Source organism: Zea mays, chromosome 2 (assembly GCF_902167145.1).
Source record: "Zea mays cultivar B73 chromosome 2, Zm-B73-REFERENCE-NAM-5.0, whole genome shotgun sequence".
NCBI classification, from domain to species: domain Eukaryota; kingdom Viridiplantae; phylum Streptophyta; class Magnoliopsida; order Poales; family Poaceae; genus Zea; species Zea mays.
Window position 1 is genome coordinate 105,001,747 of NC_050097.1, and position 72,089 is coordinate 105,073,835.

The following is a 72,089-nucleotide window of genomic DNA, read 5'->3' on the forward strand; positions in this document are numbered from 1 at the left end:
TGACCCAGACGAGTTAAAATCGCAATCAGGTTTTGTGTTCACAATAAATGGTGGTGATGTTAGTTGGAAGAGTTCCAAACAGGAGACTGTGACTGATTCTACAACAGAAGCCGAGTACATTGCAGCTGAATCTGCGAAGGAAGGTGTTTGGATAAGGAAGTTCCTCATCGAGCTTGGTGTGTTTCCTAATGCATCTAGCCCATTGAACCTCTACTGTGACAACAATGGGGCTATTGCGCAAGCTAAGGAGCCAAGGAACCACCAGAAAAACAAACACGTACTGCGGAAGTTTCACCTCATACGGGAATTCATTAGGCGGGGTGAGATAAAGATATGCAAAATACATACGGATTTGAATGTTGCTGATCCTTTGACAAAACCTCTTCCACAACCTAAGCATGAGGCACACGTGAGATCTATGGGTATTAGATATCTTCTAGATTAACTCTAGTGCAAGTGGGAGACTGTTAGAAATATGCCCTAGAGATAATCATAGAGATGAGCATATTTCTTTGTATCCATGATATATATATTGCTTAATTGAATATCCATGGAAGGCACCTTGTATTGATTAGCAATTATGTGAATTGTTTGTGAGATTCTTTACTTATATGGTTATTCTAATTGATGTCCCTAGTCAGAGTCGATGACTAGCACATGTATTAGTTGATGACTACATTTCACAAGTCATGAACATGGAGATGTTAAACTAATAATGTGGGCGCATGTATGACATGAGGCTGGACCGACCCAACGTGAGATATTGTAATATAGTTCTCTTCTTGCAACATGAATATTGTATCCTTAGACCTGAGATTGTCGCATGTTCTCAAGATGTGAATTGACTTACTTAGGGACTATCAAATGCTATCCCGTAACTGGGTAGTTATAAAGGTAGTTTTGGGTCTGTCAGGAAGCATGCTATGAGGCATGGTCAGTCAAGATGGAATTTGTCCCTCTCTTTGTGAGAGAGATATCTCTGGGCCCCTCGAGTGATTGGATCAAGAAATGCATGGCCGTGCTAGGGTTAAGAGTTAACCATTGAAAGGATTCCAATTCACAGTATCGAGAAAGAGAGGTCAGCTTAGAGCCAGACCAAATATCGTGAGACAAAGGGAACAGCATGTACGTAATGTCGCAGTGGTTCGTCTGATATGATCTTTACGTACACATAGGAGTTGACATGTCTTGCTAGAGGCCACTGTCAATTATTGGGCCAAGTAAGAGTACTCGGGCTATGTCTATTTGTACGTGAACCTATAGGGTCACACACTTAAGGGGAAGGAAGCCTAATTCAGATTAGATCCGAAATTAGACTGGGCTTTAGGGTTAATGATGGGCCTCGGCGTCAGAAGCCCACCATAACGCCTATATAATGAGGGGCGGGGGGCGCGGTTAAGAGATAACCTAATTCGCCACCTGCAAACCAGCAGCCGCCACTCGCCTCTCGCCCTCGCCAAGCCGCCGTCGCGAACCTAGCAGTTCGGTACGCGGCGCTTCCTCCCTATACGTGTTGATACCTCGGAGGTGCTGCATCTGGAGCACTTGGACGAACCGTGCGAGGACGTGAAGGACGCCGACGACTGCACGACACTGCTCGACGCGTTCGTCTACATCGAGACGTCTTCCGCTGCTCTGCGCGTCTAGTGGTAATTCCATGACCTATAACCGCAATAGTTCTTGGTATTATGGGGTTGAAAATTTTGTTTTGCGCTAGTGTAGCCTCCCCGTAATCCTACAATGGTTTCTCGCCTTTCAATCTAACTGCACCGTCTTAGTCATGCTGGCTCGTCTTTGTTGTTCCATGCAACCTTCCGCCAGCTCTTTGCATGAAATATGAATTTATTTTCTTTGTCTTGTAATACCTGGTCCAGATCATCCTGGAACAAAGATCGATGTGATGATGAGACCCCTGATTGAAGAATTGAAAATTTTGTGGGAAGGAGTCGAGGTGTAACTTCAACCTGAGAGCTGCATTTTTGTGGTCAATTCACGATTTTATGGCTTATGGTATCTTTGATGGATGGAGTTATCATGGGATTCTGACATGTTTGATATGCGCGGAAGACACTTTATGCTTCCGACTGAAGTTTGGTGGAAAGTTTGGTCGATTCACGATTGATTCTAGGGAGCTTAGACGTAGTGGACGACAATCCACATCCTCGTCTTCACAGTTGTCTCGTTCTCGATCATCTGCCCAAGAGATAGAGATTGTAGTGTTGCGTCAGCAGGCAGATTATAATCAATCAATTTTAAGGCAACAGATGGAGTACCAGAGGTAGCAAGCTGAGTACCAGAAGAAGGATGAGTATTATTCAAACCTTCTAGCATAGAATCAAGCTCTACTCACGGTAAGTTGAAGTAACATTTTGTTCGTAACAACTAAAACCACATGTTGTGTACCTTATTTTCTCAATAATTGCTTGTATCTAATTTGTAACAATTGGCACAACAAGCGAGCTTCCTGATGCCTACCTATGAGATGCCGCCTCCTGACCTTGCACTGCCGCCGCCAATGTTGTCGCCTCCACCTCCACCACAATTCCCTGTGGTATGTACAATATGCGTGTGTGCTATGTTCATATATGTCTTATGTGTTAAAATGAAGAACTTAGTGGTTATTATTTCATGTTCGTGTGTTACAGGGCTTTAAGAAACCTCCTGCTTTAGTTGCCGCACCTGGAGATGTGTCTGGTCAAGACAACGCCTCGACTTCTTAGGTGAACAACATTTTCGACACCTAGAGTCCAGTTATAGGAAGTGGCTACAACTCCAACCAAACATGTGATGGATATGTGTGACAGTTGTTGAACTGTGTTTGATTTGGAACTATGTCAATGTTGATGTCAAATACTATGTGAATGTCAAACCATGATGATATTATGTGAATGTCGAACTATGAAGATACTATGTGTGAAAGATGTTAGAACTATATGTTAATGTCAAAAACTTTTTGCAATATATTTGTGAATATGAGTTGATGTTTGAGAATGTGAATGAGAATTGATGTTTGTGAATGTGAATGTGTGTATATATGAAATATGTGTTTTTTGTAAATGTCAGAAATGGACAAAAAATAGGGGTTTTTTTGCCCCTGCTGAATAGTCTTATGTTCGACGACTTTATTAAGCCCTCGGACATAAGCTAGTATTACATCCGACGACTTAACGAAGGGCTGTCGGACATAAGCTAGTATTACATCCAACGGCTTAACGAAGGGCCGTCGGACATAAGCTAGTATTATATCCGACGAGTTAACGTTTGTCGTCGGACATAATGCCTGTGGGACACACCGGCGATCGTTACGAGCGAGGGACAGGTGTTGTTGGGTATAAGCCTTTGGCCATCGGATATATGTTCGACAGTTTAGGGTTTATTTCCGATAGCTTTGGCCATTGGAAATTTTATCTTTTACTGTAGTGACAGATTGCTACAAAATAGTCAAAATAAACTAGAAAGGATCACGGAGGTTTGGACCCTCAACAGTGAAATGTCCACGATGACAACCATATATAGTCTTCGCCGCCAGTTCACAATCGGTTGTGATAGTTTGCTATCCTCAACGATCAGTTTTGAGATTAATCCAGCTGTGATAATCATCGACAATTGTAGTATGATCTAGTGTTACTATTGTCGTTGCTGGTTTACCAAATGTCCACATGCAGCTTGTACCGGCGACAATAGCCTCAGCAACGCAAGCACCAGAGGTTTTTTTGTGCAAGTCACAAACAAACCACATAGGCCTTGTTCAGTGTTGGGGGCCTATTCTTCCGAAGGTCCTTATAAAACCTTCACTTTGGCATAAACAAATGTGTTTTAGGTACACGGCTAATAGCGAACGAAGCTAACCTTCTGACGGGACACAGCCAAGAAAAGCCAAAGCGGCGTAAAGAGAAGCTTTGACCAAGTGTGCGAGCAGTGAGGGTGTGAGACGAAGCCACTAGCTTCGGCACAGGTGAGACTTCGGACGCAAAAATACCAAGTTCAAGGCTAGTGCAACATGAAAGAAGGAGAAAAGTCATCAATATCCCTGCGTCATTTGTAAAATACGTGTGCAAACTTTATGCACATGTTTGTAATTTTTCATGAAAATTGTTCATCTTTCCTATAAATAGATGAACAGTGTCCTGCACAAATTCAACTTTTAAGGACCCAAACTTCATTTCTTTTAGCCTTCGAAGTAACTTCGAGCTATCTTATGCCAAGAAGTCAAAGATATGTTTGTAAATTCATGTAATATGAAGGAAGATAAAATGAATTATGCTAAGGCGTATAGATGAGTTCCATGTTTCATTATTCATCATTGTTTTGTTTAATATTGTTTCATCGACATCTTTCTAAAGACCTTAGTCCTTGAGTCCAAGCTTAAGGACGAAGGTCTAGGCTTCTTCACTTGTGTTGCCTTGTTTTTGATGACATGTAGCAATTGAAAACAAGTATTCAACATTCGGTTTGAGGTGGTTTGAGGGGATTGGAAATCCCCTCCTATTCAAATTTGTATAGAAGGGGATTAAATCTCCTCCAACCGAGTAAGCCCTTAATGTTCTATTTATATTTATACCTAACACACATGCGCTTATAAGCGCTTTTCTTGCCTTGCTGTAGGTCACATCCATCACCTTCAGAGCTTGTTCGGTTATGCCAATCTAGAAGGGGATTGGAGGGGATTAAATCCCCTCCTAGTAAAAATGACTAGGAGAGGATTTAATCCCCTCCAATCCCCTTCTGGATTGGCATAACCGAACAAGCCCTCAGTCGTATAGTCTGATGGTGACTAGCTTTTGATCACCACATGTAAATATCCCCAATCCAATGGTGATGACACTATCGGAATTGACGTCTTTGCCGAGTGCCTGAAGCACTCGGCAAAGCCTTAAAAACACTCGGCAAAGGCATTTCCGATTGTCGCACTCGGCAAAGAAGGCTCGGCACATAGTGCATCGGCAAAGCCTTCTTTGCTGAGTACTTTTTCTTGGACACTCGGCAAAGAAAAGCAGCCGTTACGGCGTCGGGTGACGGAGACGGCGTCTTTGCCGAGTGTCCTAGGTGACACTCGGCAAAGGAGTTACCTTTGCTGAGTGTCTGCCTGACAGCACTCGGCAAACAATCCGCCAGAGGGATCCCCATGTCAGGTACTTTGCCGAGTGCTTAGTACGGAACTCGGCAAAGCGTGCTTCTTTGCCGAGTGCCAGAGCCATTACACTCGGCAAAGAACCTATACCGGTGCCCAAGTCTTGGTTCTTTGCCGAGTGCTATTCCCCTGACACTCGGCAAAGCACCTCTTTACCGAGTGTCACACTCGGCAAAGTGACCAGTATACACCTTTTTTATTTGTTTTTTATTTTCCATCCAAACAAACAAAAGATACCACATATACATCACATATATCACATATATACATCACAGATATCATCACAAACATAAATATCCATCACAAACATAAATATCCAAGTTCTCAACGCAAACATAAGTATCAAGAACATAAGTATCATAAGTCTCAAGCTCTGACATAAGTATCCAACACAAACATAAGTATTCAACACAAGTTCTGAAGTCTAAACACTGAAAACATAACTCTCATGGAGGTGGGCGGTTGAACTGGTGCTGCGTTGGGCTAAACCCTTCATGAGGGTTGTTGGATGCCGCCCCAGATTGGCCTTGCATAGAGAAGAGATTTCATGTGTTATACCAGATGCATTACCAACATGTAACTACAATTTTGATACTCATAGGAGTATGGAACAGAGTATGGTCAACTGCAGGGAACAATGGAGGTGGCGGAGCGAAACCCTGTGCGGCGCCAAGGCTCTGCATGTACTGGAACATCTCTGCCATCCTCTGATCAGCCGCCGCCCGCTCCGCCATTATCCTCGCCTCCATCTCTTGACGTTCCATCCTCTCTTCTTCTAGTTGGGTCTGTAATATTACAAGACAACATTATAGTAACTCAAAGACATATAGCATAATATTACACCCCCTTGTTCCATGTATGGCGTCACCTCTTCAAGGTTGGTCAATACATATAACATGATATGCCGCCACTCTTCATGTGTCAAGGTCTTGGTGGTCGAGCCACTTGCGCTTTCGAGTTGGCCTCGAAATATGCTAAGGTTCGATTCATTGTCGCCATCATTGTAATGAGGGGGTGGATTATGCACGCTCAGCAGTTTGTCACCATAATAAGTTGTTGTGAAGTTTGACAACTCCTCTAGAATGTATGCCTCTGCAATGGAAGCCTCGATTTTGCATTTATTTCTACATTTCTTTCGAATAGTCTTTAGACATCTCTCGATTGGATAGCACCAACATCCCTGCACGGCCCCCCCATTCGTGCCTCATAGGGGAGATGAAGAATCAAATGCTGCATTGGATTGAAGAAGCCGGGTGGAAATATCTTCTCAAGCTTACACAGTAACACGGGTGCCAATCTTTCCAAGTCTGCAACCACAGTCCGAGATAACTCTTTTGCACAAAGCTGACGAAAGAAATAGCTCAACTCTGAAAGCGCTAGCCGAACATGCTCAGGGACATAGCCTCGAACCATCGCAGGAAGAATCCGTTCAATCCATATGTGGAAGTCATGACTCTTCATCCCTAAGACTCGCATAGTAGATAAGTTCACCCCCCTACTCAGGTTAGCTGCATACCCATCAGGGAACATCAACATCTTGATCCACTGAAGTACTTCCTTCCTCTGGGCCCTGTTTAGGACAAAATCGGCCTTAGGCCTTCTCCACGTCTTTCCGCCACTTGGCGGCTTCATCTCTAGGTTTGGTCTATCACATAACGCTGCCAGATCCACTCTTGCCTTTACGTTATCCTTTGACTTATCAGGAATGTCCATAATTGTTGCCCACAGTGCCTCGACAACATTCTTTTCAGTGTGCATCACGTCAATGTTGTGTGGAAGGAGCAGGTCGTCATAATAGGGGAGCCGAGTCAAGCCAGACTTATGTGTCCACTTATGCTGCTCACCATATCCCACAAAACCACCTTCTGTATTGGCCACGAGCCCATCTATCTGTTGACGAATTTCGGCACCAGTCATCGTTGCAGGTGGGCGGTCTGTCACTACGACACCTTTCATAAAGTTCTTGATGTCTAGGCGGAATGGATGGTCAGTAGCGAGAAATTGTCGATGTTTATCGAAGGACGAATATTTGCCACCCTTTTTCAACCAAATGAACCTGAGAGCTTCCTTGCAAACTGGGCATGGGAACTTACCGTGAACACACCATGCGCAGAATAGCCCATACGCCGGTAAGTCATGCATGGAGTACTGGTACCAAACATGCATTCTAAAGTTTGTCTTCGTAGCTTGGTCATACGTCCATACCTCTTCCTCCCAGGCACGTACCAATTCATTGATCAAAGGCTCCATGTACACGCCCATTTTATTCCCCGGGTGTCCGGGAATTATCAACGACACGAATATATTCTGCATTTGAAAGCACACACCAGGGGGAAGATTGATTGGGATAACAAACACAGGCCAACATGTGTATGGGCCAGCACTCACTCCATAGGGATTGAACCCATCTGTGGCCAGCGTAACACGTACATTACGAACCTCTTCGGCTTTCTCACGGTGAATGACATCAAAGTGTTTCCATGCTTCACCATCGGATACGTGCACCATCTTGTCAGGATTGTATCGTTTTCCATTTTTGTGCCATGTCATCTGTTTCGCGGATTCCTCTGTCATGTACAGATGCTGGATCCTCGGTATGAACGGAAGGTGCCGTAGGATTGTCAAGGGGATGTCGAGCTGCCTCTTCTATCCATCACCAGAGTCTACCTCCATGAACCTAGACAATTTACACTTGGGACAGTACTTTGCCTCCACGTATTCTTTCCTAAATAGCATGCAGCCCTTCGAACAAGCATGAATCTGCTCATACATCATCTTGAGTGCACGAAGGAGTTTGTGTGCCTCGTACATGCTCTTTGGCAGAACGTGATCATCCGAAAGCAGGCTCCCAATAACCGTCAACAAGCCATCGAATGCGTCTCTACTCATGATGTACTGCGACTTGAACGCCATTACACGCCCAATGGCATCCAGTTGAGAAACCTTTGTTTGGCCGTGAAGGGGCTTCTGTGCCGCGTCGAACATGTCATAGAACGCCTTTGCAGTCGGCTCTGGCTCGTCATCCATACAACCTCCCGTGTACTGTGCCTCCTGATAGTCGTTCAACATATCCGCTACCCCCGCATCCGCGTCATAATCCTCGACACGTTGTCTCAGCACCTCCTCTCTCATACGATGCGCTTCACCATGAAATATCCACCGAGTATAGCTCGGCGTAAATCCATTCTTCCAAATATGTTCTACCAATGTCTTCTTTGGTTTTCTTTTCCGGTTGGTACATTTGCTGCACGGGCATGGGACTAGACTCGCTCCTTTAGCAGCTTCGCCATATGCTCGTTCCACAAAATCATCGGTCTTTCTAATCCATTCAGGGGTGATATCGTTCCTTCCTCTACGGCCCGTGTACATCCACTCACAGTCCTCCATCCTCTAACAGAAGCCTAGCAATAGAAAATTTTGGCAGCACCTCCCCTGCACGGGGAGGTTTCGAAATCCTGCAAATAAAACTATCAGCACGATGGCTGACATACACGCATAATTCAACGACATGATGGCCGACAATCACACACATATATATATTCAATCCATGCATGTTTTAGAGTTTGGCATTGTTTTTTTAAACTACTAGAAAAAAGGTTATCCACACAATGCAAATTCTAAGTACCTAGTGGCTAGAGATAATATAGCTCTAACTATCCATCACATTATTAATCACATGCTCAACAAAAATAAAGAATGATTTACTAAACGGCGGCGTGGTGCCGGGCGCGACGGCAGTTGAGGGCGAGGCATGGGGATGGCGGTTGAGGCCGAGGCGCGGCGACGGCGGTGTCGGGGCGCGACAGTGGCGGTGACGGGGTGCAGCGACGGTGTCGGGGCGGTGGGCGGGCGAGGGAGAGGGGCGCGGCGGGCGGGCACTGTCGGGGCGAGCGGCGGGCACGGCCGCGGCAAGGGGCGGGCGCGGCGGCGGGCGGACGACGAGGGGCGGGCGAGGCGAGGGGCGCATGGCGCAGGAGGACGGCGAGGCGGACGCACGGTGAGGGGCGGGCGCACGGCGAGGGGCGCACGGCGAGGGGCGGGCGCGGCGAAGTGACAGAGAGTGAGAGGAGAGAAAGAAGGAGAAAGGAGAAGGTGGGCCGTTTATTTCTCTTCTTTGCCGAGTGCCCACGATCTGGCACTTGGCAAAGATTTTTTTTAATTTTAAAATATGCTTTGCCGAGTGCCAGATCGCGGACACTCAACAAAGACGGCTTTGCCGAGTGTCAGCTGACAGGTACTCGGCAAAGATCTGTTCTAGGTTCTTTGTCGAGTACCAAGAAGATGGCACTCGGTAAAGAAGATTCTTTGCCGAGTGTCAACCGGCTGACACTCGGCAAAGCTATCTTTACCGAGTGTCATCTCTAAACACCCGGCAAAGTATATTTTTATTTTTTTAATTTTGCCAACTAAACTTTTTGTGGTATGTTCGTAGACTATGTAGAACTACATGTACCATTTTGGGACAATTAGAAAAGTGTTTTCTATAGCTAGTAGATTTAGTTCGTTTATTTGAATTTCTTCAAAAAATTCACATTTGAACTACAAGTCACTCGAAACTTGGAAAACTATTGGGGACTTGTTCTCAAATACTATGAATTAAGAACAAGGCAACACGAGATTTTAAGTGTTAATACCCTTCGTCCTTCGAAGCATTATTCCCCTTAGGATATAATGATCTTCAGACGAAGGGCATGAAGGACATACCTTCATCATTGCAATATGTATTAATAAAAGAAGAAGCATATGAAGCACATGAAGTGTAAAAGAAAACATAAATAATCATATAACATTGTTAATTCATTCTTATTATATTATCATGGAAAGACAGAAATAATATCGAATTACAAAAGTACCTTCGGCTTGACAGAAGGCAAAAAACACCAACGTGGCACAAAAGCAAATACCAGTCAGCGTGAACAGTATGGGGGTACTGTTCACCTATTTATAGGCATGGGACATAGCCCGTGTAAAATTACATCTAGGCCCTTTACATTTGCTAATAACTTTAAGGTAATTCACCGGGGGTCTAAATAGCCTTTTCCCTTTTAAGTCGGTTCCCTTTTCTATCGTTACGCCGAAGCTTCCTTGCACGTAGCTTCGACGCTGCGTCAACCTTCGTATCATTCGTGCTTTTCACACTACGTGATTCTGCTCCGAGACCGAAGGCACCTGTTCACATATTACACTTGGAAAACATTGTTAAATTATGTTTTTGAGGACCTTCAGAAGACGAAGGCCCCCAACAGTAGCCCCTCGTAATATTAATTTGTTAGAATAACGAATTCATATTGCGACATGGACGAAGGCCCTAAGTCGAAGGTCCAGAAAAACACCTTCCCTTTGCTTTAATAGCCACAGTCAATGACAAACGGGACCCTCCAACTTGGAGCGCGTCGATCGTATAAATAGGAACTCACCCTGAGCACATTTGGTATGCTACTTGCCGCTTGTTTTGTTTACTCAATTTTTAGCTCTTGCTTGCCAACGCCTGTTTAGTTTCTCAGACTTCCTAAGCTTCGGTTTTAAGGACGCATTTTCATTATTTCCGAAGAAAAGATGTCTCAAGACAAAAAAGTTGCTGCTAAGACGAAGCTAAACGAAGAGGAGAAGCTCCTTGAGGAGAAGACTGCTGGATTTGTTGAGTCAATAGAAAAAACAAATACAGAGAAGATTACTAAAGAGATACTAGAAGGCTTGTCTGAAGATACCGATGATAGCGACAATTATGATGTGGAGAGTAGAGGCGAAGACTCTGAAGATCGGCCCTGGCGACCAAGTCATGCAGTCTTCGGGAAATCAACTATCAAACAGAGTCATATTGATAATATGAGAGGAAGGTATTTTCGAGATATGTCTATTGTGAGGGCTGACGTAGACAGAGTCGTTCCTGCTCCCGAAGAAAACGAAGTTGTGATCTTCCGAAGCTTCTTCAAAGCTGGACTTCGATTCCCGTTGAGCAGATTTGTGGTTGAAGTTTTAAAGACATACCAGATTTTCCTTCACTAGATCACTCCTGAAGCAGTTATTAGAATGGGGATCTTCGTCTGGGCTGTGAGAAGTCAAGGTCTAGAGCCAAGCGCAAGATGTTTTTGCAGTATGCACGAGCTTTCGTATGAGACGAAGCCCTGGGGTAAGGAACAATATCATAACAATTTCGGTTGTTATAGCTTCGTTGCTCGCTCTGGCGCAAGCTACCCAGTGCCAACGTTTCGAAAGAGATGGCCCGGGGCCTAGATGGAAGAGTGGTTTTACGTGAAAAATGATTTGAAGGCGAGAGAAGACATTAAAGAAATCATCATGCGCCCCATCTGGTCCTGCTTCGGCCTTCGTAAACCGAAGGTAGAAATTGATGAGGCAGCCGAAGCATGCCGAAGGGCCTTCAGCACAGTTTGCTCTTTTATTGGGACAAGAGACTTAGTTCAAGAACATGTAGCCTACAGGATATGGCCACTGATAGACAGCTGGGAAATGCCGAAAGAAACCATCACTAACCCTAGCGAAGGTTGCCTGGTTCGATTGAAATATACCTTCAGGTTTGGAGACCAGTTTGTCGAACCAGATGATGACTGGCTGAAGTGTGTTGAAAATACTAGCGATGAGTTACTTGGAGCATATTCCAAGTCCGAAGATAATGCACTATCGGCGGCCTTCGGGAGCCGAAAAAAGAAAAGATTAAATAGGGTTTTTGATGCTATTGGATTTGTGTACCCTGACTCTCGCTACCCGCCACGGGGGCAGAAAAGAAAGGGTGTAACCTCTGTAAAGGTTGCTGCTTCGGCCGCTCCAAGCGTGCCTGCGCCGAAGAGTAAAAAGTTGAAGGTCCTTAGCCACCGACCACGTTATATTGAACCGGTCGTAGTGCCTGAGTTTGGTGGGGAGACCTCTTCAGCTACTGAAGCGAAAGGACATGCTCCTCCCACGCAGAAGATTGAAGAGCCGGCTGCAATGCCGAAGGCACCCTCAGCCAAGTTAGCTGAGCCGAAGACTAATAAAACTGAGGAGCCATGAATCAAAGGAACAAAAACATTAGAAGTTTTAAGCCCTTCGGCAGAAGTGACAATGCCGAAGGCACAAAAAAGGTCTTGCGGCGACCCCCAAGAGAAAAAAGATGGCAAGTGTACTATATGTGCTGGAGACGGTAAAGGCTTCAAGCTCTACTCCAGGGAGAATTGCCAAGGCTTCGAAAGTGCAAATTGAAGCCAAAACAAAACTGACCGAAGCCGAAGCTGCAATGAGCCAGGCTAGCGCCGAAGCTAGGGCTTCAGAGCCTGCTAAGGAAAAATCCTCGGAAATTGGAGAGAAGGCAACAGAGGAAGAGGCTATAGAACAGACTTTGCCTAAAAAAGTTGTCACTCCTACTCCCGAAGCATCTTCCGAAGACCTTGATTATGTTATTCGACATGCTTCGGGAAAAAGATTATCCGAGGAAGAAATTTTTGAAGCCAAACACTATGCCCGAGAACTGAAGTACCCGAAAGGGGCCTTAGTGTTTAATGGTAAAGATGAAGATGATTTCTGGTATTGCCTCCCAGACAACAAAGAATTATCCTTCTGCCGGGAGATGGCCAGAAGTATGGGGTTTCCGAAGCTCGAAGCTGGCCTCTGTGCCATGACGAAGGACGATCTTGCGGATAGCCTTGCATATAATAGTCTGAAGGTACAAAAGTTGTGAATTTTGAAGTTTGTGAATTCTATATTAGAGTCTTTTGTTCTCATGTTAATCCATTCATTCTTTCTTGTAGGGCTTAATACTTAGCAACGCCTTAAGGGCGCAAAAGAATGCTGAAGACGAGAGCTGCACTATCGCTCTCAACAACCTTCGAACAGAGGTTATCAAGCTGAGAAACGAAGCCACGGAAAAAGACAAAATTCTACTTACATTGGTGGACAAAGTAAAGGGGGATGAAGCTAACTTCAAGGCTCAATCTGAAATTCAAAAGAATGAGATTGAAGACCTTCGAAAACAACTGGCTGAGGCCAAATTAAAATGCGCTGTTGCCGAAGCTGACCGAGATGCCAGTGAGTACTAGAAAAATTATTTTGAAAAAACAGTTGCCGAGCTTCGCGCATCAAAAGAAAGATGTTTTGAAAAATCTGTGGAATGCGTAAAAAAGATAAAGACTAGCTTCGCCAACGTGGGCGCGTACTCGAGCGAAGACAACTTCATAAGAGGCGATCCTGAGGGCGTAATCGAGTGGATCAGCGGTGAAGCTGAAGCTTTTGAAGAGATTTTGAGTGACCGCGGGGACGTCTGTGCATTCTATGGTGCGAGGGTAGTTACAGCTATTTTGGAGAAGGCAGTGTGCGAACATGTTAAAACTTTGGCCCAGGTCGAAGCTGCCTTTTCTATCAACGATACGAAGGACCCCTCGGCCGAAGCAAGCTCAATAGGCGGAAAATTTTTCACTGATATCTGGGAAAATGGTGGCCGAGGGATGGCCCATGAAATAATGAAGAAGAGCGAAAATAATATTCATGACGCTCGAAAAGCAACGAAAGCAGCTGAAAAAGCTGCGGAACTCGAAAGACGAATAGGTATTACTTAATGGCTTTTAACTTTGTTTTTTATTTTTGTGACTTCGAACTAATTCATGTCTTCTACCGCAGTTGAACTATCTCCTCCCCCAGAGCCATTCGACCCACTGGCCGACCCAGAAACAAAGAAAGCAATAGAAATTATTAATATGGCCGAAGCTATTGTAGATGAAGTTGTTACCAAGCTGCTAACCGAAGCTACAGAAAAAAATTCTGAAGGAAGAAGAGTAGCTATTGTAAAAACATTTTCTAGAATATTAATGTAACATTTGCTGAACTATGTTTGTAATATTCAGTGCTTATAGATTTGAATGTAATATATGAGTGGTTTGTAATTTAGTTCTTTGCGATGCATGAAACTTTTTGTACATACCGTTTTTGAGCCTGCGGCGAAAAAACACCTTCCCTTCTTTTCATGCTTTGTAAAGAAGAGCTTTTATGCTTCGTAAAAATCATCCATACTTTATAAAACATCAATGCTTCATAAACAATAGATCCCTTCTTCCGCATCAGAACTGATGAAGCTGTGATTCTCAGCTTACTTTATGCCTTGGCATCTTTTTATTTTTTGTAAAGCATTGCTCGAAGATCGGCCTCGTTTTCAATTGATGTCATTGATGTGATATGATGTTTGATGTGATGCTATGATATGTGATGCGATGATATGATGCAAAGAATGATGCTAATGTATCGTGCAAATGAATGCCCAAACACACAAATTCGAAGCTTCATCCACAACCTTCATTCCCTAAGGAATGATTGAAATCTCTTTATCGTTTACTTTTCGGCTGCACCGTTTATTTTTCGGTGTAAGTTCTGCATTCCCTAAGGAACGTCTTTTGAACTTCTTCGCCTTCTATTTCGGTGGTATTCTCGTTGACTTTTCGCGCTTCGCCTTATATTTCGGCGGTATCTGGCTCTGCATTCCCTAAGGAACGACTTTTGAGCAGAAAACTTAGGCTGCGCTCCCTTAGAAACGGCTTTTTGAAGCATCGGCAAACTTACGCTGTGCTCTTTAAGAATGACTTTTGTAGCTTCGGTGAAACTTTTACTACGATTTTTAGCTCTGCATTCCTGAAGGAATATCTCTTTGTAGCTTCGGCATTCTCGTGAGTCTGTGACGAAGGTATATTTCATTTTGATATAAACGAAGCTAGTACAGGAATTTAAAAAATAACAAGAAAATTAGGTTTACATTGATTGTTCCTTATTAAAAAGAAAACGACAGTGAATGTAAAACTATGCCAAAGGTAGGATATGTCTCAATATATATGTTTTGATTCTGGCACAGTACTATTAACTGTGCGAGCTTCGGACCCCTCCCTGAAATCTCACTGCTGATGGGTCTGTTGACTCCCTTCTGGCTGCTGGCCTCGAGAGTAGGCAGGCTATAGTGGTGGCGGAGGTGGAAGCTGTGGCCAAGAAACTTGCGGCTGACTAGCCGAAGCAACAGAAGCTGCGGGATGATTACCCGCATATTCTGGTATGTAGGGTGAATGACACGAAGCGGTGTGCAAGACCTGCTTCGGCTGACTTTGCCGGGTTTCGGCTTCTGCAATCTCTTTTTGCTTTTGGATGGTGATTTGACACGTTCTTGTATTGTGGCCCTTGTCTTCACCACAAAATAGGCAGTAGATCTTCCTGGGTTGGTCCCCATATCTTCCTCCGAAGCCCCTGGCGTCTCTGCCTCTTGGAGCTGGCGACCGGAAACAGCTTTGTTGCTGCCCCGAAGCTTGCGAAGAATACTGCGGCCTCTGCTGTTGACTTCCTCTGTCATCACTCTGGGTGGAGTTGTGAATTGACCTGACGTGCCTCGGGTGGATTCTTCCTCCGAAGCCCCTGGTCATTTCAGAGAACCTGTATGCTTCCTCCCTTCTTTGGCGGAAGTCATTGTCAGCCCGGATGTACTCATCCATCTTCAGAAGCAGCTTCTCTAGAGTCTGTGGGGGCTTTCTAGCGAAATACTGAGCAGTAGGTCCTGGACGAAGCCCCTTAATCATGGCTTCAATGACAATTTCATTGGGCACTGTAGGCGCTTGTGCTCTGAGACACAAGAACCTTCGGACATATGCCTGGAGGTACTCCTCATGATCTTGCGTGCACTGAAACAAGGCCTGAGCTGTGACTGGCTTCGTCTGGAAGCCTTGGAAACTTGTCACCAGCATATCCTTGAGCTTCTGCCACGAAGTAATGGTCCCTGGCCGAAGAGAAGAATACCATGTTTGGGCCACATTCCGAACTGCCATGACGAAGGACTTGGCCATGACAGCTGCACTGCCTCCATATGAAGATATAGTTGCTTCATAACTCATCAAAAACTGCTTCAGGTCTGAATGCCCATCATACATGGGAAGCTGAGGTGGCTTGTATGATGGGGGCCATGGGATAGCCTGCAGTTCTGCTGCCAAGGGAAAAGCATCATCAAAAGTAAAGGTATCATGATTAAAATCATCATACCATCCATCGTTGTTGAACAAGCCTTCTTGATGAAGCTCCCTGTGTTGGGGCCTTCGATCTTGTTCGTCTTGAACAAGATGGCATACTTCTTCAGTGGCTTCGTCGATCTGCCTTTGAAGATCAGCCAGTCGAGCCATCTTCTCCTTCTTCCTTTGCACTTGCTGATGGATTATCTCCATGTTTATGATTTCTTGGTCCAACTCTTCCTCCTGGAGTGTTGGACTAGTGGCCTTCCTCTTCTAACTTCGGGCCTCTCGAAGAGAAAGGGTTTCCTGGTTCGGGTCTAGTGGCTGTAGTGCGGCAGCCCCTGGCGCTGAAGCTTTCTTCGGTGGCATGACGAAGGTCAGTGCTTGCCAAAGGTGGTCGAAAAAGGGTTCACCGGAGGTGGCGCCAATGTTGGGGACTTGTTTTCAAATACTATGAATTAAGAACAAGGCAACACGAGATTTAAGTGTTAATACCCTTCGTCCTTCGAAGCATTATTCCCCTTAGGATATAATGATCTTCAAACGAAGGGCATGAAGGACATACTTTCATCATTGCAATATGTATTAATAAAAGAAGAAGCATATGAAGTGTAAAAGACAACATAAATAATCATATAACATTGTTAATTCATTCTTATTATATTATCATGGAAAGACAGAAATAATATCGAATTACAAAAGTACCTTCGGCTTGACAGAAGGCAAAAAACACCAACGTGGCACAAAAGCAAATACCAGTCAGCGTGAACAGTTCGGGGGTACTGTTCACCTATTTATAGGCATGAGACACAGCCCGTGTAAAATTACATCCAGGCCCTTTACATTTGCTAATAACTTTAAGGTAATTCACCGGGGTCTAAATAGCCTTTTCCCTTTTAAGTCGGTTCCCTTTTCTGTCGTTACGCTGAAGCTTCATTGCACATAGCTTCGACACTGCGTCAACCTTCGTATCATTCGTGCTTTTCACACTGCATGATTCTGCTCCAAGACCGAAGGCACCCGTCACATATTACACTCGGAAAACATTGTTAAATTATATTTTTGAGGACCTTCGGAAGACGAAGGCCCCCAACAAAAACCGTGCGTGCAAACATAATATCCATGCTATTTAGCACAAGTTACGACCGACTTCAGGAGCGGGCCGGAAACTTCGAGTACCATGCTCACTCAACATGGCCGTGAACTTGCCATCCAGTTGTTTAAAAATTGTATCAAATACAAATAAAGCCAAAAAATCATGAAACTTGTCAACGTGTCATGATATCATATGTAGAGGCCGTGGTAAAAATTTGAGAATGTTTCGAGAAAGTTGTAACGTACTATGTGTAGAAACCTAGGAGAACTACACATGAAATCATAGTTTCAATGTAGTTCTCCTAGGTTTCTACACATAGTACGTCACAACTTTCTCGAAACATTCTCAAATTTTTACCGTAGCCTCTACATATGATATCATGACACGTGGACATGTTTCATGACTTTTTGGCTTTGTTTGTGTTTTATACAATTTTTAAACAACTGGATGGCAAGTTCACGGGCATGTTGAGTGAGCATGGTGCTCGAAGTTTCCGGTCCGCTCCTGAAGTCGGTCGTAACTTGTGCTAAATAGCATGGATATTATGTTTTCACACACGGTTTTCCAAGTTTCGAGTGACTTGCAGTTCAAATGTGAATTGTTCGAAGAAATTCAAATAAACGAACTAAATCTACTAGCTATAGAAAACACTTATCTAATTGTCCCAAAATGGTACATGTAGGTCTACATAGTGTAGGAACATACCACAAAAAGTTTGGTTGCCAAAATTAAAAAATAAAAATGTACTTTGCCGAGTGCCAAAAAAAGGCACTCGTTAAAGAGGTCTTTGCCAAGTGTCATCTAACTGACACTCGGCAAAGAATCCTCTTTGCCGAGTGTCTGCCTTCGACCCTCGGCAAAGGTTAATGGCTGTCATCTTTGGACGGCCGCTGATGGCTCTTTGCCGAGCGCCGTCTTTGCCGAGGGTTCGGCACTCGGTAAAGTTGTCTTTGCCGAGTGTTATTATGTACCGAGTGTCCTGCACTCGGTAAACGAGATCGTTACCAAGTGCGGGAATTTGCCGAGTGTGGCTCTCGGCATAGGAATCTTTGTCGGGTGCCCGACAAAAAACACTCGGCAAAGGTCCTGGCACTCGGCAAAGGCACGGATTCCGGTAATGTGAGCAAGATCAACAACGGTTAAATGCATACTCGTTGGCGATCACTAGTAGATCACCACCACTAGTAGTTAGATCCAGCATCGATAATCTTCACAAAAAAATGATATTGTATCTAGATTTCCGCAATATATTTATTATTCGAGATGTACCTTATTAATACCCCACCACCATACAAATATAATAATGAAATCCATATATCATGCTGACAAGAGTCCAACATACACTACCGTCCAATTAAGGACATCGATCTAGTTAACCCATGACTGATTGCTCATGAGCTACGATCACCATGTATGACTACGGTGGGTTCTTTTTAGTGGCGGTTTCAGTTATTGAGCGTTAGTGATAATAAACCAGTGGGCCCGATAAGGCAACCGCCAGTGGAAGCCTATTTTCATTGGCGGTTGATGTAAGTAAACCACCAATGATAATCTAATTTCCACTGGAATGTCCCTTACACCAACCGTCAGTGGAAATAGGTGATTTCCACCGGCGGTTCTGTTAAGAAAACCGTCCATGGAAATAGATTTCCACTAACGATTGCCTTATCCAACCGTCTGTGACCTTTATTTTATAAATACCCCTTCGTCCTCCCCGACAAGAACTGTAGCTCGCAACCAACTTCCATTTGAGACGACTTTGGAGGTCTAGATTTCACAAAATATAGGGGGAGATTTTGATCTTCATTTTTTGTAGGAAGGTTGCTAAGAAAGGTTGGTTTATGGTTCTCTTGCCAATTTTTTGTTCATTCTTGCTCAATTTTAGCCACATTTTGGATCTAGGGTTTCACCATGTGAGTGAGAAGAGTATAGCTAGGTTATTTTCTCTATTTCTTCAAATAAGGTTGCTTAAAATGGTTAGATTTTATCTACCCTCTCTCGTTTTTCTTGTTTAGTTCTCAAATCAGTTTATCCATGACATATTTAGTTGTTTAATGAATGGTGCATGTGTTTGTATGGAGATAGAGGAAGATAGGTTTGGTAACTATTTTTTATTAGTTACTCTTAAAGGTTGGTTTAATTATGTTTTAGTTGCCAATTATTGTTCATTTTTGCTCAATTTTAGCCTAATTTTGAAACTAGGCTTTCACCATGTGTTAATGAGAAGAGTATATCTAGTTTTTTTACCTACTTATTTAAATGAGTTTGCTTAAGATGGTTAGATATTGTCTGTAGTCCTCTCTCTCCTTTTCATGTTTAGTTCTCAATTCTGTTTATCCAGTATATCGTTAGTTGTTTAATGAATGGTTCATGTGTTTGTATGAATAGAGTGAAAGATAGGTTTGGTAATTAAGATTTTTTGTTTATTATTTGCTAGGAAAGTTTGGTTTATATTTCTCTTTCCAATTTTCGTTCGTATTTCCTCAATTGTAGCCAAATTTTGAATCTAGGGTTTCACCATGTGTTAGAGAGAAAGTAACTAGGTTTTTGTCTCTATCTTGTCAAATGATGTTCCTTAAGATGATTAGATATTGTCTCTCCTCTCTCCTTTTCATGTTTAGTTCTCAAATCAGTATATCCATGATATATTTAGTGTTTATGTTAATTTTTTACAGGTGATGATGAAGAGGTCATTCTGGATGTATAACTTATCAATGCTAGATCCATCATACATATCCGAGATCCATAGGTTTATTGATGTCGCTACAAACCATGCATGGAGAACAAAGACAAAGCACATATATTGTCCATACAAGGACTGCGAAAATATTATTGTATTTGATGACACAAAACAAATCATTTCTCATCTGTCAAGGATTTATGAAAGATTACATAATTTGGACAAAGCTTGGAGAGGGTAGCTCTTTGCGTTATACAACTAGAAACCCTGCGAACATCAACGATAGATTTTAGTTCATTCACAAGACACAACCTCTTCCACAGAGTGAACATGTAGTGCCAAATGTTACTGATCATGATTATGCTGGAGGAAATGAACATGATAGAACTCATGTTCTGCCAAATGATATGGATGAGGAAGATGTAGAGTTGTTAGAGGCAATACTGCGTCGTCATATAGATCCATCGATGTTCTTCATGAGAGGTATGGAGTCCCTAATGAAGGCAATAGAAGAGCCTTTGTACGAAGAGTAAGGGTTGTATCAAAGAGTTCACGACGCTACGGTGTGTGCTAAAGCTATTGATGTTAAAAGCTAGATATGGTTTGTTTGATGCGGGCTTCGATGTGTTCATGAGTATTACCACTAACATGCTTCCAAAGGAGAACAAAGTTTTTGCTAACACGTACTATGCAAAGAAGCTAATTAGACTGCTCACTATGGGTGTGGAGAAGATCCATGTGTGAAGAAATCACTAAATCCTTGACTTGGAGAGCTGCCCAAAGTGCGGTGCAAGTAGGTACAAGACTAATAAATACTATTGACATAACCCAACCAAATTATTGGGCCCATGTACACCAATCCTTGGCCTCACGCCTCAGATAGACATCTAAAGAACTAGATTACTTACTTGGGGTGCCAAGTTTCGATGAACTCGTTCATTCCCAAGGATCATTCACCCATGATTGTGAATATTACAATAATCATACATCATGAAAACATGAACATAAACTTTAAACATAGGAGTTTGAGCGGAAGATTTTACAATAAGATAATAAACATTAGCAAACTTTCAAGTTTACAAAACCAAATCGTGTTTATTATTACATGCCCGAGGTAGAATTAAAGTGCTAACTTATTACATCACCTGGGAAGATGTCATCTTCCGATAAGCACACATATGAATTAAACGTAAGCAAGAGGTCTCCAAAGTGAGCCTAACAGAATTCAAACGTGTCAAGAACCTCTCCTGCAACAACATAGGGAATAAAACCCTGAGTATGCAATTACTCAGCAATACTGACCCGACTGAAGAAAACACACTAAAGGGTATGCTAGCTGATTTGGGAATCAGGGTAAAGGTCATCAATGTTCAATGACTCAAGTTTTGCATAAGAGCTTACTCTTACTTGAACCTTAGGCCAGCTTTAACTTTCCAAGTTAAGTTATTACCTTTCTCTAGATTGGCCTGATCTAACTCATTCACTTGGCCTAATCTAGCTTTATTTTACATAACACAAATCTGGTTCTTACTTGATCCTTAGGCCAGCTTTTACTTTCCAAGTTAAGGTATTACCTTTCTCTAGATTGGCCTGATCTAGCTCATTCACTTGGCCTAATCTAGCTTTATTTTACATAACATAAATCTGGTTATACTTGTTATCTATGATGTAGGACACTGATCCAGTCTTCATATCTGAGAAGTAACGGTGATCCGAATCAATTAGTACCTAGCTGGGGATCTCCAGCGACACGACATATGTAGCACTTAACCCTTGCATATGTTAACTCACACCTGGTTTTCTCAAGACTAGAACGGGTTCACGCGACCCGAGAGCATAGTACCCCACCATCCAGCCACTTGCTAGGTGGGCACACGTTACTCTCGCCATCTCTCCACTCCAGTGCGTGCGAGCTGTTCTGGTATTGGTCCAGTCGAGGCTAAGCTTACCTATGATGAGGCATGTAACAAGTTAAAATGTCCTAGATCAGCAAGCCTACTTTCATTATGGTCCTTAATGACACAGACAGGAGACCTTTCCTGCTCAATGTCTAATCTCATTTTAAACTATTTTTCAAACCTTGTACTTGTTAGAGATACTCTGCTTGAATGATGAAGTCATCGCGACCTTTGATACCTTCATCACCCCAAACCACTTTTTGTAAAAACATGATTCATACATCAAAATATTTTGTTCCTAATCTACTAATCTATAAGCATATCAAGCGTTTCTAGCTTTGTAAATCAGGTATCAAGGATGATAATAAATATTTCAACGAAAATCTCGGGTACCATAATTAGGGGTACCCCTGTTGGAGCGAAGGCAGAAACGCCACCCTTCGCTCGAAGTCTCCGCTGCTTAGCCGCTGCACTGACAGAGACAAAGCAGGCAGGGACACCCTTCGCTTGATCGGCACCAGACGAAGACCGGCGACGAAGGCATTCCACAGTGCGGCCTCGTCCAGCTCAGAGGCCCACGTGCGATCCAGCCCATTGTAACGGGCCCTGCGTGGCCGCCGCGTGTTACGGGCTTAATTTGTAAAGGCATCCCTGTAATTACAGTCTGTAACCCTGCTTTATGGGAATATTCTGGGGATAGTCTAGGTAGCTGAGGGCACATGCGTCCTTAACACAAGGCGCTGGGCATTCAGGTACCTATAAATACCCCCGCACAGTGCCCGTGAGAGGCCTGGTTAATAGAGCTATTTGCCATCTCACGCGTAACCCTACTGTCCTCATTGTTCACCCCTGTTGGCTTTCTTGCGACTGATAGCAAGTTCCAACATTTGGCACCCACCGTTCGTGCTACGACAAAACCACCCGCGATGGCACCCAAGAGAACTAACCCGAAGGCTGACGAGGCTGCGAAGGCAGCACTGCTTGCCGCAAGAAAGGGCAAGGCCCTCGTCCTCACCCAATCCACCCACCAAGAGCCCACTGAATACAATGTTCCCCGCACCTGCGAAGACGACACCTTCCGCACCTGCGGGCCCGAAGGACAATCGCAGCCGCCCCCAGGCCTCGCCCCACTGGAAGGCGCAGATCTCACCGAGGACGGCGAGGTCCTCGGCGTCTCAACAGAAGAACAGCTACAGCTGCGCGCCCTGCGCCTCAAGAACCGCAATCTCTAGAGGCAGAAAGAGATACTGGAGGCCAAGCGCCAGCGTGTGTCCGCACTAGCCAAGGTGCGGCAAATGATACGCGACGAGGAGCAGAAGGCCCAAGACCTCGAGCGCGAGATCACGCTGATGCAGCGCGAAGGCCACCTCGATCTACAGCAAGAGCCACCCCTCCAGCAGCGCGCACAACCGGAAAACACGCGCGAAGGCCACCTCGGCCTGCAGCATGGCCCATCCCTGCAACACCGAGCGCAGCCGGAGAACCCGCGTTTCCCCCAGCATGACTACACCTTCCAGCACGGCGCGCCATTCCAAGGGGTCAACTACCTCGACGAGCGAAGTCCCCTGGCGCCACACCTGCAAGTGACGCCTTGGCCAGCTAACTTCCGAGCAGGGACCTATCCCAAGTAAACGGCAGCACCGACCCGGCGCAATACATAATGAGTTATCAGGTCGCCGTTGCATCCGCCGGAGGGGACGACGCCACAATGGCGAAGTCTTTCATCATCGCCCTAGAGGGCCCAGCACTCACCTGGTTCACCAGATTGCCTCCGCTGTCCATTGATTCATGGAGAAGTCTCAGGAACAAGTTCCTGCTCAACTTCCAAGGGTACCGCCCAGACACCGACGCCTTGGCCGAGCTCTCGCTTTGCAAGCAGCTGGAAAAGGAGACTCTGTGGGAGTATTACCGCAAATTCTTAACACTCAAGTCACAGCTGCCCTCCGTCGATGATCAGATCGCTATCCACTACGCCATCAGTGGCCTTCGTGCCGGCATCCTCTACAGTCATTGTATCAGAGATCCACCCAAAAACCTCCAGGAGCTATATCAGCTCTTTGAAAAATATGCCAAATCCGAAGAGCTCCACCAGCGCAAGGTTGAGTCACAGCGGAAGCCCAAAGATGCCCCGCAGTCCAGCCGCACATGGACGAGGACTCCGCAGCCAGACTCCGGTCGAGACGGCCGCAGTCAGCAGCAACTGCACAACATCGCCAACCAGCATCCCGCTGCTGACCCCCCTCGCCGCCAGGAATATCCCCCCCAAGGCCGCGGAAATGGAACTCGTGGCAGGGGCCGAGGGCGCGCACAGCCGCCGCGCCGATTCTACTGCCTTTTTCATGGCGAAGACTGCGCCCACCAAACTAAAGACTGCCCCGGAACGAAGGCCACCAGAGACAGAATGGCACGGGCGCAGCCAGCCGACAACCCCAGAATTGTCGTGCACAACTACCAGCAACCCCCTCCACCATATATCCACGCCCCCGCTCCGCATCCACCGCACCACGCTTACCAACACCATCAGGAAGTACAAATCGTACCTCCTCCGCCCCCACCTCCACACCAGCAACATCAAAACATCCCCCATGCCCCAAAGCAGGAAGACTTCGCCGATCAACCATATCGCGGAGTCATTCACATGATAACAGGGGGGTCAAGCACTGACTTCGACACCAAGCGGCAGAAGCGGGACCACTACCGCAGCATCAACCATGTCGCCGTCACTGGCCCAGACGTGCAGACAAAGTGGTCCCACATACCGCTAACCTTCGACGCACGAGACGTCGACCTGCGCATCACCCCCCACATCGACGCCATGGTCATCAATTGCAGCGTGGCAGGCTGGGACTTACACAAAGTCCTAGTCGACAACGGCAGTCAGGCGGACATCATCTTCCTCCACGCCTTCGACCGCATGGGTATAAGCCACAACCTGCTCAAGCCTTCAGACAACCCGTTGTATGGCTTCGGCGGCAAGGGCACCTTTCCCGTTGGCAAAATAGAGTTGCCCCTCTCCTTCGGTGTAGCACCCAATGCCCGAAGCGAGCAAGTAACCTTCGACATTGTCGACATGGTATATCCATACAACGCCATCATGGGCCGGGGCTCCATCAATAAGTTCGAAGCTGCCATCCACGGACTGTACCTATGCATGAAGATACCAGGCCCGCTAGGCGCTATAACGATCCACGACAACCAGCAGACGGCGCGCAACATAGAGCGGGACTTCGTGCCTGGTCAGAGGAACGTGCATTGTCTCATGACCCAGCGCGAGGTCCCTGCGCCCGCCAGCCCAACCAATAAGCAGCATGACAAAGCACAGTTGCAGAGCCAAGACGGGACCAAGACTGTCCCCCTCGATCAGGCCATACCCAAGCAGACAGTCACTGTCAGCGAAGACCTTACCTCACATGAAGAGGAGAAGCTTCTCCGCTGCCTGGCCAAGAATAAAGATGTCTTCGCCTGGTCCGCCCTCGACCTGGTCGGAGTCAGCCGATCCATAATTGAGCACAACTTGGGAATTGACCCTTCGGTGCGACCAAAAAAGCAAAGGCTTCGCAAAATGTCCGACGAAAAAACAAAGGCCGCGAAGGCGGAGGTGCACCGCCTCCTAGAAGCTAAATTCATCGAGCCAGTGGCTTACCCCACGTGGCTCTCCAATGTCGTAATGGTGCAGAAAAAAGCGGGAAATGGCGAATGTGCATAGACTTCACCAGTCTCAATAAGGCCTGCCCAAAGGACAATTTCCCGCTGCCGCGGATCGACAAAATAGTCGATAGCGCGGCCGGATGCGAGGTCATGTCACTCCTCGACTGCTTCTCCGGCTATCACCAGATATACATGAAGGAGGAAGACAAGGCTAGCACCAGCTTTATAACACCCTTCGGCACTTATTGCTTCATCAGAATGCCGGAGGGACTCAAGAATGCCGGGTCCACCTTCTCCAGACTCACCAAAACAGTACTTGAAGGGCAGGTTGGCAGAAATATATTTACATATGTGGACGACATCGTCGTCGCCAGCAAGAATAAGGAGGACCATCTCGCCGACCTCGCCGAGACATTCGCGAACATGCGAGATGCACGACTCCGCCTAAACCCGGAAAAGTGCGTCTTCGGTGTTCGCCAGGGTAAGATATTGGGCTACCTGGTGTCACACCGCGGCATCGAGGCCAACCCAACCAAAATCCAGGCCATCGTCGACATGTCACCTCCGCAGTCCGCCAGGGACGTCCAGCGTCTGACAGGCAGATTGGCCGCTCTCAACAGATTCATCTCCAGGTCTGCCGAGCGAAGTCTCCCCTTCCTCAAAACACTCCGTGGTGCAAAAGACTTCGCCTGGGGACCGGAGCAAGCAGCGGCCTTCGCCTCACTAAAACAGTACCTGTCGGAGCTGGCCATCCTCACAAGCCCCGACTCCTCGCTCCCCCTATTGCTCTATGTCGCGGCTTCGCCGCACGCGGTCAGCGCGGCACTAGTGCAGGAGCAGACAGTTGAGGGCGCGGTCAGACAGTGCCCTGTTTACTATGTCTCCAAGGTCCTGACACTGTCTAAATGCAACATGACAGAGCTGGAGAAGATCGCCTACGCAGTTGTTATGTCTTCGCGCAAACTGCGCCATTACTTTGAAGCATTCAAGGTCCGAGTCACCTCAGACAGGGGGCTCGGTGAACTATTCAGAAACCCGGAGGCATCGGTGAGGATTGCCAAGTGGGCAGCCAAACTCTCCGGCTACCACATCAGCTTCGAGCCCAGGACAGCCATCAAGTCACAAGTCCTGGCAGACTTCGTCGTCGACTGGACTGGGCCAATAACACAGCCGGACCCGTCCATAGAGAAGGTTTGGACCATCCATTGCGACGGCGCATGGTGCCATGCGGGGGCATGCGTCGCCGCAGTCATCACCTCACCAGCCGGAGTCAAACACAGATATGCAGCACGCCTCAGCTTCGCTCTGGAATCCGACAGATGCACAAACAATATAGCAGAGTATGAAGCGGTTATTCTCGGCCTCCGCAAGCTAAGGGCCCTCGGAGTCACCACATGTATCATCAAAACAGACTCCAAGATAGTTGCCGGCCAGGTCGAGAAAGACTATGCAGCAAAAGACCCCGCGCTCATGCAATACCTCGCGGCCATCCGAAGTCTCGAGAGACAGTTCAAGGGATTCACCTTGCAGCATGTGGATAGGGCCAAGAACGAGGAGGCCGATGCATTGGCCAAGGCTGCCGCCAGGGGCGAGCCCTTGCCCTCCGACGTGTTCTTTCACACCATCGGCACGCCATCCGTCCGGAGCCCCGAAGGGCTCCAAATAACTAATGATAGCGAGGGCCACCGCATAGTCAACCTAATCATGACCGAAGACTGGCGGGCACCAATAACCCTGTTCCTACAGGGGTACTATCATCCAACCGACGCCAGTGAGGCCAAGCGCCTCAGACATCGAAGCCGGGACTTCGCACTGATTGAGGGCCAACTCTACAAGAAAGGGGTCAGTCAGCCAATGCTTAAGTGCGTCACCGAAACCGAAGGCATGCAGATCCTACGTGAAGTCCACAGTGGCACGTGCGGCTCGCACGCAGGGCCAAGGGCCCTAGCTGCCAAGGTGATCCGCCAAGGGTTTTACTGGCCCGCAATGATCTGCGCCGCTAATCGGGTCGCAAGGTCCTGCGAAGCCTGCCAGAAGTTTTCTCCTCGGTCAGGCAGCCCCTCGCAGTATACAAAGCTGATTGCCCATACATGGTCTCTCCAGCGCTGGGGCCTGGACATTGTCGGGCCCCTGCCCACCGCTCAGGGGAACCTCAAGTTCGCCTTCGTAGCCGTCGAATACTTCACCAAATGGATCGAAGCGAGGGTTGTTTCTACAATAACATCAAAGACTGCCCAAAAATTCTTCTGGCAAAACATCGTTTGCCGCTTCGGAGTACCGTCCGAGCTAACAGTTGACAACGGCAAGCAGTTTGACAGCCAAGATTTCAAGGACTTTTGTTTTTCCATCGGCACCAAGCTTGCCTTCGCTTCAGTCTATCACCCGCAGTCCAACGGGGTCGTGGAGCGCGCCAATGGGAAAATCTTCACAGCTGTCAAGAAAATGCTCCTCGATGAAAAAAAAAGGCAGATGGACCGATTTGTTACCGGAGGCAGTCTGGGCGCTAAACACAATCGAGTGCAGGGCGACTGGGTTCACTCCTTTCCGCCTTCTATACGGATCGGAGGCCATGACCCCGCAAGAAATAAAGCATGGGTCCCCGCGTACAGTTCCGTCAGCCGTCCCCGACGTGGACGAGCCAACTTCAAAAGATCTCATTGACGGAGACCGGGTCTTTGCCCTACAGGCCTAAACAAATACCAAGCCCAGACCAAAGCATGGCGCGACCACGCAGTCATCCCGAGGGAGTTCAGCGAAGGGGACCTCGTACTCGTCCGAACAGCTCGGACGGAGTCCAGGGGCAAGCTGGAGCCCAAGTGGGAGGGCCCCTTTATAGTCAAGACAAAAGCTTCCCCCAGCGCCTACAGGCTCACAACGCCGAACGGCGAGGACCTGGAGCACTCCTGGAACATCGACAACCTTCGCATATTTTTTGTTTGACTCATCGGGGCTGATCCTGCCCTTGTAATTCGCCAAAAACAATCTTGTACCGGCCCGCACTCTTTTCCTCCCGGGGGGTGAGGTTTTTAACGAGGCGGAGCCATGTAATATATGTGTGAAAAATCCCCAGCAAAAAAATGCGTCGAAAAAAGACCGCGACGACGGTCTTCGACATTCGACCAATTCGAGGTCACCGCGAGGCTAAGCGCTAGCCACCCTCGCGTGCGACAAATCCGCGCAGAAGTCGCCCAAGGGTGCAGCCGGACTAGCACAACAAGTGCGAAAAAACACGAAGTCTATCGCGAAGACTATCCGCGCAGAAGTCGCCTAAGGGTGCAGCCGGACTAGCACAACAAGTGCGAAAAAACACGAAGTCTATCGCGAAGACTATCCGCGCAGAAGTCGCCTAAGGGTGCAGCCGGACTAGCACAACAAGTGCGAAAAAACACGAAGTCTATCGCGAAGACTATCCGCGCAGAAGTCGCCTAAGGGTGCAGCCGGACTAGCACAACAAGTGCGAAAAAACACGAAGTCTATCGCGAAGACTATCCGCGCAGAAGTCACCTAAGGGTGCAGCCGGACTAGCACAACAAGTGCGAAAAACACGAAGTCTATCGCGAAGACTATCCGCGCAGAAGTCGCCTAAGGGCGCAGCAGGACCTAGCACAACAAGTGCGAAAAAACCCGAAGTCTACCGCGAAGACTATCCACGCAGAAGTCGCCTAAAGGCGCAGCCGAACCAGTACAACAAAAGCAGAAACGACAGCATCAAACCGTCCGCGCTAAGACCGACTATAATCACACCAGCACAGCATAACAAAACATACCAGACAAAGTACACAACGCCTCCGCAGGCACAGGCAAGCGAGGGCACACAACTTCATCGTACAAGCCTTTACACATATACACGCGAGGGCGCCACACTCTACATCGGCTCAACCTTAGGAATAATTCCCATCTCCCTATAATTAAATAACATTATCCTAAGCTCCTCACCCGCAAAAAGACTTCGCAGCTCCCCTTCCCCTGTACTCGCGGCGGCCGGCAAAGACAACAGTTCCTGCCGACCAGCCCTACTCACACGAAGCCGAGACCTTTCCTCCGTGCTAACTCTACGCTTTGCAACCGCCCTTCGCCGTCGGCGCCCGGTGCTAGGACCTGGCACATCCTGCGTGTCCGCAGCGTGCTGCGAGGTCTCCGCCGCAGCCACATCCAAAGCCGCGAAATAGTTCAAATCCTCCTCCGACGACTCCTCAGTCCACTCAACCGAGCTCCCAGAATCAGCAACATCAAAAAACTCAGAAAATTCAGATCTAGATCCACCACATTCATTACCACCTTCCGCGGTCGAAGCCGCCAAAAATTTAGCAGTAGCGGTTGCGTGCGCAGGCCCAAAATCTTGAACCTGCGCAGCAACCAAAATTCAGTAACATATCCAAAATTCCCCAACCCTATTACACCCACTACGCCACCTGCGAAGGCCCTGGCGCTGCGGAAACCTCCGCCATTGGCTCCGCCGCTGCTTCCGATGTTGATTCCGCCGCCTCCGCCGCGGGATCTTCAGCACTCGGCGTAGCAGCCGCGGGGGCATCCGGTTCGCCTTCGGCCACCTTTGGGGGCAGGTCTTCGCCGGCCGCAGCGGATGTGGGGGCAGCCGTCGTGATCGCCGCGGTCTCCGGGGTTGGCTCCAGGGCGACCCCGGACACGGCCTCCGCAGGGGTCGGCTCCGGGTCAGGCAGCACGCTGTTCAACGCCCCGAGGTCGTCCACCCGCTCGCCATGCAACGCCTAAGACAAAACACGCACGAGTCAGCAAACACACCCACACCCCACATCCAACAAACGCCAAACAAACGAAAATGTTACCTGAGCCATCGCCGTCTCCGCCCGCTCCCTGACCACCTCGCGACCGTGCGGACCCCACATCCGGTCGTAAAGGGCCCCGGCAGAATCCTTCACCACAAGGTCTTCAACCTTATAGACATCTCGATCAAAATCTTCATCCGCCTGGTCGAAGACCTCGAAGTGCCGGCACCCTTCGCGGGAGAGCGCGTTCATCGCCCCCTCGCAGGTAACCAGGGAGGCATACGACATAAACCCCCCCCCCCCCCACGACAGCGGGGAGTTCCAGCAGCTCCTCCTGCACCCATTGCAGGCAACGAAGCCCGGGCTCTCGGTCCGGCACCTCGAAGTCGCCGGTCCGCGCACCCAGCTCACGATATGTATCCATAAGCTGCGTGCGCGTCCGTTCGGCCTCCGCACGCATCGCGGCCTCGGCCCCCTTCGCGCGGCTCTCCAGGGCGGCGAGCCGCTCTTGCAGATGTTCGGCGAGCTCCTTGGCGAGATTGCCCTCCGCCCGCGCCAGCTTGGCCTCCGCCTGCGCAGCCTGCTCCTTGGCGATGGCCTCGTTGGCCTCCCTCCTCTTCGCCGCCAGTTGGCGTCGGAGGTCAGCCTTCTCCCTCTCCAATGCGGCCACCTTGTCCGTCAGTTTACAGCACTTGCTGTCGGAGGCTGACTTCTCACGGACAGCGTCGGCATGTTGCGTCAGAAGTCTCTCGACTTCGGCAGACACAGCTGCCGTGAGGGCCCCCGACGCAGCACGGCTGGCGAAGTCAGCCACCTGCAGAGCACACATAAGGCCGTTGCCCCAAAAGAAAGGGGGGGGGAGAGAGTATAGCTCAGCGGACCTGACTCAGCGCCTCTGTCACCTCCTTCAGCCGGCGGGTCGCTGCGTCCGCCTCGTCCCTGACAACCGCGAGGGCCGACACCTCGCCTCCGGAGCCAAGGGCCTCGCCCCTCGCCTTCAGCACTATGGCAGCCGTCGCGATCGCCGCGGCAGGCGCAACTGTAGCAAGCTGGCCCTCGTCTGACCCTGCAACGCACCAACGAATTAAAAAAAAAGAAGAAGCCAGCGACTTACCACCAAGATAATCCTCCACACAAATGTCGGTGGCGAAGTCGGCGACACGCTTGCCTGCAGACGGCAACGCTCGGGCCGCCTTCGCGGCCTCCGCCACCCTGCTGAGCGGCGGCACAGCCTTCGCCGGTTTGGAGCCTCCGGCGCCTTGCTAGATGCAGGGACGCCGGACTTCGCCGCCAGTGGCGGCTTGCCTCCGCCGGGGGCCGCAGCCGTCACCGACCCCTGCTTTTGCCTCTTTGGCCTGGCTTCAACAATCCTGATAGCCGCCTGCCGCTTTGTGCAGCCCCCTGGCGATCCTTGTCCATCACTGCCGACACAACAGCAGCAATATTCCGCCCGTAAGGAAAAACTCTCCATTTGCGAACCATGCGAGATGTAAAAACGTCCCCGCTGGCCGCGCGGGGGATAGGAACATTCCTAGGCCAGCAACCCCCGGTAACCTTCAGCATCCGAGCCGAAGACTCCCGGAGCTCGGGCGAAGACATCCTTTCCCCCGGGGCCGCGCACGTCCTCATCAACTCTCTAGCAAAGCCATCAGAAACCCCAAGTCCTCCCATGGCAGTACCTAGTTTCCTCTTCTTAGAGGATGGGGTGGCCGCCGGCGCAGGGTCGTCTTTAGTCTCCACCACAGGTTTCTTCCCTCGGCGGTCCGCATCGTCTTGTCCAGGATAGCCATCATATGGCAGTTGGTTCAATTCGAAGACCCTGTTCAGACGGTCATTCGACCCGCGGATCTCCCAGCTGCACGGGCCCTCTGTCCTCGGCACATAACGTCCAACAAGCCGCACCGCCCCATCCTCCGCCTCACGCACAAAGGCGGCCGGGTTGCGGTTCCGCAGATTCAGTGCGAAGGCAGGACTCCGCACTACCCTTCCACCGCGAAAAGGAATCTGGCGAGGGCACACTTCGCCCAACGCCCAGCCATGCGCCAAGGGCCACACCCCGTACGCCACGAACTCTTCAACTAAATCGCGCCCACTGCTCTGGCCGGCGGCACACCGAAGGGCCCCTTCGTCCACATCCTCCTCTGCCACTTCAAAGGGCGGGTACGCTGAGTAGAAATGAGAGCACATCTCGGACACGGGGAGTCCCTCATGGCCTTCGACGGTACCCTCGGCAACGTAAAACCAAAATTCATTCCAGTTGCCCCACTTATTGCGGGCGCATGGAACCAACTCCACTACTTGCATTGTGGTCTTGCCGGTCTTCGGCGTGAAAGTGCATGACCCAAACTGAGCAACTTCGTCCCCAATCATCCTCTTCTGCCAGTGTAAACAATAATGCTTCGCAAAAACTTCGACCGATGGCTGTCCGCCGTACGAAGTCGTCGCCCAGACATACTTCGACAGGGCCACCACGGCATTCGGCGTCAGCTGATGTATTTGAACGTTGAACCTGCGCAGGACTTCGCCGACGAACCGGTGTGCAGGCAAGCGGAGACCTGCGGCGAAGAACGCCTCGAAAACAACCAACTCGCCCTCCGGCTCGGGGACTTCCTCCGTCCCCGGGGCACGACCAACTCCGCCGCCGAAGTAGCCCAACCGCTGCATATCCTCCACGCGGGCCGACGACATCCGTGACACGCCGAAATCGACAGAATCGCCGGCGCGCAAATCCGCCATCAAACTACTCAGCGTCTCCTCCGACGAGGCGGCGGCCGGCGGCGAGGAATCGACCGGCGGTGTAGTGGCAGCGGAAGAAGAGGAGGACGGCATCGCTACGTACCGTCGGCGGCGGCGGGCAGTCTGCTTCACTCACGCTAGATCTCCGGCGAACAAGAGGCGGCAGGCAGACGAGCAGCAAGACGGCGGGCGGCTAGGGTTTTCACGGAGCGCGGAAAGTAAAGTTCAAAAGCGCTGGCCCCCGCCCCCTTTTATAGGCAGGGCGCGGCTCTTCGGGAAACCCGTAATCCAACAGAGCGCGGCGCTTCGGGAAACCCGCAATCCAACAGTACGCGGTCAATCAACGGTCACATCAAAAACCCCCGCGGAACCACTTCGAGCGAGGGCAGCGTCTCCGCCATCTAGCGACGTCTTCGGCACCAGGTGACTTTGTCGAACTGGTCCCTCGGAGGGCAAATGTTGGAGCGAAGGCAGAAACGCCACCCTTCGCTCGAAGTCTCCGCTGCTTAGCCGCTGCACTGACAGAGACAAAGCAGGCAGGGACACCCTTCGCTTGATCGGCACCAGACGAAGACCGGCGATGAAGGCATTCCACAGTGCGGCCTCGTCCAGCTCAGAGGCCCACGTGCGATCTGGCCCATTGTAACGGGCCCTGCGTGGCCGCCGCGTGTTACGGGCTTAATTTGTAAAGGCATCCCTGTAATTACAGTCTGTAACCCTGCTTTATGGGAATATTCTGGGGATAGTCTAGGTAGCTGAGGGCACAAGCGTCCTTAACACAAGGCGCTGGGCGTTCAGGTACCTATAAATACCCCCGCACAGTGCCCGTGAGAGGCCTGGTTAATAGAGCTATTTGCCATCTCACGCGTAACCCTATTGTCCTCACTGTTCACCCCTGTTGGCTTTCTTGCGACTAATAGCAAGTTCCAACAACCCCCAACGCTCCTAAACACGGCTGGTAACCACCATCAGCACAAGCTGCAGAGACTGATGGGCGCAATTCAGGTCAAGACTTTGTCTGCTCAAGGGACGCGATCTCACCTCACCCGAGCCCAGCCTCGGGCGGGAACAGTAGTTCAGGCGAATTCACGCCTCGCCCGAGGGCCTCCTCAAGCAACGGGCGTACCCTTGACTCGCCCGAAGCCCAACTCGGGCAGGCTTTGTTGTGAAGCAACCTTGGCCAAATCGCCTCACCAACCGACCGTATCGCAGGCGCATTCAATGCGAGGATCGCCTGACACCTTATCTTGACACACGCACCTCAGTCGGCAAGGTCGAAGTGACCGTAGTCACTTCGCCCTTCCACTGACCGACCTGACAGGAAAACATCGCCGCTCGCCCCTCTCTGACTGCTGTGCCACCCGCCAGGTGAGGCTGACAGCAGTCGAGTCTAGCCACAGGCGCAACAGGAAGCTCCGCCTCGCCCGACCCCAGGGCTTAGCCCCCGCCTCGGCCTCGGAAGGTGGTCTCCGCCTCGCCCGACCCCAGGGCTCGGCCTCAACCTCGACCCCGGAAGATGGTCTCCGCCTCACCCGACCTTAGGGCTCGGCCTCAACCTCGACCTCGGGAGGAATCGTGTCCTCGCTCGACCTCGGCCTCAGGAGGAGTCTCTGCCTCGCCCGACCTTGGGCTCGGACCGACCACGCCACGGAGGATACATCATTACCCTACCCCTAGCTAGCTAAGGCTACGGGGGAACAAGATCGGCGTCCCATCCAGGCTCGCCCCGGTAACAAGTAATGATGGCCCCCCGCGTGCGTCCATGACGATGGCGGTTCTCAGCCCCCTACGGAAGCAAGGAGACGTCAGCAAGGTCCCAGCAGCCCCGACAGCTGTGCTTCTACAGGGCTCAAACGCTCCTCCGACGGCCACGACACCGCGTACACAGGGCTCTAGCACCTCTCCGACAGCCACGTTGGCATGTACATAGGGCTCTGGCTCCTCTCTGCCGGACACGTTAGCATATTGCTACACCCCCATTGTACACCTGGACCCTCTCCTTGCATCTATAAAAGGAAGGGCCAGGGCCCTCATACGAGGGGGTGGTCGCGCGGGAGGACGGGCTAACGAACGGGCTCTCTCTCTCTCTCCCTCGCGAACGCTTGTAACCCCTACTGCAAGCGCACCCACTCTGGCGCAGGATAACACGAGCCACGGTTTCCCCCCCTTGTGTTCCATCTCGCGCCAACCCATCTGGGCTGGGGCGCGCAGCGACAATTTTACTCGTCGGTCTAGGGACCCCCCGGGGTCGAAACGCCGATAGTTGGCGCGCCAGGTAGGGGCCTGCTGCGTGTTGACGAACAACTTCCCGTTGAGTTTTAGATGGGTAGTCTCCAGCAACCTCTTCAGCCCGGGACGCTGCTCCGTTTCGGGAGTCTCGAGTTCATGTCCCTCAACGGCAGCTACGACATGGTACTCCTTCCCTTGCGGCGCGGCAGCGACAACGACGGCCATCAGCTCGCCCGGTAGCGGCGAACTCGACGACGTCTTCCCCCCGTCGCGGAAGAGCAGCATCTGGGTTTGTCCCGCCACCTTCCTCGCCGCAGGAGGAGGAGGCGGGGCAACCATGGCCAGGCGGGAAGCGACATCTCGTCGACTGTCGAGCGAGTCGACGACGCTGGCACCCCAGCGGGGGACATGTCGGGCGTTGCCCTCGCGCCTGATACGACAACGAGCATCGTTTCCCCGCAACATGCCAACCCCAAGCGGACAGATGACGCCAGCACGCTCGCGAAGGGCTTGCTGGGTGTTAGCCTCACGCCTGAGATAACGGCGCAGACCGTCCCCGACGCGACTTCATCACCGTCCATCGATCGAGAGGTACCGTCCGTTTTCCACCCTGTGCCTTTTAGATTCAGCTTCGATCCACCAAGCGATCCCGCTTCGGTGAGCGCTTTCATAAAGGCATATCCTAACCTTCCGGGGTACCATATGTGGTCAACCTGGGACCGACTGACGGCCGTCTCGACCTACGGGCCCCCGGGTTCCGAGGAAGACGACGAGCCCGACTCTGGTTGGGATTTCTCCGGGCTCGGTAATCCTAGTGCCATGCGAGACTTCATGACCGCATGCGACTACTGCCTCTCCCATTGCTCCGATGATGGCCACAGCCTTGACGACGAAGGTTGTGGCCCAAGTCGCGAATGTTTCCACGTCGATCTAGGGGGTCACGACGAAGGCAACCACCTTGGTATGCTGGAGGACGATGATCCCCCTGGGCATGCGCCTCGCGTTGACATCCTGCGGGAGCTAGCTGTGGTCCCAGTCCCTGCGGGGGGTCAGGACACACAACTCGAGCAAATCCGCGAGATGCAGGCCAAGCTCGACGAGGAAGCATGACAACTTGTGCAGCTCCGGCAAAACATTGAGCAGGAGTGGGCAGGCCGAGCACTAGCCCGAGAAGCGCGCCATCGGGCCCAGGACGTCCAGCACCGTATCAGCTGGGTGAAACGGACGATGACAACCTCATCATCCACAACCTCCCCTGTTCCTCTCTGACGCCGCCCGAGCCTGGCTGGAGCATCTGCCTCCTGCGTAGATCTCCAACTGGGACGATCTGGTCATAGCCTTCGCTGGAAACTTCCAGGGCACGTACGTGCGCCCTAGGAACTCTTGGGATCTCCGAAGCTGCCGCCAGCAGCCAGGGGAATCCCTGCGGGAGTACATCCAGCGATTTTCGAAGCAGCGCACCGAGCTGCCCAACATCACCGACTCGGACGTCATAGGGGCATTCCTCGCCGGCACCACTTGCCGCGACCTGGTGAGCAAACTGGGTCGCAAGACTGCCACCAAGGAGAGCAAGTTGATGGACATTGCCACCAAGTTTGCCTCTGGTCAAGAGGCGGTCGAGGCCATCTTCCGGAAGGACAAGCAGCCTCAGGGACGCTAGCAGGAAGACGTCCCCGAGGCGTCCGCCCAATGCGGCACAAAGAAGAAGGCCAAGAATAAGTTGCAAGCAAAGCGCGACGCCGCCGACACAGATCTTGTCGCTGCCGCCGAGCACAGGAACCCTCGGAAGCCTCCCGGAGGGGCCAACCTGTTCGACAAGATGCTCAAGGAGTCGTGCCCCTATTATTAGGGTCCCGTCAAGCACACCCTTGAGGAATGCGTCATGCTTCGGCGCTACTTCCATAAGGCCGGGCCCCCGGCGGAAGGTGACAAGGGCCATGACAACAACAAGAAGGAGGGCGACAAGGCAGAGGAGTTCCCCGAGGTCCACGACTGTTTCATGATCTACGGTGGGCGAGTGGCGAACGCCTCGGCTCGACACCACAAGCAGAAGCGCCGGGAGATCTGCTCGGTAAAGGTGGCGGCACTAGTCTACCTAGACTGGTCCGACAAGCCCATCAACTTCGACCGAGGCGACCACCCCGACTGCGTGCCAAGCCCAAGAAAGTACCCGCTCGTCGTCGACCCCGTCATCGGCAACACCAGGCTCACCAAGGTCCTCATGGACGGAGGCAGCAGCCTCAACATCATCTACGCTGAGACCCTCGGGCTCTTGGAAATCGATCTGTCCACGATCCGGGCCGGTGCAGCGCCCTTTCACGGGATCATCCCCGGGAAGCGCGTCCAGCCCCTTGGACAACTCGATCTGCCCGTCTGCTTCGGGACTCCCTCCAACTTCCAAAAGGAAACCCTCACATTCGAGGTGGTCGGGTTCCGAGGAACCTACCACGCGGTGCTGGGGAGACCGTGCTACGCCAAGTTCATGGCCGTCCCCAACTACACCTACCTCAAGCTCAAGATGTCCGGCCCCAACGGGGTCATCACCGTTGGGTCCACGTACCGACACGCGTACGAATGCAACATGGAGTGTGTGGAGTACGCTGAGGCCCTCGCCGAGTCCGAGGCCCTCATCGCCGACCTGGAATGCCTCTCCAAGGAGGTGCCAGATGCGAAGCGCCACACCGGCAACTTCGAGCCAGCCGAGGCGGTTAAGTCCGTCCCTCCCGACCCCAGCAACGACGCCTGCAAGCAAGTCCGGATTGGCTCCGAGCTCGACCCCAAATAGGAAGCAGTGCTCATCGACTTTCTCTGCGCAAACGCTGAGGTTTTTGCGTGGAGTCCCTTGGACATGCCTGGCATACCGAGGGATGTCGCCGAGCACTCGCTGGATATCCGAGCTGGAGCTCGACCTGTGAAGCAGCCTCTGCGCCGTTTCGACGAAGAAAAGCGTAGAGCCATAGGCGAGGAGATGCACAAGCTGACAGCTGCAGGGTTCATCAAAGAGGTATTCCATCCCGAATGGTTAGCCAACCCTGTGCTTGTGAAAAAGAAAGGTGGGAAATGGAGGATGTGTGTAGACTACACTGGTCTAAACAAAGCATGTCCGAAGGTTCCCTACCCTCTACCTCGCATCGATCAAATCGTGGATTCCACTGCTGGGTGCGAAACCCTGTCGTTCCTCGATGCCTACTCAGGGTATCACCAAATCAAGATGAAAGAGTCCGACCAGCTCGCGACTTCTTTCATCACACCTTTTGGCATGTACTGCTATATTACTATGCCATTTGGTTTGAGGAATGCAGGTGCGACATACCAAAGGTGCATGAACCACGTGTTCGGAGAGCACATCGGCCGAACGGTCGAGGCTTACGTCGATGACATCGTAGTCAAGACGAGGAAAGCCTTCGACCTCCTCTGTGACCTTGAAACGACATTCAAGTGTCTGAGGGCGAAGGGCGTAAAACTCAACCCCGAGAAGTGTGTCTTCGGAGTCCCCCGAGGCATGCTCCTAGGGTTCATCGTCTCCGAGCGGGGCATCGAGGCCAACCCGGAGAAAATCGCAGCCATCACCAACATGGGGCCTATCAAAGACTTGAAAGGAGTACAAAGGGTCATGGGGTGCCTTGCGGCTCTGAGCCGCTTCATCTCGCACCTCGACGAAAAAGGCCTACCCTTGTACCGCCTCTTAAGGAAGACTGAACGCTTCACTTGGACCCCCGAGGCCGAGGAAGCCCTCGGAAACTTAAAGGCGCTCCTTTCAAATGCGCCCATCTTGGTGCCCTTCGCTGTGGGAGAAGCCCTCTTGATCTACATAGCCGCAACCACTCAGGTGGTCAGCGCCGCGATCGTAATCGAGAGACGAGAAGAAGGGCATGCACTGCTCGTCCAGAGGCCGGTCTACTTCATTAGTGAAGTGCTATCCGAGACCAAGATCCGCTACCCGCAAATTCAGAAGCTACTGTACGCAGTAATTCTGACGCGGCGAAAGTTGCGACACTACTTCGAGTCTCATCCGGTGACTGTGGTGTCATCCTTCCCCCTGGGGGAGATCATCCAGTGCCGAGAGGCCTCGGGTAGGATAGCGAAGTGGGTGGTGGAGATCATGGGCGAGACAATCTCGTTCGCTCCTCGGAAGGCCATCAAGTCTCAAGTCTTGGTGGACTTCGTGGCTGAATGGGTCGACACCCAGCTACCAACAGCTCCGATCCAACCGGAACTCTGGACCATGTACTTCGATGGGTCGCTGATGAAAACAGGAGCAGGTGCGGGCCTGCTCTTCATCTCACCCCTCGGGAAGCACCTCCGCTACGTGTTGCGCCTCCATTTCCCGGCGTCAAACAACGTGGCCGAGTACGAGGCTCTGGTTAACGGGTTGTGCATCGCCATCGAGCTAGGGGTTCGGCGCCTCGATGCTCGTGGCGACTCGCAGCTTATCATTGACCAAGTCATGAAGGACTCTCACTGCCGCGACCGGAAGATGGAGGCCTACTGCGACGAGGTTCGGCGCCTGGAAGACAAGTTCTACGGGCTCGAGCTCAACCACGTCGCCCGACGGTACAACGAGACTGCGGATGAGCTGGCTAAAATAGCCTCGGGGCGGACAACGGTTCCCCCGGATGTCTTCTGTAGAGACATACATCAACCCTCCGTCAAGACCGACGACACGCCCGAGCTCGGGGAAGCCTCGGTCCACCCCGAGGAGGCCTCGGCCCAGCCCGAGGTATCCTCGGCCTCCGAGGGTGAGGCACTGCGGGTTGAGGGAGAGCGGAATGGGGTCACACCTAATCGAAACTGGCAGACCCCGTACCTGCAATATCTCCACCGAGGAGAGCTACCCCTCGACAAAGCCGAAGCTCGGCGACTGGCGCGGCGCGCCAAGTCGTTCGTCTTACTGGGTGATGAAAAGGAGCTCTACCACCACAGCCCCTCAGGCATTCTCCAACGATGCATATCCAACGCCGAAGGGCAGGAGCTATTGCAAGAGATACAATCGGGGGCTTGCGGTCACCATGCAGCACCTCGAGCTCTCGTCGGGAACGCCTTCCAACAAGGCTTCTATTAGCCGACCGCGGTGGCCGACGCCACTAGGATTGTACACTCCTACCAGGGGTGCCAATTCTACGTGAGACAAACGCACCTGTCCGCTCAAGCCCTACAGACAATACCCATCACCTGGTCGTTTGCTGTATGGGGTCTGGACCTCGTCGGTCCCTTGCAGAAGGCACCCGGGGGATTCTCGCACATGCTGGTCGCCATCGACAAATTCTCCAAGTGAATTGAGGTCCGACCCCTAACCAGCATCAGGTCCGAGCAGGCGGTGGCATTCTTCACCAACATCATCCATCGCTTCGGGGTCCCAAACTCCATCATCACCGACAATGGCACCCAGTTCACTGGCAAGAAGTTCCTGGACTTCTGCGAGGACCACCACATCCGTGTGGACTGGGCTGCCGTGGCTCACCCCTTGACGAATGGGCAGGTGGAGCGTGCCAACGGCATGATTCTGCAGGGACTTAAATCGAGGATCTACAATGACCTCAACAAGTTCAACAAGCGATGGATGAAGGAACTACCCTCGGTGGTCTGGAGTCTGAGGACGATGCCAAGCCGAGCCACGGGTTTCTCGCTGTTCTTTCTAGTCTATGGGGCCGAGGCTATCTTGCCCACAGACTTAGAATACGGTTCCCCAAGGACAAAGGCGTACGACGACCGAAGCAACCAGACCAGCCGAGAAGGCTTGCTGGACCAGCTGGAAGAGGCTCGGGACATGGCCTTACTACACTCGGCGCGGTATCAGCAGTCTCTGCGACGCTACCACGCCCGAGGGGTTCGGCCCCGAGACTTCCATGTGGGAGACTTGGTACTTCGGCTGTGGCAGGACGCCCAAGGTCGCCACAAGCTTACTCCTCCCTAGGAAGGGCCGTTCATCATCGCCGAGATTTTGAAGGCCGGAACATACAAGCTGGCCAACAATCAAGGCGAGGTCTACAACAACGCTTGGAACATTCGATAGCTACGTTGCTTTTACCCTTAAGATGTTTTCAAGTCGTTCATATACCTCGTTTTCTATACATACGCAAATAAAGTCTAACCATCAAGGAACGGTCAGCCTTGCCTCGGCAAAGCCCGACCCTCCCTCGGTGGCTAGAAGGGGGGAACCCCCTCTGCGTCAAAATTTTCCTCGGAAAAAGTCTTTCTGCTAGAACATCTTTCACGCTTTTCGACTGCTTCGATAGCAGGGTCCTGAAAACGACGGAGTACACGTAAGCGGCAAGGCCGACCGAGCCGAGGGACTCCTACGCCTCCGGGATACGGATACCTCACTCATCACCTTCCGCGATAAGTAACTCACGCTCGGATAAGCGATTCTGCTGCCGAACAAGTCTTAACGCTCGAAAACTTTTCTGCCAGAACGATTTTCGTGCCTTTTCGACTATATCGATAACAGAATCCTACGAATGAGTAAGAGTGCATGTAAGCGGCGAGGCCGACCGAGCCGAGGGACTCCTACACCTCCGGGATACGGATACCTCAATCATCACCTTCCGTGAAAAGTAACTCTCGCTCGGATAAACGATTCTGCTACCGACGAACAAGTCCTGATACTCGAAATAAGAGGAAAGGAAACACGGCTTTACAACACGACAATAATATGTTTGGGCCTCGGCGGCTGCAAAAAACATACGCATACTACAGACAAACTGTTCCTGCAGGTTCAGACATCGACAGAGGGAGCAGCAGCACCCTCGGCGTCGTCTCCACCTTCGGCGGAATCTGGCCCGACCTCGGACGGCGACACGGGCGGAAGGATCTCCACCTCAAAGGAGGACGCTAGCACCACGCTCGGGCCATCGTAGCCAGGGTCTCCGCAAGGGTCCCGACCCAAGCAGACATCTCGATCGACCGACCGCTCCGTAGCCTCAGCCAGCTGTCCCCCGAGGACATCAGCCCGGCTCATGGCCTCGGCAGCGTGACTCCGAAGTTGGTCCCGCTCACGGATGACCTGGCCAGGCTCCAGCCGCTGCTGCTGCGCCTCCTCGGCCAAGGAAGCCACGTGCCCCCCGGGCCGACGAAGCCTCTTCTCAAGCCGACTCCGCCTCTTTCCACGCTGACACCGCTGACTTCGGCTCCGGCTCATCACAGAGTAGCCGAGGGTTCTGTAACTGAGCAAGAGAAGCCTTGAGTGGTAAGGTCGACCGAGCCGAGGGACTCCTACGCCTCCGGGATACGGATACCTCACTCGTCACCTTCCGCATGGGGCAACTCACACTCGGTTAAGCGAACAGGCGAGTCCTAGTGCTCGAAATGAGGAAGAAACACGGTATTACACTTAAATACCCAGATGTTCAGGCCCCGACAGCCACAATGAACATACACCGGCACTCAAGGTGCCATTACAAACGGAACTCCGGTTCCACTCCCGCGGGTATGAACAACCTCCACATCAGAGGGCCTGCGGGACGACAAACTCCGGGTGGCTCGCCGGCCACCACTGCAGCAGCAGCGACAACGACCTCCGCCTCGGGCGGCTAAACAGCAGCAGCAATGACCTCAGGGCAAATGCTGTTGTAGGAAGGCCCTCGCCCACATCCCCACACGAGGGGCAAGGACAAGCCGTCAAAGTCAAAGAGCCAGAGGCCTGGAGCGCAGGTGGCGCCGACAGGCTCGTCGGCGGAGAAACCTTCTCCGGTTGCCACCACCTCAGCACCGACGACAGCGGCCACCTGCGCGCCAACACTACGCCAACGAATGGCGGCCACCCCAGCCCGCACCGGCAGATCCCCACTCAAGTCCTCGCGGACGGGCAGGCACCAACCTCCGCATGGGGGGCGTCGTGTCGGAGTGAGGACAAGACAGTCCAAGAACACGAACGCCGCCCTAGCGGCGTGCGATGTCTTGGACGGTCCCCCGGTGCGCGCGGCGCAACAGCCGCCCGTACGGTGGGCAGACAGCCACACTCTGCCCCAGCGGTGGGAGGTGGCACCGGAAGCAGCGCCAGAGCCAGCTGATCCAACGAGCCAGGCATGCTGGAGCTGACGACGCTTGCGGCCGACCGGCCCCGCGTTGTCGAAGTCCGCCCCTCCGCTAGGCCGGTGAGCGCCCTCTCCCCTGAATGCTGAAGGAAGAGGTGGCCCGCCGGCCCATGAGGGAGGTAGAGCTCCGGCTCAGCTCGCCCCCCGCCACAGCAAGGATGATGAAGATCCTTGAAGCTAAGGGTGGGGCAGAGGCCGCAGCCCAGCTTGCTTCTCCCCAACATCGAACTGGTGGTCACCATCCTGGGTGACCATTGGTGAGGGGATGCAGCCGGGCTGCCTGATGAAAATCCTTGAAGCCGAGCGATGGCTGAAGGGTGCCAACCTTTGTGAGGTCGCGCTCCTCCAACAATAAGACGAAGGCAAAGTGGGCGCTCCCCATCCGGGGGCTCGGAAGGTGGAAGGGCGCGATGCATGAGGGGAGTGCAAAGGCATGGCTACCACCCGGGGGGTCGATCCCTTTTTAAAGGCGGCTCTCCCCACTCGCGTCCTCAGGCGTTGCAGACTAAGTCTTCACCGACGTGCTCCAGGGTCCTCCCCCTACGACACGGGGGCTGGGTCCCACATGTCATGCAAGCTGGCCCGGAACAGAAGAAGCCAAACCGCCGCGCGTGGAGCGCGTAACCGCCCCGCGGTTACAAGCACTCCTCCATCCTCGCCGAAACCAGCGGTTGAAAGGGCGAACCACCATGCAGGTGGCATGCAACCGCACCACGGGGACGCACCCCTTCGACTTTGATGCATCCAGCATGGAGGCCCAGGCCTACACGTCATGTAACCGGCGCGCCGTTTACTACGTGCGAGAAACTGCACCGCCACTTGCGCCAATGCAGCGCCTTCTCGACTGCGGAACCAGTGACGCGACCCGAGGCTACCCTGCGCATGGCCCAAAAGTGCCAATCGAGCACATCGATCACGGGTCAGTCAGCCGCGGGAGGAGGCGCGACGGTCAATATGGCCAAAAGTGGGCCGACAGTAATGGTGGCAGCAGGCGAGCGGAAGCAGCAGTCAAACCGTCTGCAGGCTCACGTCCCCTCCTGGAGCAGCAGGGGAGCCCTCTCCCACGGCGTGAAGACGACGCGCCCGTGTTCCGTCCCTCGAACGGCTCGCGCAATGACTGCCCCGCGAACCGCCCGTCCCGTCGCATTAACTCCTCGGCAGGGCAAGCGACACCTTTGGCAGGCGAAGCAGGCGACGTTTCACCTCCGCCATGATGACCGCGTTAAAAAAGATGTGCCACGCCGTTTAAATTCATATCCTTTTCCTATTCCCCTTTCTCTCTCTTGCTACAGGGACCGGGAAAGGGGATATTCCGAAAGGGATCCTTCTCCATGAAGGAAGCGGGCCCCAAGCCCTCCTACTGATCAGGGGTTCGAAGGCTGGCCCCTCGGAAGGGTTCGACAGCCGCCCCAGAGCACTCGGGCTTCAGGCTCATTACTGATCAGAGGTTTGAAAGCTGGCCCATCGGAAGGGTTTGACAGCCGCCTCAGAGCACTCGGGCTCCGCGCCCACTACTGATCAGGGGTTCGAAGGCTGGCCCCTCGGAAGGGTTCGACAGTCGCCCCAGAGAACGCAGAGCAAGGGATGACTCTGGGTATGTCTGATACACGGCCGAGGCTCGGGCTACGCTCCCGAGGTACCCTAGGACATTTTCGAGACCAGCAGGAGCGATTTTGTAACGGAATCCCATCAGAGGGAGGCATCGAGCCCTCAGACCCTATCGAACGGGACCGGGTCCGGCAAATCACCTGCAGGTACTTTTGGAGCGCGCCTCTGGGCCACTAGCCTACCCTTATCGAACGGGGCACAGGCGTCCACTCGGATCACCCGTTAGCAACTCACTGGAGACACCATGTTCGGCGCCCTCCGAGGGCAACATGGCGCTTTCCCCCCCTTCCTCCTTGCGAAAGGCGACGAAGGGGCGTATGATAAAAGTCGAGTCAGTCCTTGATCGTCCTCTCGCTCCGTGCAGAGGCTCGGGGCCTGCTCTCGTAAACCCGGCTACGGCCAAACCGTTGACAGCGTCAACAAACCAGCCTAAAAACTCGGAACCTGACCGTGCACCTGGGCTACGATCAGATCGCACGAGGGAACAACCAGACTGGCCGAGGCATCACGAAAGGCATTAAGACCTCAGAGGAGTCAAACCACTCCTCCGAGGCCTCGGGGGCTACACCCGGCGGGTGCGCTCGTGCGCACCCACCGGAACAAAGTGTAACCGAGAATTGCCGGTCCCCTTGCAAAAAAGTGCGACAAAGCCTCCAAGCGAGTACCAACACTCCCTTTGAGGCTCGGGGGCTACTATTGGGTACCATAATTAGAGGTACCCCCAACGCTCCTAAACACGGCTGGTAACCACCATCAGCACAAGCTACAGAGACTGATGGGCGCAATTCAGGTCAAGGCTTCGTCTGCTCAAGGGACGCGATCTTACCTCGCCCGAGCCCAGCCTCGGGCGGGAACAGTAGTCCAGGCGAATTCACGCCTTGCCCGAGGGCCTCCTCAAGCAACGGGCGCACCCTCAACTCGCCCGAAGCCCAACTCGGGTAGGCTTCATTGTGAAGCAACCTTGGCCAAATCGCCTCACCAACCGACCGTATTCCAGGCACATTTAATGCGAGGATCGCTTGACACCTTATCCTGACACACGCGCCTAAGTCGGCAAGGTCGAAGTGACCGCAGTCACTTCGCCCTTCCACTGACCGACCTGACAGGAAAACAGCGCCGCTCGCCCCTCTCTGACTGCTGTGCCACCCGCCAGGGTGAGGCTGACAGCAGTCGAGTCCAACCACAGGCGCAACAGGAAGCTCCACCTCGCCCAACCCCAGGGCTCGGCCCCCACCTCGGCCTCGGAAGGTGGTCTCCGCCTCGCCCGACCCCAGGGCTCGGCCTCAACCTCGACCCCGGAAGATGGTCTCCGCCTCGCTCGACCCCAGGGCTCGACCTCAACCTCGACCTCGGGAGGAATCGCGTCCTCGCCCGACCTCGGCCTCAGGAGGAGTCTCCGTCTCGCCCGACCTTGGGCTCGGACCGACCACGCCACGGAGGATACATCATTACCCTACCCCTAGCTAGCTCAGGCTACGGGGGAACAAGACCTGCGTCCCATCCAGGCTCGCCCCGGTAACAAGTAATGATGGCCCCCCGCGTGCGTCCATGACGACGACGGTTCTCAGCCCCCTACGGAAGCAAGGAGACGTCAGCAAGGTCCCAGCAGCCCCGACAACTGTGCTTCTACAGGGCTCAAACGCTCCTCCGACGACCACGACACCACGTACACAGGGCTCTAGCACCTCTCCAACAGCCACGTTGGCATGTACATAGGGCTCTGGCTCCTCTCTGCCGGACACGTTAGCATATTGCTACACCCCCATTGTACTCCTGGACCCTCTCCTTGCATCTATAAAAGGAAAGGCCAGGGCCCTCATACGAGGGGGTGGTCGTGCGGGAGGACGGGCTGACGAACGGGCTCTCTCTCTCCCTCGCGAACGCTTGTAACCCCTACTGCAAGCGCACCCACTCTGGCGCAGGATAACACGAGCCGCGGTTTCCCCCCTTGTGTTCCATCTCGCGCCAACCCATCTGGGCTGGGGCGCGCAGCGACAATTTTACTCGTCGGTCCAGGGACCCCCCGGGGTCGAAACGCCGACAGAAAAGTCATGCAACAAAGGTTTAATCACTCAATCCCTATCACCTAATGCATCATATAAGTGATAAAAGTTATGAAAGCACAATAAATTTGTTAAATGTACCGTGGCTTGCCTTGATGAGGAGAAGAGTCAGGCTTTTATACCAAAATATTGCAGTTAGCAGCAAAACCTACTGCAGCACATTCAGTAGGACCTTCAGCAACACCTTTAGTTGGAGAAGCTTCAGATTGAGATACTGGTTCCTCTTCTACTTCCACTTCAACTTTTCTTCTAGATGTTCTACAAGTCAATTATAAACACATGAATACTTATGTAATGATATAAAATCCAAACCCTCACAAGGAGAGGTGGAAAACATAATTACTTTTAAATAAGCATATGACAAGTATACTCATACTTTTGGGTTACTCAATATTTACTCAAAGTGACCAAACTGAACATACTTGAGAAAACGAGAGAACTAAATATTCTAAAGTTTGTCAAAGTTGCCGCTTAAAATTTTATATGGCTTAAGTTTCATCTAAACCTGTATTAGTATCAAGGTTTATGGGTTTAAATATCCCCATTTAGCTAGTTTATTGTTCTCTGGAAAATCAACTCCCAACAAGCTTAAATTTTTATCAGGAGTTAATTTAGTGGTAAATAGTTTGTACACACATTTTCATAATTTTTGGAGCTCTAGTTTTATTTGTAAAATCTATTTCAGCTTTCTAATGGCACTCTTAAATGACCCATAATTTACCTTTTTGCTGTAAAAATCCTAAAAATGATTTTAGAACAAACTACACAATTTTGGGGACTAAAATATTAGTTTGGTATTTTTTTATTTTTCTATATTTTTTATGGATTTTACAACCTACCAGAGAAAATAATATCTGAAAATAGTAACTCGGACTTGGGGCGATTCTGGCCCGTCCCGGCCCAGTAGTGGCAGATTAGGTGCGATGAACACTGCCTGCGTCCGCGCCGCGTTCTTTGCAAAGAAGCCCTCACTGACATAAACGCCGAGACCCCTCATCTTCTTTTCCTTCTCATACGCAGGTCCACGACCCGGCCGAACAAAGCGCCGGCGAGCTGAAGCTGATTCGGTAAAAGGAACTAGATCAAGCATGATAAAGGCCATCAACGTGACCCCTGGACCACGACGGACACAATCATAGGCTGAAGTGATACTCGAAGACCCCGGAGCGACACTACCGACGACGACGACAGAAAGCTCGGTCCGACGGGAACATTCCCAAGTTTACGGTGCAGTAGAGTTCCACCCAGAGCTCGGACAAGTATTGAAGACACATCGAAAGCCAATAACTAAGACTGAGTAGGATAGAGACAAAGCGAATAGACCTGACGACGGTAGCACGATTGGTGACGGTGCGTCTTGGTTTCACAACAATGTTCCCGAGTTCTGGATACGATAGGATCTAAACGGACAACACGGTGAGCATCAGGGGACCACAGAAGAGCTTAAACAAGGGTCAGTAAAGGAAAACACCCACCGATACGGTCTGGCCACAGGCCACGGCAAGACCGATCACGGCGGCGGCGGTGACCTTTACCAGGGGAAAGCGGAGACCCTGAGCTTCTCCGCTGAGCTATGGTGGGCGAGCGCAAGCAACAAATGGAAGATAGGAAACGTAAAGAGAGGACGAAGCTCACGGAGAACTCAATTTATAGGAGGGGGCTTCGAATTGATCCAATTTAAATGAGAACGTTTTACTGGCAACAAGGCACGGTGGCTCTTAGAAATCCTCACCGTGGCACTCAGGCCCCCTAACGTACCCAGAGCAGGACTCCGAGCATGCCACGACCACAACACAACATCAAGCAGGTGTTAGGATTTATGGGCTTGGCCCAATTAAGAATTTCTAATAAATTTCAGGAAAATCTCAAAAGCCCATATAAGTGGATGGCAAAGGGATAGGTGGAACCAATAACACTATATTGCTAGCTCTTGTGGAGTAGAGCTAACTTAAATATGGAAGTCACACTCACTCACCAAGTCATGGATGAGAGGAGAGAGTGTGGAGAGCCACATGCGCGCGCGCTCGCTCGCCTCGCCTGACGCGCGCCAACAATCAGTAAGTCTAATCAGTACGCATCATCTGATTTTGGCTTTTATTTCAGTTCTTCTGATTTGGTCATGATTTATATTCGGAATTTAATTTGGAATTTGTCTAATTAATCAACAATCCAAAAACCTTATTGTAGACAATTTCCTAGTTTTTCTATGGCTGCTTTTGCCGATGCGCTCAAGCCAGAAAAGTTCAATGGTATGCACTTTAAGAGATGGCAAGTCAAGGCCACGCTCTGGCTTACTGCTATGAATGTCTTTCATGTTAGTAAAGGCAGACCTGAGGGTCCACTGACTCCTGAACAGGAGAAAGAGTACGACCATGCCAATACTATGTTCACGGGAGCCGTTCTTAGCGCCCTTGTTGACCGTCTCGTTGATGCGAATATGCAGTACACAGACGGGAAAGAGTTGTGGGATGCACTTACTACTAAGTATGGTGCATCAGATGCTGGCAGTGACCTGTATATCATGGAGAGCTTTCATGATTATAAGATGGTTGATAATCGCTCTATTGTAGAGCAAGCTCATGAAATACAGTGTATAGCCAAGGAGCTCGACCACCTTAAGATAGTCCTTCCTGACCGATTTGTGGCTGGGTGCATTATTGCAAAGTTGCCTTCTACATGGAGGAACTTCGCCACAACTCTAAAACATAAGAGACAGGAGATATCAGTTGAAAATCTGATAGCGTCTCTGGATGTTGAGGAGAAAGCTCGGGCAAAGGACACGGGATCTAAAGGAGGCGAGGGCCACTCCAGCGCCAACATGGTTCAGAAGAACCACAACAAGGGCAAAGGAAAGCCAAAATCTAACAAGCCCAACAAAACTACCAACTTCAAGAAGAAGAAGAACAAGGCTGAATTGACATGTTTCGCATGTGGCGAGGCGGGTCATTTTGCCAAGGATTGTCCCGATCGAGCGGATCGCCGTGGCAAAAAGGGCAATGTCAACACAGTGGTCGCTAGCAATGAGGAAGACAAAGGGTATGATAATTTACCTTTCATCTTCTCAGTATTTCAATCACCTAGCTGGTGGCTTGATACTGGTGCTAATGTTCATGTGTGTTCTGACATTAACTTGTTCTCTTCTTATCAGGGCGCCCGGGATTCTTCCGTGCTAATGGGGAATGGGTCACATGCTTCTGTTCATGGCACTGGCACGGTGGATCTGAAGTTTACTTCGGGAAAGATCGTGCAGCTGAAGAACGTGCATCATGTCCCTTCTATACACAAGAATCTCGTTAGCGGAACCCTTCTATGTAGAGATGGGTTCAAGGTAGTTTTGGAGTCCAATAAATTAGTTGTGTCCAAGTCTGGACAATTTATTGGTAAAGGCTATGATTGCGGAGGCTTATTCCGCTTTTCTTTGTTAGATTTCAATAATAAGTCTGTGAACCATATTTGTGCTAATGTTGATGATCTTGCGAGTATTTGACATTCTCGTTTGTGTCATATTAATTTTGGCTCTATGTCTCGGCTTGCAACCATGAGTTTAATTCCGAATATCACCATAGTCAAAGGTTCTAAGTGCCATAGTTGTGTGCAGTCGAAGCAACCTCGAAAGCCTCATAAGGCTGCTGAGGAGAGACACTTGGCACCGCTAGAACTCATACATTCTGATCTTTGTGAGATGAATGGTGTGTTGACAAAAGGTGGTAAGAGATACTTCATGACATTGATTGATGATGCGTCTAGATTTTGCTATGTATACTTGCTAAAAACTAAAGATGAGGCTTTAGACTACTTTAAAATCTATAAGGCTGAAGTTGAAAACCAACTAGAGAGAAAGATCAAACGTCTTAGATCAGATCGTGGTGGCGAGTTCTTTCCCAAAGTCTTTGATGATTTCTGTGCAGAACATGGCATTATTCATGAGAGGACTCCTCCCTATTCACCCGAGTCAAACGGGATTGTTGAAAGGAAAAACCGTACGTTGACTGACCTGATGAATGCCATGTTAGACACTTGTGGTTTATCTAAGGCATGGTGGGGGGAGGCAGTCCTGACTTCATGTCATGTTCTGAATAGAATTCCTATGGGCAAAGAAGAGAAAACCCCTTATGAGAAGTGGGTTGGGAGAAAACCATCACTTTCATACTTGCGCACTTGGGGGTGCATGGCGAAAGTCAATGTACCAATTAATAAAAAGCGCAAGCTTGGTCCAAGGACAGTGGATTGTGTCTTTCTTGGATATGTTTCGTGTAGCATAGCTTATAGATTTTTAGTAGTTAAATCTGAAGTTCCTGATGTGTATGTTGATACTATTATGGAATCACGTGATGCTACTTTTCTTTGAGCATATATTTCCAATGAAAGACATTCATAGCAATTCTAGATACTCTTCTGAGATAATTCCTGAACATAATACACCTATTGAGAGTTTTGAACAGCCACATGAAATTGTCCTAGAGAAGGATGACAATGATGCTCCTAAAAGGAGCAAGAGACAAAGGGTTGAAAAATCCTTTGGTAATGACTTCATTGTGTACCTTGTGGACGATACTCCTACTACCATTGCAGAAGCATTTGCATCTCCAGATGCAGATGATTGGAAAGAAGCAGTTCATAATGAGATGGACTCCATTCTTTCAAATGGTACGTGGGAAGTCACTGATCGACCCTATGGATGCAAACCCGTGGGTTGTAAGTGGGTGTTTAAAAAGAAGCTCAAGCCTGATGGTACAATTGAAAAGTACAAGGCTAGGCTTGTGGCTAAAGGCTATACTGAGAAAGAAGGAGAAGACTTCTTTGATACTTACTCACCTGTTGCTAGAATGACCACTATTCGAGTACTACTTTCTTTGGCTGCCTCGTATGGTCTCCTTGTTCATCAGATGGATGTAAAGACAGCTTTTCTTAATGGAGAGCTGGACGAGGAAATATATATGGAACAGCCTGATGGATTTGTAGTAAAGGGTCAAGAAAGCAAGGTGTGCAAGTTATTGAAATCTTTGTATGGTCTGAAGCAAGCACCAAAGCAGTGGCATGAGAAGTTTGACACGACTCTAACGTCTGCAGGCTTTGCCATTAATGAGGCAGACAGGTGTGTATATTATCGCTGTGGTGGGGGCGAAGGAGTTATATTGTGCTTATATGTTGATGATACATTGATATTTGGCACAAACATTGATGTGATCAATGAAGTCAAGTCTTTTCTATCAAAGAGTTTTGATATGAAAGATCTGGGAGAAGCTGATGTGATTCTAAACATCAAGCTGATTAAGGCAGATGGTGGGATTACTCTCTCGCAATCTCACTATGTTGAAAAGGTTTTGAAGCGATTTGGCTTCTCTGAGTGCAAACCTTCTCCAACACCTTATGATCCCAGTGTGACACTGCGAAAGAACAAGAGAATTGGTTTAGACCAATTGAGATACTCTCAGATTGTCGGTTCACTCATGTATCTTGCTGGTGCAACAAGACCCGATATCTCGTTTGCTGTGAGCAAATTGAGTAGGTTCATGTCAAACCCCGGGACTGATCATTGGCATGCACTTGAGCGGGTTATGCGCTACCTGCAAGGTACAATGAGTTATGGGATTCACTATTCTGGTCAGCATGCAGTACTTGAAGGATATAGTGATTCGAACTGGATATCTGATGCAGACGAGCTTTATGCCACCAGTGGTTATGTCTTTACTATTGGTGGAGGTGCGGTATCATGGAGGTCATGCAAGCAGACCATTTTGACGAGGTCAACCATGGAAGCCGAGCTAGCTGCACTTGACACAGCAACCGTTGAGGCAGAATGGTTGCGTGAACTCTTGATGGACTTGCCGGTGGTTGAGAAACCAATACCAGCTATCCTTATGAACTGTGACAATCAGACAGTGATTGCTAAAGTGACGAGTTCTAAGGATAATGGAAAGTCATCAAGACATGTCAAAAGACGATTGAAGTCTGTCAGAAAGTTGAGAAACTCCGGAGTTATAAGTGTGACTTATATTTCAACAGATAAAAATCTGGCAGATCCTTTTACCAAGGGACTACCACGTAATGTGATAGAAATCGCATCAAGAGAGATGGGTATGAGACCCGAATAAAGTTGCCATGGTGGAAACCCAGTCTATGTGATCGGAGATCCCGTGAATTAGGTCCTGGGAAGAACAAGCCATTGGTGAACTGAGGAGAGTAACCTTTGACCCTCTCTAAGTAAAGATGCAATACTCTCAAATGCTGTAAGGCAGGTTGGCTTTGTGCCTTAATGTGTTCTGTTGGCTTGTATTAGCGAAGATGTTGTCCTGCAGAACATTCTTTGAAAGAACACACCTATATGAGTTAGACTGTCTAACGTCGCAGTCTATGAGATTTGGGTGATCTCTAGTAAACTCCTGAAGAGACCTTGGAGTACGACGTATATGCTCCACCCGAGAAGGGGACTACTGGTAGCCAAGTACTGGTCATGACTTCAAGTGAAACCCATTCACGCAAAACTTGCAATTCAAGGCATAGTCCATTGTCCAAGTTGTGGGTTGGTGTAGCTTGGAGTTCTAGGCGGAAGTTCAACTTAACAGTCTCTGCTGAAAAACTAGTATATTAAACAGTAGTGAACAGTGGCGAAAACTGCAGATGGGCATTTGAGATCTGGTGGGGGATTGTTAGGATTTATGGGCTTGGCCCAATTAAGAATTTCTAATAAATCCCAGGAAAATCTCAAAAGCCCATATAAGTGGATGGCAAAGGGATAGGTGGAACCAATAGCACCATATTGCTAGCTCTTGTGGAGTAGAGCTAACTTAAATATGGAAGCCACACTCACTCACCAAGTCATGGATGAGAGGAGAGAGTGTGGAGAGCCACACGCGCGCGCGCGCTCGCTCGCCTGGCCTGGCCGGGCCGGGCCGGGGCGGGGCGAAGGGCGCGGGCGCACGACATGCGCGTGAATGGTCCGCCGAAATCCGGCCCCTCGCCTTGCGGGGGCGCGGCTACCTTTTGCCGTTTGATTTTTTGGTTTCTTGGCTGTTACGCTTATCCTAACCGATCGCTATAAAATCTCAACTGATTGCGAGATTTTCGTGGGCGGATAAGCACGGGGTCGCGGACTCGGCCCTATAAAAGGAGCCCGGCAGCCAGCCTCCAAATTATCCCAGATCCCAGTTCGTTTTCACCTCTCTTCATAGCTGAGCCGTCTTTTAGTTCCCTTCGTCCCGACCGCAGAGGTGCATCTGCGATCAGGAGAGCAGGTCTCCGGAACCCTTCGTCTTCTAGATCCTGCACCGGGAGAGGGCGAATAAGGTTTTTGGGAAGCGTCTTCACGCGACTGCTCGTGATCTTCTGACATCGTCGACCCAACTGATCCTGACGCGCGCCAACAATCAGTAAGTCTAATCAGTACGCATCATCTGATTTGGCTTTTATTTCAGTTCTTCTGATTTGGTCATGATTTATATTCGGAATTTAATTTAGAATTTGTCTAATTAATCAACAGCAGGCTGCTGCGTGGCGTTTACAGGGAGACCGGTGAGTCCCGCGACGGCGACCACACAACCGCAGCAAAGCTAATCCGTACCGGCATCAGCATGTTCGGTTACACCAATCAGGGCTTGTTCGTTTTGGAGTGGATTGAGGGGGATTGGAGGGGATTAAATCTCCTCCTATACAAATGTATAGGAGGAGATTTAATCCCCTCCAATCCCCCTCAATCCACTCTAAAACGAACAAGCCCTCAAGGGGATTAAATCCCTGGATTGGTGTAAGCGGCCAGGCTGGTAACAGGACTCGAGCTCATCCCCAGCTCAATATCTTTTACCCTGCGGTGCTGTCCACTTCACCACGGCACCAATCTTGCCGAGAACCGGATCTTGGCGCGAGATAGCACGTTGGTGGCAAGGTACACTGTACCAGCACACACACGCTATTTTGGTTCAGTAATCTGAACTGCATATCCCGCCAGCACCTGTTGTCTGACAGAGCATGTTCAGGCTTGATTTTCTCCTGATTTCCAGTGATGACAGAGAGATTAACCTGTATGAAATTTATTCACCTAACTACCGTTTACAATTTTTTTTACAATAGCCATGGTTCATACCTACATGGATCAGTCACAACAAGGATCCAAAACTGAGTGAACACACTGAACTTAGACTTTTTCAGTTAACTGAAACCTGAAATTCAGATATTAAAAACCTGACAGCTCCACTTTAGATAGATTTTTCTCCCAATTCCAAATAGCTTCAGGGTAGAAATTTTAATCAAACTTGTGAAATAATAAATACTCTTCAACTTTGTCACAAAGAGTAGGGCTCAATACTTCATGAATCAAGCACAATAGAATTTCAAAGCTGGACCAAACACACAAACTCAGCCTCTGAAATTGTACTAAGTCTGGTATCGAGATTAAAACATTAAATCTTTGGACCAGTGTTACTACCTGTTCCAAATGACTTTAGGGCTAGTACTTTTTAACAAACTCATATAACAACATGTAGTCTTCCACTTTGTTACAGTAATCTTGGTCCATAACAATATTTTTAGAATTCCAAACCCTAGGTCAAAACTTTGTTTTGAGTTTTTCTCCACATTTTCCTATAAAACTTGGAAATCTCTACACATGAAAGTTGTTTGGTTTGAAAAACTCTATGACTTTGGTATTTTAACTTTTGGCAAAATATTACCAGCTTACAAAGTCCACTTTTTGGGTCAAAACTGAAGTTTTTTTCAAACTAGGTTTTTCTACTTTCTACTAATCACCCCATCACACTTAGAGTTTTTTTGGTCCTAGTGAATGCATCCTCGGTGTATTAAAATACAATGATGCCAATGCATATGATGCCATGCCAGGTTTTTAGTTCTCATAATATCCGAGGTGTTACAATTATCAAGAGGAAGAGTGTGTTGCATCTGTGTCTAAAGGGAAGAACCAAAAGAAGCCCAACAGAAGACTTCAAAATACACTAGCAAACAAAAATAATAAGTAGACTATTATGTGCTCAAAAAGATTTACGCTTGGGGTGATGTGGTATGTCACACCCAGTTTCGAAGGTAAACCGAATGAGAACCATGTACGTGTCTGGATCAGAACTCACGTACACAACGATTACATAAATGACTCATCATAGAACAATACTTCGAATAACAATAAAGAGTAAGTGATAATATTACAGACTAGAGTCATTTACATTATATAAAGCAAAGTACACAGAATAGGAACATAGCCAACGTAAATGAACCCACTATACGCAGCTGACTGGGGGAGGTCGCTAGCCTAATCCTCGAACTCGTCGAAGTCCTGAAACGCCTAGAGATCCGCTTGACACCTTCTTCTTCTTATTTACTTGAGCATAGATTGAACCAAATGCAAACTGGTGTTTTGTGAAAGTAAGGGTGAGTGCACATCAACGTACTCAGCAAATGTCTCGTTTGGCTGAGGTGGACTAGCTTTATGTGGGTTAGGATCAAAGCAGGTTGCTTTTACTTTATCAATTTTTATTCATTAATATAAGACAAGTTTTATTATCAATCCCAAGTTATTTTCCCAAAGAGTACTTCCTCATAGAGGAAATACCAAAATCCATAGTTAGAAACATCATTAATAGAACCATCATTATCATCCGTAACCATTGTATCTCGAACCATCTGTATCTCTAATCAAAGAGGATCCCAAGGCCGCTCTTAACCGTGAGCACGACTGATATTTCAGTTTCATAACACTTTGTAGAGGTCGCACACATTACCCATGAGCCGTGATTCCCTTTTTGCCTCGGGTCGATCAAACTCTCAAACACTTCCAATGTGAGTCGGCAAGGTTTCACTACGTAGCCTTTACAAAGATTCTCCTGGTGTGTAGTCGCCCGTTAGGTTTCACCAGTCGTATAAACACAGTACTCCTCCATAAGGTGGGTGACAAACAAAACTAGCACGCACCCTTAGCAGAGCTGAGAGCACCTAAAGGGGGGGGGGGTGAATAGGTGATCCTGTAAAATTCAACACTAATAGCCACAAAACTTTGTTATGTAAGTTAGAATGGCTAAGTAGCTTGAAACGAGTTCTTGTGAACACAGATAATCAAAGGTAAAGCACACAAGAGACACGTGATTTTTATCCCGTGGTTCGCCCAAGTAACACTTGCCTACTTCCACGTTGTGGCGTCCAAATGGACGAGGGTTGCACTCAACCCCTTTCAAGTGATCCAATGATCAACTTGAATACCACGATTTTTCCTTTCTTTGACTTTCTCCCGTTTGCGAGGAATCTCCACAACTTGGAGCCTCTCGCCCTTACAATGATGATCACAAAAGAAGCACGGAAGTAAGGAAGGGGAGAACAACACACACAAGACTCAAAACACAGCACAATCACGCACACAAGTCATAACTTGAGCTCAAAACACAACCCACGGAGTTCACAACTCAAATGGAGCTCAAGTCACTATCTCAAAGAATCAAATGCGCAAAGTTGGAGTCTTGGAGGCTTAGAATGTTTCTTGAATGCTTGGGTGCTCCTCCATGCGGCTAGGGGTCCCTTTTATAGCCCCAAGGCAGCTAGGAGCCGTTGGAGACCAACAAGGAACACTACACGACGGTTCACTTACAGCGACCTACGGTTGGTTGCTAAAACGGCCTTCAGCGACCTACGGATGGTCGCTAAAAACTTTTAGCGACCCATAAAGATGGTCGCTGTAAGTGCCGTCGCTAAAGGCTTTAGCGACCGACATCTTTTTAGCGACCGACCGTCCGTTGCTAATATTATATATTTAGCGACCAACTGTGGGTTGTTGTACTACAGATTTAGCAACCAATCGTGAGTCGTTATACTATACATTTAGCAACCAACAGAAAGTTGCCCCTAATTATAGTCGTTAATAATGATAATATACCATTAATTAGCATTCAACAACTGTTATATATACAAAAGCATCACAAATCACCAATTTTTATACAGATAATCACATAGATATACAAATTTAATTAGTATTGCACAATGATAGATCCACATCACATAAACCATCAACAAGCACCACAACAAAATCATTCACAAAACCTACACATGTTATTATGTTTTGCACATATTTGCAAACACTTTACAAAATCATTCACAAAAGTACTAACACTTCAAGTGATTCGCAAAAGCCTTCACAAAAGCACTCCAACTTCTTGTATCAGTGAACAAAGCTCCCTTTTCTTCTCCTCCAAATCTTTAGATTTAAGATCAGTCACTGACTTAGCTTCCAGTAGAGCATTTTCAGCTGTTCCAGAGGTTGCCGTTGATGCTTTATGTTGAGCAGCCTCTAGCTCCTTGAATAGCTATCATTTGTCTGAAAAAATTGCATATGTTGAATAGAACTACTCAATGTGCCTCTATTTACAGAACAATTGCATATGTTGAATAGCTATCATTTGTCTGAAAAAATACCTACATGACTAAATTCACCAAATAGTGCCACATACCTATTTAGCCTGGAGACATAAAAAAACTTTGGAATGGAGGATGTTAAAATAGTATGGCTCAATTAATTTAGTGTTAAGACATAGTATGTCTGCAAATACATATATTCCCCATTACAAAGCTAACCCAAGAACTGCTACCTGCCTTGACATAGATGATTATTAAAAGCTATAGATTCATGAGATGATGTCTGGTTTAGGCCCCCTGCCTCCACTAAGTGTGACATAATCCAATTAACAAAATCATGTAATCAATACGTTGACATGGTGACAAATTCTACAATGCTAATCCATACATAGGTCGAGGACACTACAGCTACCCACAGATTATTATTTTTCTTCAAGATGCTCGGCAAACATGGATACCATGATGAAGTCGCAGCATCATATGACTAACTTGCTGGATATTGGGAAGTCAGATACATTAAAAACTCCTGGCAAACCAGACCTCAACCTAAAGGCAATTTGGAAACAGGAATGATAATCAAACATAATTCAATGGAGTTCAGCAAGATTGGTCGAACCAGTACGCACTATTGATGGGCTTACATTTCAGAAAACAGAGTACCCACAGCTTCAATTTATCTCCCGCATCTGCAGAAGAAATCATCTCAGAGTTGGGCACTATGGGGATTCACATGATAATTCCACTGAAGAAGCATCCATATGATTGACGTTCCTATGTAAATAAACGGGCAGTGTCGATTAGAGTGGCTAAACAAATGGAGCATTATTACAGGTAATGCATGCAACAAGCACGCTGTCAGTGCTTCTATTTTGCAAGATTGAAAGCTGGAACCGATAAATGCTACATTCCATTGTTTAAACTGCAAAAGTAAAATATATACTGATAAAATCCTGAGGAAGTTTAAATGAAGACCCTGCATAGGGAAACAAGATAGCTCCTAAAGCTAAATCAAATAAATATTTTGAGAGAAGTACCAGACAATCAACCAAACAGGTCGTTAAAGCTGATTTCTGATTAGGTTCTGAAGAACTAAATTTTCGAAGGTGAATGAAATTAATGGTCCACTCTGAAGGAAAGCTTAGTACCTGCAAAGAAGCCAACTGTGCTCAGATTTGCTGCAGCCATGGTGTGATATATCAAGTACTCTGTGATAGAAATTATAAATTTAGCATGAGGGCTTTTCTTAAAGATGTGGCAAAACCCCATTATGAACTGAATCTTGTAACTGCCTACAAGAAAGACCATGTAGCTGAGAGGGATTAAGACTTCCCTACTCACTCAATCTAGGAGGAATAAGGATAATAATTGCTGGTGATGATAAGCAATGTTTGTTGAACTTTTTGGTTTCTTTCTTTGCGATGTTCTTTTTCTGTTCATAATATTTTCACTAGGCGGGGGGGGGGGGGGGGGTGCTGCTCCTGTTCCATACAAAAAAGTTTGTTGAAGGGACTTGATAGTTCAGGTACACTGTAAAATTCCAGATTCAAGTACGAACGATGCTGGGTACCAGTCCAAGCATTATTACCTTAGCATCCTGAAATTAGGTAACATCCATAGGCATGTCAATAGCAATTGCAGATCCCTTCGGCAGTTCCAGGGCATCAATTGCATTGGCCACGAGGCTGCTCTAGACATAGGGAGAGAAATTGGTTACAGGATCAGATTATGATGAATCAAAAGCTTGGCTATGATCAAAACTGGCAAAACTTCTTAGAGCAGTATACGGTTACCAAACTTTCTTCCTCAATTCCTCCAGCGACAGCACGAAAACGCCAGCGCATTTACATCTCCGGGCTCCGGCGACCGAAGCGGTGACAGTACCCAGCGGCGCTGGTGCCGTTTGTCGAGCACTGCACTGCACATTCATGCTTGGTTTTTTATCGGCGACTCGTTGATATAGACATTAACGGGCGCTCTTCGGATAGGTTCTTCTTATCCGAACTAGGCAGATCGAGATTGCATACACAGTAAAAGTGACGGATTATGATGCACATACCATAGGAGGATCCAACCGGAAATGGCGGAGGAAGAGCCGACCAGAGAAGCTAGGAGCGTGTGGCAAAGGGAGCGATCGAGCGCCTGATAGGAAAGCTAGGGCGTGAGGGGCTGACCAGAAATGGCAGAGAAGCTAGGGCATGAGGGACTGAGGGCCGGCCGCCGGACGACGGGACGAAGGGTGGCTCCACCGTGGCTGGGTGGGCGCGGCACTGAGGAGATCGAGCGCCTGACGGGAGCGACCGAGCGGCGAACGGGACTCGGCGGGCGGCGGCTCTCAGGAGACAGGAGATTGACTGAACTCCTGGCGGGCGGATGGCAGCTTCTGGCGGCTGCTGAACTCCTGGTGGCGTGGCTTGGGGAGAGGAGGTGGAGAGAGGTGGGCGGTAGAGAGAGAAGAGAGAGAAAGGGGGAGGGAGAAGGAGTGGCGGCGGCTTGGGGGAGGGAGCAGGGTAGTGGCGGCTAGGGTTGGGGGTTGGGGCCTTGGGGGCATGGCCGGTTTCATGGGCTTAGGTTAGGTTAGTTTTTTTATTTCTTTTCTAATTCCTTTCTAATTTCAAAATATAATTTTAAATAACCATAAAATTTATAATAATTAACTCGAAACTATTTATAAATAAAATATTTATTTTTGGGACTAATGATTATATTATTAATTTACTGGGATTTTCATTTAACAAGAAATGCTTATTAAATATCAAAAAATCAATTATAAGCAATCAAAAATCATTCCAAAGGTAAATAAATAACAAGCACTTTTTTAAATTACTTAAAAATTCATAAAAAAACTAGAAAACCATTCACCCCTTGTTTATAAACATGTCTCCCTAAAAAACCATTCACTTGTGATCCATGATTTATCCATACTCTTTATGTAGGATTTGAAACGACTTTCAACTCGAATCTAATATCATATAAGCACAAAAAACATAGTTGCATACTATAGTCATGTCCATACATAAACAAAACATGAAATAAACATACAAGCAATATAAAAAAGAAATAAATCACCACGCAATTTAGCGATCAATGTTTACTTGTTTTAATTAATTTTTAGTCACTAAGATTTGATAGTTATCCTTGCTCTATAGCGACCCACCGCTAGTCCTCGACGATATCTATAGCGACCAACCATAAGTTGTTAAATTTCTAAACTTTTAGCGACCAACCGACCGTTGCTACAAAAGGATTTAGCGACTGACTGTCGGTCCCTAACCTTTAGCAACCAACAGTTGGTACCTAATAAGGGTCGCTAAAGATCAACCGTCGTGTAGTGGAAGGCTATCCTTGCCTTCTGTCGGGTGGCGCACCGGACAGTCCGGTGCACCACCGGACAGCCACTGTTCATGTCCGGTGCGCGATCTCCTTCCAATTCTGGTGCAGCCGACTGTTGCAGATTTGTGGCAGTTGGCGCACCGGACACTGTCCGGTGCACCACCGGATAGTCCGGTGTGCCAGACTGAGCTGGACTTCGGCTGTACACAACCAAGTCACTTGCAATCCTTTTCTTCTTTTCTTTTCTCTGTTTCTAGCACTTAGACAATATATGTTAGTACTCAAAACAATGTACTAAGTCTAGAAACGTACCTTGTTACATGATTTGCACCTTTTGCTTGTTTGGCACATAATATCTCACTCATTATGTGTTGGACACTTTAATCACCAAAATATTATAGAAATGGCCCAAGGGCACATTTCCCTTTCAATCTCCCCCTTTTTGGTGATTTATGCCAACACATCAAAAAGCAATGCAAAACATGCAACATCGATTCAAATTGAAGACCAAATTGTTTTTTATTCTAATTTGGCATATTTGGATCTTTCTCTGCCACCACTTGGTTTGTTTTTGCAATTCAAATTCATTTTCCTATCTCTAAGTCAAACAAACTTGTTTGGGCACAGAGAGAGATATTCCAATGAAAAAATTGATCAAGTGCCAAAAACTCCTCCTTTTTCCCATAATCATAAATTTTCCCACAAGAGACCAAATTTTGCAATAAGAGTATTTTGACAAATCAAAAGTTCTAACTCTATGGTTTTCAAAAATTCACAAGTGGTAGCTGATCCATTTGCTTTGGCCTTAATTTCTCCCCCTTTGGCATTAAGCACCAAAACGGGATCATTTTTGGCCCTTTAACCCCATTGCCTCACCAAAATTGTCAATTAAGAGCAAAAAGGCGATAAGATCATAAGAATGAACTTGGAGGTGAGTACACTAATACCAGAGTGCAGTGGAAGTCTTTGCATGGTCCAAGTTCACCTTTCCCTTTCAATTCACCTTTGAGACTACATCAAGTACACTTAAACACAAAGGTTAGTCTCAAAGGGTCAAGTTGTAGCACTTCTCCCCCTAAATATGTGCATCATTCACACATGGACTTGTGAGGTCCAGGGATCCCTTGCACAACTTGAGCACCATAAATAAGCAATAAATCTCATAAATGCATAATGTAACGTGATCAAAGGCATAAAACACATGTATGCTATAAATCAATCCAAGTTATGCGAATCTAAGACATTTAGCTCACTACGCAGCCTACAAAAGGTTTTCTCATCTAATGGCTTGGTAAAGATATCGGCTAGCTGGTTCTCGGTGCTAATATGGAAAACCTCGATATCTCCCTTTTTGCTGGTGGTCTCTCAGAAAGTGATGCCGGATGTCTATGTGCTTGGTGTGCTGTGTTCAACAGGATTATCCGCCATGCGGATTGCACTCTCATTGTCACATAGGAGTGAGACTTTGCTCAGATTGTATCCAAAGTACCGGAGGGTTTGCCTCATCCAAAGTAGTTGCGCGCAACACTGTCCTGCGGCAACATACTCGGCCTCAGCGGTGGATAGGGCAACAGAGGTTTGTTTCTTTGAACTCCAAGACACCAGGGACCTTCCTAGGAATTGGCACGTCCCTGATGTACTTTTCTTATCAACCTTGCATCCAGCATTATCGGAGTCTGAATATCCAATTAAGTCAAAGGTTGACCCCTTTGGATACCAGATCCCGAAGCAAGGCGTAGAAACTAAATATCTAAGAATCCGCTTAACGGCCACAAGGTGACATTCCCTTGGGTTGGATTGATATCTAGCACACATGCATACGCTAAGCATAATATCCGGTCTACTAGCACATAAATAAAGTAATGACCCTATCATAGACCGGTATGCCTTTTGATCAACGGACTTACCTCCTTTGTTGAGGTCGACATGTCCGTCGGTTCCCATCGGTGTCTTCGCGGGCTTGGCGTCCTTCATCCCAAACCGTTTGAGAAGATCTTATCCTTGAGTTGCTTCACTTGGAACCCAAGGAAGTAGTTCAACTCGCCCATCATAGACATCTCAAACTTTTGAGTCATCACCCTGCTAAACTCCTCACAAGACTTTTGGTTAGTTGAACCAAATATTATGTCATCGACATAAATTTGGCACACAAAAAGATCACAGTTGCAAGTCTTAGTGAAAAGATTGGTATCGACTTTCCCAACCTTGAAAGAATTAGCAATTAAGAAATCTCTAAGGCATTCATACCATACTCTTGGGTCTTGCTTAAGTCCATAGAGCGCCTTAGAGAGCTTACACACATGGTCGGGATACCTATCATCCTCAAAGCCAGGGGGTTGTTCCACGTACACCTCCTCCTTTATTGGCCCGTTGAGGAAAGCGCTCTTCACATCCATTTGAAACAACCTGAAAGAGTGGTGAGCGGCATAGGCTAATAATATTCTAATAGACTCTAGCCTAGCCATAGGAGCAAAAGTCTCCTCGAAATCCAAACCTGCGACTTGGGCATAACCTTTTGCCACAAGTTGAGCCTTGTTTCTTGTCACCACCCCGTGCTCGTCTTGCTTGTTGCGGAACACCCACTTGGTTCCCACAACATTTTGCTTGGGACGTGGCACCAGGCTCCAAACTTCGTTCCTCTTGAAGTTGTTAAGCTCTTCCTGCATGGCCAACACCCAGTCCGGATCTTGCAAGCCCTCTTCTACCCTGAAAGGCTCAATAGAAGAGACAAACGAGTAATGCTCACAAAAGTTAGCTAATCTAGAGCGAGTAGTTACTCCCTTGCTTATATCACCCAGAATCTGGTCAACGGGGTGATTCCTTTGAATCGTCGCTCGGACTTGAGTTGGAGGGGCCAGTGGTGCTTCTTCCTCCATAGCTTGTTCTTCTTGTGCTCCCCCTTGATCAAATGCCTCTTCTTGATGAACCTGTCCATCATCTTAAGTTGGGGGATGCACCATCATTGAGGAAGAAGGTTGATCTTGCTCTTGTTGTTCCTATGGTCGCACATCTCCAATCGCCATGGTGCGTATTGCAGCCGTTGGAACATCATCATCATCTATATCATCAAGATCAACTTGCTCTCTTGGAGAGCCATTAGTCTCATCAAATACAACGTCGCTAAGACTTCAACCAAACCCGATGATTTGTTAGAGACTCTATACACCTTTGTATTTGAGTCATACCCTAGTAAAAACCCTTCTACAGCTTTGGGAGCAAATTTGGAATGTCTACCTTTCTTCACCAGAATGTAACATTTGCTCCCAAATACACGAAAATAAGATACATTGGGTTTGTTACCGGTAAGGAGTTCGTAGGAGGTCTTCTTGAGGAGACGATGTAGATAGATCCGGTTTATGGTATTGCAAGCTGTGTTCACAGCTTCTGACCAAAACCGCTTGGGCGTCTTGAACTCTCCAAGCATCGTCCTCGCCATGTCGATAAGCGTTCTGTTCTTCCTCTCTACTACAACATTTTGCTGTGGTGTGTAGGGAGCGGAGAACTCATGCTTGGCACCTTCCTCCTCAAGATACTCCTCAACTTGTAAGTTCTTGAACTCGAACCCGTTGTCACTCCTTATCTTTTTCACCTTGAGCTCAAATTCATTTTGAGCCCTCCTTAGAAAGCACTTTAGGGTCCCTTGGGTTTCTGATTTATCCTGCAAAAAGAACACCCAAGTGAAACGGGAAAAGTCATCTACAATTACAAGACCATACTTACTTCCCCCGATGCTAAGGTAGGCGACAGGTCCGAAGAGGTCCATGTGGAGAAGCTCCAGTGGTCTTGACGTTGTCATCATATTCTTGCTGTGATAAGTGCTTCCCACCTGTTTCCCTGCCTGACAAGCTGCACAAGGTTCATCTTTCTCGAAACAAACATTTGTTAGTCCTAACACATGTTCTCCCTTTAGAAGTTTATGAAGGTTCTTCATCCCAACATGTGCTAGACGGCGATGCCACAACCAACCCATACTAGTCTTAGCTATTAAGCATGCATCTAGATCGGCCTCCTCTTTCGAAAAATCAACTAAGTAGAGTTTGCCGTCTAATACACCCTTAAAGGCTAATGAACCATCACTCCTTCTAAAGACAGAAACATCAACATTTGTAAACAAACAATTGTAGCCCATGTGGCACAATTGACTTACAGACAGGAGATTATGCCCTAATGACTCTACTAAGAATACATTTGAAATAGAGTGCTCGGATGAGATTGCTATCTTCCCCAATCCTTTAACCTTGCCTTGGTTCCCATCTCCAAAGATGATCGAATCCTGGGAATCCTTGTTCTTGACGTAGGAGGTGAACATCTTCTTCTCCCCCGTCATGTGGTTTGTGCATCCGCTGTCGATAATCCAGCTTGAGCCCCCGGATGCATAAACCTGCAAGGCAATTTACACTTGGGTTTTAGGTACCCAACTCTTGTTGGGTCCTACAAGGTTAGTCACAATAGCCTTTGGAACCCAAATACAAGTTTTATCTCCCTTGCATTTGGATCCCAACTTCCTAGCAATTACTTTTTCATTCTTACAAAAAAGTGAAAAAGAAGTGTTGCAAGCATGATAAATAGTAGAAGGTTCATTACATACTTTCCTAGGCACATGATGCATAACATGATTTCTTATAGGCTTACTTCTACCATGCACAAAAGTAGAGCTAGAAGCAAACATAGCATGTGAATTAAACGCATCATAACTCCTATTATAATGAGTATTTCTAGCAAATTTTCTATCATAAATGTAAGCATGACATTTTTGAGAACTACTAGCCATAGGAGCCTTCCCTTTCTCCTTGTTGAGAATGGGAGCCTTTTGGCTTGTTAAGTTCTTGGTTTCCTTTTGAAAACCAAGTCCATCCTTAATAGAGGGGTGTCTTCCCACGGTGTAGGCATCCCTAGCAAATTTTAGTTGATCAAAATTAATTTTGCAAGTCTTAAGTTGAGCATTAAGACTTGCCACCTCATCATTTAATTTGGTAATAGACATAAGGTGTTTATCATAAGCATCAACATCAAAATCCTTACATCTATTACAAATACTCACATGCTCTACACATGAACTAGATTTATTTGCTTCCTCTAGCTTAGCATTTAAATCATCATTAACACTCTTTAAACTAGACACAGTTTCATGGCAAGCAGATAATTCAGAAGACAACATTTCATTCCTTTTAATCTCTAAAGCAAGAGATTTTTGCACACTAACAAACTTATCATGCTCTTCACACAAAATATCCTCTTGCTTTTCTAAAAGTCTATCCTTTTCATTTAAAGCATCAATTAGTTCATTAATCTTTTCTACTTTAGCTCTATCTAATCCTTTGAACAAGCTAGAGTAATCTACTTCATCATCACTAGAATCCTCATCACTAGAAGTAGAGTACTTGGGGGAATCTCGAACACTCACCTTCTTTTCTTTGGCCATGAGGCAGGTGTGGCGTTCGTTGGGGAAGAGAGAGGACTTGTTGAAGGCCGAGGCAGCGAGTCCTTCGTCGTCGAAGTCGGAGGAAGAGCAGTCCGAGTCCCATTCCTTTCCAAGGTGTGCCTCGCCCTTTGCCTTCCTGTAGATCTTTTTCTTCTCCTTCTTCTCGCTCTTTTCTTGTCCCTGGTCACTATCATTATCGGGACATTGTGCTATGAAATGACCAGTCTTACCGCATTTGAAGCAGGAGCGCTTTCCCTTTGCTTTGTTCTTGTTGTGGTACTCCTTGCGCCCTTTCATAGCGGTCTTGAGCGCTTGATGATAAGCGCCATCTCATCTTCGTTGAGGCCCGTGGCCTCCACTTGTGCCACCTTGCTTGGTAGCATCTCCCTGCTGCTAGTAGCCTTAAGTGCCACAAGTTGAGGCTCATAGACGGGTAGTGGACCGTAGTGCATCGTCCACATATCGAGCCTCCTTCACCATCATGCGCCCGCTCACAAATTTCCCAAGAATCTCCTCGGGCGTCATCTTGGTGTACCTGGGATTCTCACGAATAAGGTTGACAAGATGAGGGTCAATTACGGTAAATGACCTTAGCATTAGTCGGACGATGTTGTGGTCCGTCCATCTTGTGCTTCCATAACTCCTAATCTTGTTGACCAGGGTCTTGAGCCAGTTGTATGTTTTAGTTGGCTCTTCTCCCCTGATCATGGCAAACCTCCCCAGCTCGCCTTCCACCAGTTCCATCTTTGTGATCATGGTGGCATCATTTCCCTCATGTGAGATCTTGAGGGTATCCCAGATTTGCTTGGCGTTGTCCAAGCCGCTAACTTTATTGTATTCATCCCTCCAAAGCGAAGCTAACAAGACAGTCGTAGCTTGGGCATTCTTATGAATTTGTTCATTAATGAATACAGGGTTATCAGTGCTATCAAAATGCATCCCATTTTCCACTATTTCCCAAATGCTAGGATGGAGAGAAAATAGATGACTACGCATTTTATGACTCCAAAATGAGTAGTCCTCTCCATCAAAGTGTGGATGTTTTTGTTGGGGGCCTTCGGCTTCCGAAGGTCCTCAAAAACATGATTTAACGATGTTTCTGGAGTATAATGTATGAACAGGTATCTTCGGACTCGAATCAATACCACAGTGGGAGAAGCCTAAAGAATACGAAGGTTGACACAGCGCCGAAGGTGTGAGCTGGAAAGCTTCGGCGTGATAGCAGAAAAGGAAACCGACTTAAAGATGAAAAGGCTATTTAGACCTTGGTGGATTGCTATAGAATTATTACCAAATGTAGAGGGCATGGGTGTAATTTTACATGGGCTGTGTCCCGCGCCTATAAATAGGTGAACAGTGCCCCCGTACTGTTCACGAGGACTTGGCATTTGCTTTTGCGTCACGCTTGTACTTTAACCTTCTTTTAAGCCGAAGGTACATTTGTAATTTGATCTCATTTCTATTTTTTCCATAATAATAATATAGAAATGAGTTGATAATAATATATAATTGTTTACGTTATCCTTTACATTTCATATGTTTTCTTCTTTATTGTTTATATGTCGTGTTTATGAAGGTATGTCCTTCATAACCTTCGTTCGAAAATCATTATATCCTCAAGGGAAATAATGCTTCGAAGGACAAAGGACTTTAACGTTTAACATTTTTTGTGTTGCCTTGTTCTTAACTCATAGCATTTGAGAACAAGTCCCCAACATTGGCGCCCACCTCCGGTGAACTCACCTCCACTCTTTGAGTTTTGAACACCTTCGGCAATCATAAACCTTCGCTATGGCGCCGAAGAAAGCTTCAGCAGCTGGGGCTGCAGCTCTGCAACCGCTGGACCCCAATCAGGAGACTCTCTCCCTTCGGGAGGCCCGAAGCCAGAAGAGGAAGGCTGTCAGCCCGACACCGCCAGAGGATGAGCTAGACCAAGAAATCAGAGACATGGAGATGCTTCATCAACAGGTGCAGAGGAAGAAGGAAAAGATGGCCAGGCTAGCTGAACTGCAAAGGCAAATAGACAAAGCCTCTGAAGAAGTTCGTCATCTTACTCAAGATGAGCAGAACCGAAGGCCTCAGCATAAAGACCTTCATCAGGAGGATTTCTTCAACGAAGATGACTGGTATGAGAATTTCCACCATGGAAATTTTGCTTTTGATGATGCTTCTCCTCTGTCTGCTGAGTTGCAGGCTACACCTTGGCCTCCGTCCTACAAGCCGCCTCAGCTTCCTATATTCGACGGCCATTCAGACCCGAAGCAGTTTTTGATGAGCTACGAAGCAACAATATCTTCGTATGGTGGCAATACTGCAGTCATGGCAAAATCTTTTGTTATGGCTGTCAGGAGTGTTGCTCAAACCTGGTATTCCTCCCTTCGACCAGGAACGATCACTTCATGGCAAAAGCTGAAGGACATGTTGTTAACCAGCTTCCAAGGGTTTCAGACGAAGCCGGTCACTGCTCAAGCTCTATTCCAGTGTACCCAGGATCACGAAGAATACCTTCAGGCGTATGTCCGGAGGTTCTTGCGTTTGAGAGCATAGGCACCAACAGTGCCCAACGAAATTGTCATTGAGGCCATGATCAAGGGACTTCGGCCAGGACCTTCAGCTCAGTACTTTGCTAGGAAGCCTCCTCAAACTTTGGAGAAGCTACTCCAGAAGATGGACGAGTATATTCGTGCCGACAATGATTTTCGTCAAAGAAGGGAGGAGGCTTTCAGGTTTTCCGAAATGACTAGGGGCTTCGGAGGAAGATTTTATCCGAGGCACGTTAGGTCAATTCACAATTCTACTCAGAATGATGATAAGGGGAGTCAGCAGCAAAGGCCACAGTGCTCCTCACAGGCTTCGGGGCAACAACAAAGCTCCTTCCGGCCGCCAGCTCTAAGAGGCAGAGGCGCCAGGGGCTTCGGCGGAAGATTTGGAGATCAACCAAGGAGAATATTTTGCTTGTTCTGTGGTGAAAACAAGGGCCATACCACCAGGATGTGCCACGTTACCATCCAGAAGCAAAAGGAGATAGCCGAAGCTGCAGCACAACAGGGTCAGCCGAAGCAGATCATGCACACTGCTTCGTATCATTCGCCTTATATCCCAGAATATGTAGGCAACCACCCTGCAGTTTCTGTTGCTTCGGCGAGTCAACCTGAAGCTTCCTGGCAACAGCCTCCGCCTCCACCACCGATGCAACAAGGCCAGCAGCCAGAAGGGGGCCAATATGCTCAACAACAAAGGGACTTCAGAGAACAGTCCGAAGCTCGCACAGTCAATAGCACTGTGCTAGAGTCGAAGCACATTTATTGACAAATATCCTACCTTGATAGTAGTCTTTTCCATTCAGTTTTATTTTTTGTGTAATAAAGGAAACTTTTTAAATCTCATGTAATAGTTTCATTGTTTGCCACAAGGAAAATATATCTTTCCCACATGCTTAAGTTGTTGAAGCTTAAAGATTTGCGATAGCAAGGAGGATCTTCGAATTATCAAAAATTTATTTTAAAAGGCACGATATGAATTCTTCGAAGCAACAAAAAGTCGTTCTAAGGAACGCAGAGTAAGTTTGCTGAAGTTACAAAAAGCCGTTCCAAAGGGAGCGCAGTGTAAGTTTTCTGCTCCAAAGTCGTTCCAAAGGGAATGCAGAGCTTACAACGAAAAATAAACGCTGATACCGCCTAAGTAAAAGGCGAAGCGTGAAAAGTCAACGCGAATACCGCCGAAAGTAAAAGGCGAAGAAGCTCCTAAGGGAGGCTTACAGCGAAAAATAAACGCTGATTCCGCTGAAGTAAAAGGCGAAGAAGCTCCTAAGGGAGGCTTACAGCGAAAAGTCAATGCTGATTTAAAAAGATTATGTGTTTTATTGCGGGAATGTGCGTGTATCTTTGGAATAAATACCATTTTACATAGCATAACATCATCACATCATTTCGCATAGCATAAGCATCATACATCATGCTGCATATGGCACAAGAAGGGGACACAATATCGATCTTCGGAAGAATGCTTTGAAAAAGGGAAAATATGCTAAGTCACAAGGAGATACGATATTGATCTTCGGAATGTAGCTTCGGAAAATATTTTCACGAAGTTTGGATATTCTTCATCAGAGCACAATGGGTATTGTTGTGATAAATGAAAATTCTTCTTCACGAAGCATGAAAAGAAGGGAAGGTGTTTTTTTCGTCAAAGACTCAAAAACGGTACGTATGTAAAATTTCATGCATCGTAAAGAATTGAACCATAAAAACAAGTATATTATATTCAGGGTTACAAGATATTACACATATTACATTTCAGAAGTTTTTACAATAGCACTTAGTCTTCCCTAAGTACAACTTCCGCAGCTTCGTTCAGGAGCCGATTAACAACTTCATCCATGATAGCTTCAGCCATCTTTTTAATTTCGTCGTCTCCTTTCGGGTGAGGGCCCGGGGACGCTTTAGTAGGATCTGAAGGAGGACAGGATACGGCTACATTGCTATTACAAATTGCGAATGAAGTTTAAAACCAAAAATTACAACACAATAAAAACCATTAGTTAATACCTATTTGCCCTTCGGGCTCTGCGCTTTTCTCAGCAGCCTCTGCTACTTTTCTAGCATCATGGATGCCCTTTTCGCTTTTTTGGATAATTTCTCGGGCCATTTCTCGACCACCATTATCCCAGACATCGGTGAAAAATTTTCCACCAACCATGCTAGCTTCGGCTGAAGGATCTTTTGCATCTTCGAAGGACAAGGTAGCTTCGGATTGCGCTAAAATCTTTACATGCTCGCAGCCCTTTTTCTCCAAAATGGTGGCAATCCCCCTGGCACCCGAGAAAGCACATATGTCTCCGCGGCTATTTAAAATTTCCTCAAAGGCCTCAGATTCGTGAATAATCCATTCGATGGGACCTTCGGGGTTGCCTCTTGTAAAGTTTTCTTCGCTCGAGAATGCGCCGACGCTGGCGAAGCTAGCTTTCATCTTCTTAACGCACTCCATAGATTTGTCATAGCATCTTTTCTTGGATGAACGAAGCTCTTCAACAGTTCCTTCTAAATGATTTGCCCATTGGTCGCTAAGTTCTCGCTTCGTTTCTTCAAGTATGCGTTCCTCTTTAGCTCTGGCCAGTTGTTTTCGAAGATCTTCAATTTCACGCTTCTGAGCCTCAGCTTGACCTTTAAA

General features: G+C 48.6%; 2 long non-coding RNA genes across 2 annotated transcripts; both read right to left on the bottom strand.

Annotated features, from left to right (window-relative positions):
* Positions 1-46,911: 46,911 nt before the first annotated feature.
* Positions 46,912-48,423, bottom strand: LOC103646777 (uncharacterized). Its single transcript, XR_562438.2, has 3 exons — positions 48,301-48,423; positions 48,149-48,225; positions 46,912-47,083 (listed from the first exon to the last, which is right to left on the bottom strand). It is a non-coding gene; the product is annotated as an uncharacterized lncRNA (long non-coding RNA).
* A 9,423-nt stretch (positions 48,424-57,846) lies between these two features.
* Positions 57,847-58,819, bottom strand: LOC109944531 (uncharacterized). Its single transcript, XR_002267604.1, has 2 exons — positions 58,627-58,819; positions 57,847-58,130 (listed from the first exon to the last, which is right to left on the bottom strand). It is a non-coding gene; the product is annotated as an uncharacterized lncRNA (long non-coding RNA).
* Positions 58,820-72,089: the final 13,270 nt, after the last annotated feature.